The sequence below is a fragment of the Nyctereutes procyonoides genome, unplaced genomic scaffold (assembly GCF_905146905.1).
Source record: "Nyctereutes procyonoides isolate TBG_1078 unplaced genomic scaffold, NYPRO_anot_genome, whole genome shotgun sequence".
NCBI lineage: Eukaryota > Metazoa > Chordata > Mammalia > Carnivora > Canidae > Nyctereutes > Nyctereutes procyonoides.
The window spans coordinates 37,630,249-37,702,337 of record NW_026575030.1 but is presented as its reverse complement, the minus strand read 5'-3'; positions in this window follow the sequence as shown (position 1 = coordinate 37,702,337).

The window sequence follows — 72,089 nt, the reverse complement described above, 5'->3', positions numbered from 1 at the left end:
GTGTTATGCTGAGTGAAGTAAGTCAATCGGAGAAAGACAAACATTATATGGTCTCATTCATTTGGGGAATATAAAAAATAGTGAAAGGAAATAAAAGGGAAAGGAGAAAAAATGAGTTGGAAATATCAGTGAGGGAGACAGAGCATGAGAGACTCCTAACTCTGGGAAACGAACAAGGGGCAGTGGAAGGGGAGGTGGGCAGGGAATGGGGTGACTGGGTGACGGGCACTGAGGGGGGCACTTGACGGGATGAGCACTGGGTGTTATGCTATATGTTGGCAAGTTGAACTCCAATTAAAAAAAAAAGTTCCATCCATGTCGTTGCAAATGATAAGATTTCCTTGCATTTTTAGTGGCTGAATAATACTCCATAATACCACAACTTCTTTATCCATTCACCCATTAATGGAAACTTAGTTTGTTTCCATATGTTGGCTACTATGAAGATAGGGGTGTGGAGATCTTTTTGAATTAGTGTTTTTGTTTCCTTTGGATATATTCCCAAATGTGGAATTTCCAGAGTTCTGTTTTTGATTTTTTTGAGGATCCTCCATACTGTTTTCTAGAGTGGCTGCACCAATTTACATTCCCACCAATAGTGCACAAGGGTTCCTTTTTCTCCACATTCACACCAACATTTGTTATCTCTTGTCTTTTTGATCATGAGCATTCTAATAGGCATGAGGTGACATCTTACGGTTTCAATTTGCATCTCCCTAGTGACTACTGATGCTGAGAATCCAAACATTGATTTTATTGGTCATTTGTCAAAGGGGATGAAGTCCTTATTCCATCGTCACTCTCCCAAGAAAAATCAATGATACCATTTTATATGAAAGCAATGCAAACCAAGGAAAATTTTAGTTTATTACGGAAACAAATCTATTTATCAACTCTGTTGAGAGGACACTATCTTATAGCTAACACATTTTAATTCTACACTATATATAATTTACATATGAGGTATATTTAATATTTTAAAAATGTATGGGCACGTTTTTCTCCCAATAGAAACTAATCATCCCTGCTTTTAAAAGACACAAGTGACCCTCCCCAAAAGCAACTCTTTTATTCCCTATCCAGAGGTAGCCCATTACTTTTCTTTTGATAGTTTTATCATGTATGTCTATATTACTATGTAATATAGTATCTTATTTTATGTTTTTTAAATTTATATAAACGAAATCATGAAATCATTTTTCCATTTACTTAATATAATTTGTGACATTCATTTACTTGATAGAATAAACTGTATTTTCACTGCTGAATACTAGTTTATTGTACAAATATCACACTTTTTATTCAATTTTTAGTCAGTGGACATTTGAAGTGCCTCGAGTTTTGTTTTGTTTTGTTGTTATTAAAAATTGGTTAGGGGGCTTGTGGGTGGCTCAATGGTTGAGCGTCTGCCTTTGACTCAGGTCATGATCCGGGGTTCCGGGATGGAGTCCCACCTCGGGCTCCCCATGGGGACTCTGCTTCTCCCTCTGCCTATGTCTCTGCCTCTCTCTCTGTGTGTATCTCATGAGTAAATAAACAAAATATTTTAAAAAATAATTAATAAAATTAAAAAATTATTTGTTCTTTTCATAATTGTCCATGTAAATAAAACCTAGATTTTAATGAATTGTTATTCCTCAGGGGAATTGACTACACTGTCAATAGCTTGATGACTCTTAGGAAGTAGGCCATGGATGTCTCTTCAGCTTTGATTGGGGGAATTTTCATGGAGTTTTATGAGGCAGGTCCCTTTTCTTTTCCGCCCCCATTTTTGCAGTCAGGACACAGCTTCTCATTCTCAACTATCATCTCTGCTTCACTCAGAATTCCCAACACAATAAAAAACAAAACAAAACAAACAAACAAAAAAAACCCCTTCATTTCATATAAGAAATGAGAGCATGTCCTGGCAATCATAAAGAAAAGAGTAAGGAATTCTGTTCTCTCTGTCTACTACTTATTATCTCATATTGAGTACATTAAGATACGTGTTTTTACTTGAAATATTTGTGAAACTTGTTGACAAATTTCTGCTTAGAAAACTTCTGTCAATGTAAGTTCCTCAGCACCAAGCATCCATTTCTGATTTATTTAGCCTGTGCTCCTCTCTTGGGTGTCTGCTGCATCTCCATGTGGTTCATCTGCCTTTCCTCCCTTGGCTACTGAGCTTTACGGACCATTTCAGGAATTTTATTACTACTGCAAGGATGGAACATATTGCTTTATCAGTCACCCTCTCAGTCAGACAACACTATTACTTGTCTAGTCCCTGCACTACCGAATCTCACAGATGAGATGGTAATAGGATGCTCTCCATCCTCCTCCCACCACATTTCACCAGGAAGAAATAGAGTCCTCACACCTGAACATTTCATATATAGTTCTATTTACCCTGATCTTAATGGTTCATAAAAGGCTGTGGAACTTGATTACTGGTTACCAATCCTGTCTTCGCTATGGATTCTTAATCAAATTAGTTAACCTAATGCTGCTTCAAATTGCTTATCTGGAAAATAGAATATAAAATAATACTGCATCGATACTGTTAATTTTTTGGCCAAGAACTACTCAATTATGTCATTGTACTGAGAAAGCAGCCAGTGGTGATTAAGTTCACCAAATGCGCACATCTATGTTCCAATAAAACTTTACTTCTGAAAACAGGCAATGGACCAGATTTGGCTCACAAGCCATAATTCGCTGTCTCCCAATCTAACTGACCTAGTATAGGAAAAGCTGGGAAGCTTATAAAGAAGTGCAATGGTTAGTACGATTTATTCTCAGATTCATGAGTCTTCTAATTTTTCTTTTTTGAAGTTTTTTGTATGTTAGTGAAATGAGAAGTATTATGAAGCATACACCTCCAAATATCAAGCAATCAACATAAAAACAATGTCTATTATACCATAATATGGTTGTATTGGTGGATGAGATACTGTACAAAGTTTTCATTGCACAGGAAAACCAAAATAGCAAAATATTTTTCGGATTTTTGCCTTCCAAAACCTCTTAAATAATATAGCTTATTTAGATGATTGATTTAGATATCCTACTCATACATTCAAAGCATGACATTATAAATCACATCTTTTCATTTGAAAGGAGTAAATGATATTCCTATTTTGATGTGATTTATTATTCTGAGGTTGAACACAATGTGACTTTAATCTGTAAAGTGTGAAGGTGCATTAGAATGTGTTATTAAAGTCACAAAAGTTGGCTATAGCTATTATTTGGTTCTTTGAAAAACAGAAACAGTATTTTTTTTTAGATGCTTTAAGTTAGTATTGATTTTAAAGCTGCGATAACATAAGCCATCATAAGACGTGCTATACTGATGGATCCATCTAGTAACAAGTTTACCCTTTCATTTTAGTAAGAAGTGGCTTTGGGGCAGAGAACTGGTTTTAGAGCTTCGTCCTTCTTCATGACAAGAATTGGGTGTAGATCTAGAGAGAAAAATCACTTGGCAGATGTTGAAACTCTACAAGCATGTATTTGGAGAAAATAAAAACTGATCATTTCATTACAACCATTTTTATACATGTTCATGGTAATTACTACTATTTCAGAAAAGTCATGTCTTATTATTTATTTCACTTGTATTTGCATTCAATCTCCAGATATCCCTTGTTCAGCAGCTTATTTAGTTTTCCTAATCATAGTTATGGCAGATCATGTGTATTCTTTGTTTTCTTGGTATTTGTAAATTGTACCAGATTTTACATATATATCTAGATTTTGATTTATTTTAACGTTTTTTTTGAGATACGACTGACATTTTAAATTATATTAATTTCAGGTGTATAACACAATGTTTCATAATCATATATACTGCAAAATGATCACCACTATGTCTAGTTAACATTCACTATGTGATTACAAATTTTTTCTTCTGATAAGATCTTTTAAGATCCAATTTCTAAGCAACTTTCAAATATGCAATACAGTAATTAAATATAGTAACTATGCTGTACATTACATCCTAGCACTTATTTATTTTATAACTAGAAGTGTTCATCTTTTGACCATTTTCACCCATTTTGCCCAATCCCTGCCTCTGGCAATCACCAAACTATTCTCTATATCTATAATTTCAGAGGTTTTTCTGTTTTTGCTTTGTTCTGATTTTAGATTCCACATATAAGTGATATTATACAGTACTTATCTTTTTCTATCTATCTGATTTATTTCATTCAGCATAACACTCTTGAGGTCTGTTGATGTTGTTGCAAATGGCAAGATTTCATTCTTTTTTATAGCTGAATAATATCCCATCACATATATTCTATATCTAGATATATAAGTATATATTTATAGATGTATAAAATAGTTATATTTAGATATATAAATCTAGATATATATATAGAATCACATTTTCTTTATGCATTCATCTATCAATGGACACTTAGGCTATTTCAACATCTTGGCTATTGTAAATAATGCTGCAATAAACCTGGGAGTGTAGATAGTTTTTAAAAGTAGTTTTCCATTTCCTTTGTATAAATGCCCAGAATTGGAACTATTGAATCATACGATAGTTTTATTTTTATTTTTTTGAGAAACTTCCATATGGTTCTCCACAGTGACTACATCAATTTACATTCCCACCAACAGTGCATAAGACTTCCCTCTTCTCCATATTCTTGCCAAAACTTATTATTTCTTGTCCTTTTTATAAAAACAATTCTAATAAGTGTGAGGTAATATCTCATTGTGGTTTTTATTTGCATTTCCCTGATGATTGGTGATGTTAAGCACCTTTTCTTTGGCCATCTGTATATCTTCTTTGGGAAAATGTCTATTCAGATCCTCTGGCCATTTGTTAAAGTGTATTATTTGTTTGTTGTTGTTGTTGTTATTGAGTTGTTTTATTTTTATATTTTTGGTATTAACCTCTTGATAGATATATCATTTGCAAATATTTTCTTCCATTCAGTATGTTGCTTTTTCATTTTGTTGATGGTTTCCTTTGCTTTGTAGAAGCTTTTTGGTTTGATAGAGCTCCACCTGCTTATTTTTGCTTTTGTTCCTTTGCTTTTGGTGTCAAATCCAAAAATGTATTGCCAAGATTGATGTCAAGGAGCTTACTGCCTGTTTTTTTCTAGGAATTTTATGGTTTCAGTCTTACACTCCTGTTTAATTCATTTTGAGTTGATTTCTGTGTATGGTATATGCTATTTATTTATGTTTATTTTTAATTTTCTCCATACCTATTACATAAATGATTTTGAATGACTTACAACTCTGTTGTTTTTTAATTTTTAGTTTTTTATTGAGATATAATTGACAGGCAACATTGTATAAGTCTAAGTGCACAATGTGCTGTTTTGATACATTTATAGATTGCAATATGATTATTACCATAATGTTAGCCAACACCTCTATCACATCACATAATTATAATTTCTTTTTCTATTGTTTTTTAAAACAAACTCTTATTAATATCATGGCACACAAGCCATTGTGCTTATAAAAATTAAATGTAGGAGGAAGACAGAAAAAGAAATAATTCTTTCAGAAACTTGGCCACAGTTATTATTATATTTGAACACTCAATTTTGTTTTGAACATGGTGGGAATCAAAGCAGAAATGGAACCATGGTGGTTTATGTGTTTCTCACTATAAGATAAAAAGAAATACCAAGTTCTATAGAATAGATACATTTTCTTAGAATTATATACTAAGAGAACTTTGGCAGGTATTTTCAGAAGATGGAAAATAAATGCCTATGTTTTAACTCTTTCTTACTCGATCTTACTAAAAGCCAAAAAAAGTATAAGCACATAATTCAGTGGACTGTGAGCTCAATCAATAAAGTCTAGATATATTTTCTGCTTATCTGAAATGACTCAAGGATACAACTTGGAAAATAAAACAAGATAAATGAATGGATAATAGTGTTCATAGCTTTTACTTAATATACCCAATTCATAAATTCTTTCCTTAATATCAATGATGAGCACCTTGCCAAATGTGGATAAATTTCTTCTCACTGTACGATTATGTAGTCTTCCCTGTGTTAAAAATCCAGAATTAGGGACACCTAGGTGGCTCAGCAGTTGAGCATCTGTCTTTGGCTCAGGGAGTGATCCCGGATTCCTGGGATGGAGTCCCCCATGGGGCTCCCTGCAGGGAGCCTGCTTCTCCCTCTGCCTATGTCTCTGCCTCTCTCTGTGTGTCTCTCATGAATAAATAAATAAAATCTTTTAAAAAATCCAGAATTATCTTTTTGTAACACAGTGACTTAAAACTATTAAACTTAAATCCATTAAATGTGTTTACAGTTTTTGTGTGTGTGTGTGTGTGTGTGTGTAATGCCAGAGCTCTTGAAAATAAAGCCAGAGTCTAAATTTTGTCAGCTAAAATATCTTCTGTGACATAGGAGAATATTTTCTCAGAAATTTGAAGAAGACTTTTATCATAAGCCAATCCCTCGGATTTATTTTAGGAGTTCCAATCCATGATACTATGCAATATATCTATTATATACATTTTTTTGGTGTCTGGGATAATACTAGACTAATATAGTATTCTTTGTACCCAAAGAATAAAAATTTCTTAATAAAGTGGACAGCTAAAAAGCATGATTTTTACCGCATTGCTAAAGATCTGAGGTTCTGCTTGTCTTTGCTTATGTTTAAAATAACAAGCCCTGAGGCATTTACCTGGGTGGTTCAGTCAGTCAAGAGTGCCTTCAGCTCAGGTCCTGATCCCACCCAAGATCCTGAAATCAAGCCTTGCATTGGACTCTGCTCAGTGAAGAGTCTGCTACTCCCTCTGCTTGTGCTCTTTCTCTCTCTCTCTCTCTGTCAAATAAATAAATAAACAAATAAAATCTTTAGAAATATAAAATAAAGTAAAATGAAATAAAATAACAATCCCTTTGTCTGGTTAATGGCACACAAAGATCCAGTCATCAATGAATTTTACACATCATACTGGCTTCAGCTTTACTTCCAAGGAAACAGTCAACAACTCTCTCTCTCTCTTTCTCTCTCTCTCTCTTTCTTTAAAGTAGGCTCCATGCCCACTGTGAAGCGCAACTCAAGACTTGAACTTATGACACTGAGATCAAGACCTGAGCTGAGATCAAGCATCGAACACTTAAGTGATTGAACCACCCTGGTGCCCCAGAAATAGTCAACAACTCTTAAACTTAGCAGGTATCATTGTGCAGTTGAGCTTGATAATCTCAGGAAATGTACTTTAAAGGGAGTTGAACTGGACTTTCCTATTTTATCCCTAGTTAGAGAAGTCATTATGTACCATTTCTGCTTGTTACTATTATTCCCATTTCAAAGGAAAGGGCAACGATACTGTCCTCTGTGGGTGCTGTTTTGGCATCTCTTGCCTCCACAATTTATGGTATAATTTTTATTGCCTTGTGTCATGTAGTCAAACATTATATAACTACTGTTAATTTCAACTACTCTTATAAAATTATTTTTCTGCTTACCTAGTAGATTCCCTCTATTTTGTATTTTCTTCTTTGTCATCTTTTGGATTGTTTATGGCATTAAATGAGGACTGCTCAGGTAAATTAGAGAGAATGACGACTTATTCGTTTAGTCTTCATTTATCCTTTCCTCCCTCTCATTAATGCCAGCAGCTGACACTGACTGAACACCTAGTAGGGGTCACCTCTGTGTTCTAAGTGCTTTATAAATAACTAACTTTTAGCAGGAGATAAGAGAGTTAAATATCAGTTCTTCAGAGGGTATTTTAAATCTCATATTTGTTGTAATAGAGTGTTAGATTATATTCAAATATATTAAAATCCTTTTAAAAACATTGTTTAGAGAGGCTATTAAATAGCAGAGAAACAATGAACAAAACATTACCTTGTAAATTTGTCTTTGATTGAAAAGAGATGAACTGCTCAAGTTAGTTTGTAATTTGATGATGAAAGTAGACTTTTCTTATCAGAAAACAAAAATAACAAGTTTAGACTTTGATTTTATTTAAGTGGAAAAAGAGACGCAAGTGACATATTCTGAACTATTTCTAATTTGCATGTGAACGTTCCAAAGGTAAGATGAAGGACATCCTTAAACCAGGTGACATTTTCTTTTCTTTTTTTTTTTCAAGTGACATTTTCTTTTAGAAAACCTCTTGATTGAAGATCAGAGCTATCTCCAAATAGTATCATTTAAAATAGTTTGCAGCAGCAAAGTATTTTCATAATTATTAAGTTTAGTTCCTATATTTCCGTAGTACTTGTTACTTCAAATCATCTCCTCAAATATCATTCATAAATACGTCTTGTCTATATCTATAATCTCTTACCTATATATAATCTTATAGATCTTATTTATAAGATAGATTTTATTGTTCCTATTTAAAGGAAAGAAAATTGAGGCTTTACAAAAGCAAGTGATTTATCTGAGAGAAAGGGTATATGGTGGAACATAGTACTGGTAGGAGGACTTCAGTCCCGAATACTCTGAGTTCAGATTTCCAGAACACTACAACTGCCTTTCAGTCGGTACCTACATTTGCTCAATTCATGAATTTGCAATTTTTTTGAAGCAAAAGCAAATCATTAAATAAATATTTACTTTAATGTAGAAACGATGTTAAAATTTAAATTAAGCATTAAGTGGCACTGATTGATTTAAATGAAAACATCATAACTTGTACTTAGATGTTTCTATTTTTAAAAGAAAGTTCTTTCTCCTCCTATGTACTTCATTTTCATCTTGTGAGTTGTTTGTAAAATAATACTGTTAGAGATCAAGGGAGAAAAATGAGTTTCCTCTCTCCTACCAATAACTTGTAGTAATGGAAATATAGAAGATTACCCTCTGATAGTTAAATTAGAAAAATCAATGAACCTAATGAATGAGCTGTCTGGCTTCAAATGGTTTCTGGCTAACGGCCTTATAAACTTCCATAAAATTATCTACGAGATTCAGAAAAAAAAGATGTAAATTTGCGAGACCTAAATATTAAGACTATCATACAATATATTACTGGTATATGAGAAGAATGTCTGCTAAATATAAGCTAGGAGGAACTAGATGAAGGGTGGGAAGTGGTTTTCTTTCTGTATATTGCTCCATGAAATGTAATGATATTCTCCAGCTGAAAGAGCACAAGAAAACATGCTTCTCATTAATACATGGCTTCTTGCTCAGAAAGCCAAGGTCTATTCCAACAGAAAACTGCACAGCCATTACTGCTAAATGGCAGTGATTGTAGTTTTTTACATAATCCTCTACATGGCATGTCAGAATAGTTGGTGTAATCAGGGGAAAAATCCTACCAAGAGTATGAGGCTTCCTAGAGGAAGTAGCTGCTAAATATGAATATTTAATTGGGAAATGGGAATAGTCATCTGTCCTCATGTTGCTGAGAAAGGGTTTTAACCAGTACTCAAATCCTCATCCCCACGTCTGCTTTGCAAACATAGGTTTGAGACTATTCCCCATTATCAGAGGGAGAATCAATATTGCAAATACCACCGGTGAACAAAATGGGAGCTCTGAAGGAAAATTGCACCATGAAAGACGGGGTTCTCCAAAACAAACAGACCAAAAAATGAGCAACTTACTGATATGAATTATTTCCTGGAATGGCTCATCTACTCCTAACTTTGAAAACTGGGGTAAATGGCTTACTATTCTATGCCTCAGTTTTCTCATCTGTAAAAGGAGGACAATAATTGTTCTACTTCATGGCTTTGCTCTTTGGGTTGAAGGGGCTAACACACAGGATTAGAGCCATCATAAACCCTCAATTCATGCTCTCCTGCTCCCCCACTCACACCTATTTATTCTCATGATACAACAAAGTAGAAAACCGTTTATGATGTTCCATATGATACTAAAAGATGTAGCCACTCTAGGAAAAGAAGCCAGGATCTATAAGCAGAAGCAGCTATGACAGAAAGATAATGGAGGAACATGCAAAAAAAAAAAAAAAAAAAAAAAAGAGAGAGAGAGAGATTAAGTAAAGCAACATAAGTAAAAATTGAAGGAACTTTCACACTGTCTCAACAGAATTAAAATAATCCAACAAGATAGGAAAGAGAAAAATTAATAATGTGGGAACTGAATCAGATATTAAGCTCATGTCAATTTAATTTTTATGTATTGAATATGTACTAGAGGCCTAGCATTTACTAAACTCTTGGAATAAACTGGAAAAAAAATTGTGGATTAGAGATAGTCCCTGCCTTCAGGGAAACCAATCACTCTCTCTTCCTTTCTCCCTCTCTCTCTTTCCCACTCTCCTTCTCTCTCTTTCCTCCCCTCCAACTCCCCATCTTTCCTAATCTACCCACCTAAGTAGAGGTAGAGTGATGGGTTCAGGGGTGGGCCAAAGACTCAGGTTAGTTCCATCAGAAGAAATTACACATGCTATAAGAAAAGAACATAGTTCTCACTGATTTTGAACCCGAGAAAATTCGAGGCTGTACTTATAATCACAAGGAGAGAAGCTTTCTGAGTGTGAAGCAAACACAAGATGGAGAAAAACAAACCCAAAGAAACAAAACAAAAACAATCAAGGTATCCTGAATGACATCGTTTGAGTTTCTAGATCAGTCCTGTCTGAACTCCCCAGACATTTTCAGTTACATGAAACCAGATCATCTCTTTCTGATTAAGCCAGTTTGCATTGTTTTTGTTTGTTTGTTTTTTTGCCACTGGCAACTGAAAGAGTGATAGTGATGCACCATAGTTAGGCATTTCCAAGACCATTAGATTTGGACAAACATTATTCAAAGAGACAAATGAAACATCTAATGTAAAATGGAAACCAACCAGTCTTAAAAATCCAAATGGGGAAAAATGCAAAGAGTTGATAGATTATGAAGATGTGGTAAGATATTGAATTAATAATGTTAGGATTCTTTAAGGGTAATCCAAAATTGCTATTTGTTCATTATCCACCAATCATTAATTTATTGAAGAGAAATCTTAAAAATTTTCTTTATACTCTGAGAAAGAAGACTTCAGATTAGGGCCAATTTATCAGGATTTATTTATCTCAGAGTGCATGCATCCTGCTGAGTCTAACTGGCTCGTTCTCTAACAAGCTACACTTCTCCACTATCTAGCAATCTGGATTTCCCCCAGGGGAAATGCTTTTGAACATGTACCTATCCCTGCCTCCAGAACCATCCAAACACTGCCAGGCTGTGATATTATGAAGACCATGAGTACAGACCCGCAGAACCAAGCCGTGTACAATTGATTGGTACAAATGGTTTCAAATATACAATGGTGCTTAAAGTTTAAAGAGAAATAATAAGTTGATCACCTTCATAAGCAGAAGCAGTGAGACTCCATGACAAGAATTTGAAGGTATCAGAAATCTCTTTCTTAAACATGGAATTTTTATATTGATGGTCCATTACTCTGAAACTCTTAAATCCTCTAATAAGATGCAAATGAGTTGGGGAGATACAGCAGTTCAGTTTAGTATAGAAAGACTGGTAGATACACCAGACACTTTGCTAGGCTCTGGGGATAGGGACCAAGGAGACAGGGAGCCTGAGGGAGAGAGGTGTGGTGTGGCAGACAGGTTGGCCGACATCACCCATTGTTTAGATTATACCGACCAGAGCACAGGACCAAGGTAAGAATGAGACCAACAAGGAAGGACGTGGAGCCCAAGAAGGAGGGGACAGATCAAGGGAAAGTGACCCATCGACAGCAGAGTTTTGCTGAGAGCTGGTTTTACGTGGTAAAAAAAGATTCATCAAAGCATTATGCATTTATTTCCTGTGATATATTGAGGAAAATTTTCCAACACAGATTTCTCCACCTCTGATTCTGTCTTCATGTAAGGAGAAGCCCTCCATGTTGCCTAATTTTCCTTTCATTTATCCTGCAAATATGTATTAGGCATTGCTATATGGAAGTCAAAATATGCTGGGTTTCTAAACAAAGATACAGAGTCAGAAAACAATTTTCATTGGCAAAGAGCAAAATATGGTTGAAAAACTGCCCTTGGGTAAACATAGTTTGAAATAAAATTATTCCTCTGGAGAACCTACAAGGTAAACTCAGCTTTCACTCACAACAGCATAACTGTTTATTTTAAACCGAAACTCTTGCTTATTCCATTCAATGTTATAGATCTAATCTAGGTTAAACTTCAAAAAGTTTCATTACATTCTCTATCAGTCTTAAACAATTTTTAAAGGTAAAAATTGCTTTATCAGGGATAGTTATCAATTCCATTTTGTAGCCTGTACAAGACTTCTAAATCTTGAGATTTTTATAGATGAAAAGACACTAATGCTTACTGACTGCCTACTAAGGGCCGAGCAATGTGCTGCTGGATTTTTATAGAATTTTTCACAATATGCTTTATGTTTTCCCATATTTGAAAACATTACTCCAATGTTAGCACAAATTGAATATGATATAGCCCATGAATTTGTGTTCTCTTTTTTTGTTCAACAGGGAATGAGAAAAGAAAGCATCAAGGGTACACCAGCCTGAGAGTAAATCTACTTACTAGTTAGTAATCTTGGGCACATTTGATAAACGTGCTTTACAAATCTGCGCTGTGGGCTTGATAATCTCTACCTTATACAATTATCGTGAGGATTATTTCAGATATGCAAAGTCCTAACAGAGCAACTGCCACAAAATATTTTTCACAGAAGGTTTTATCTTGGTGGAAGAACAAATACTTCTACTTTTAAAATATTTAATTTTCATAATCTAGAGGCTTGCACAAGTCTTATGCAGAAACCTTTTCAGCCCTCTGGCTCCTGGGAACTATATTTAAATTATTGAAGTCTTCCATTTAGTTATGAACTTGCAATGCCCTTTCTTCCCTTAGAAAGCAGGCACACTCCAGCATTTATTTTGGGTCTCAATATGTTTGAAATATATATATATATATATATATATATATATATGCCATATTTGATTTTGCTGACATGTTTACATTTCAAGATCATAGAAAATGGTTGTTTCAGATGATTTTAGTTTGTGGTATTTTGTTTAAATCCCTGAAGGAGTGGGAGAACCTTTATGAAAACCCAAATTTTTATTTGTCTTTTAACTTTGGCAAGAGAAAGAAAATCAAGTCTGGAAATAATAAAAATTTAGGGCTGATATATTGCCAAAATAAGGAAGGGATGAGTCACAAAAGAAAAAAGAAAGTTTGAACAGGCTACATATTTAATAACATTAAAGAGTTATTACTTTAACGTGTGATTACGGGTATTATGTTTATGTTAAAGGAAATAATCCTTATCTTTAGAGACTAAAAAGAAAACAAAAAGGTTGGAAAGCACTGTTTGATTTCATGGAATTATGAATATCTTATCCAGAATCAGGTGACCATCGTAGAACCAAATAGAGACACTAAGATTCTTAGCAACCCCTTTGGGAGCTGGAGGGAAGCATTCTGGGTAAAATCAGAGATTGAGTCACTCTGAAAACAGAAGTGATGGCAGAAATAGCCTTGAAGTAAAAGGAGACATCTTATTTTTTTTTAAATACTCAGAAAATGTTCTTCATCTGTTTTTTCTTTTCTCCTGTGAGCAATCTCCCTCTCCCTAGCTACATCATGAGTCCTGATGATGAGTCTTCTCAACCTAACCTCCAACTTGTCTATCTTCTCAACTCACTGCTCCAGATAAAGGCACAAATCTTCTGCTCCTACCACTTTCTGCAAAGCTTCAAGAATCATTTCACTTTCCCCAACTCCTGCTTGCTCTCAGTTCTTCTGCAATGCTTTGCTCTAATAGATCTCAGGGAACACACAGTTAACTTAAATCTCTTTCTCTACCTGTTCTTCTTGTGCTTCCTTGTCAGTTATTGAATGACCACCCACCCAGCTCTATCTTTTCTCATCCAGAAGAGTGTCTCAGATGCACTCCTTTTACTACTGTTATTATTTTTTTCTTGAGATATTGAGGTGTTCTTTTTTTTGAGGTGTTCTTAATAAATCATCCTATCTCCAATATTTTCCCACAATTAATCTATCCTTTTACTGTTGAAGCAATGAAAATGTGTTTTTACAAGATGTCATTCTCTGAGTCATACTTCGTGTAGTTCTTCTTGATCCATTGGGAAAAAAATCGAACTTCCTTATGCTAAAGTATTTATATAGGTATTATCTGTTTATCATATACCACACTTGTTATACTATAATCTCATGAGCACAGCAACCTTGCATATGTATTTCACTGCTGTAATCCCAACACCTAAACAATGTCTGTCATATAGTCATCTCTCATTAAATACATATTAAGTAAATAGTAACAATAATAATAATAAAAGCTCCGTTTTTCGAGTGTTTATTATGTGTCAGGTACTACACTGAATATATTACATTCAAAGCTCAAAATAACTATGTAAGGGAGGGACTTTATTATCCCCATTTTACATATGAGAAGACTGAGGCACAGGGAGGTTAATCAATTTGCCCGTGTCTATAAGGCTACCTTATAGACATTGATGCATTGATTGATTCATCAATCAATTGTTGAATTGCATTGATTCATCTGACGCATCGGCAAACATTTACAAAGCATTTACTATTTGCCAAGTACTTTCCATTATTGTTGTGTTGGTGATAGAGCAGTAAACAAAACACACAAAGCTCCTCTGCTTTCATGGAAGCTGGAGTGTTGGGGTGGACAAGGCAGAGGGAAAATAAGGGCAAAAGATAATGGGCTCTGTGGACCATGGAAATTCAATATTTTAAGTCCCATTCACAGGTACTTATTTAAAATCGTCATAAAGAAAGAATCCAAGAAAAGTATGATTAGCAGGAAGCAAGTATTGCAATCCATCAGACACAACTGAGATCAATGAAGCCATTCATTTGCAGCTTAACAAATGGATTTCATTCATGTATTCTTTTGTGCAGACTCTGTGAGAGAGGGCCTCAAATCATGGCAGACAAAAACTAAAAGAAAGAATTGGTCTCCAGAGCAGACCACAGCCTCTGTAGGAAGAATACAGCAACAATCAGAGAACTTTAGCTCTTCACAAATGCAATCAGGTAGCAGAGATTTGGTCTTCCTTGCTCAATCACAGGTCTCCAGAAGAGTGACACTGTTGGCTTTAAAAAATAATAATAATAAGTGGACATTTAGGCAGGAAAAAAAAAGCAGACCCTGAGGAAAGAATTTGGGTGCCATAGGGAGGTGATCCTAGAAAGCATAACGAGGAAGTGGAAAAGTAAGGGAGGGTAGGGAGGCAGGAGGGGCACAAACTGTGTGTCAATGACAGGGTTACCACTAGGAGTAAATGACCTGAGTCTCACTGAGTCTCATATTGAACACACCTCAGAATTCCAGGACCCAGAGAGCCCAGAGCTGGGTATTTTGTCCATAGGCCACAAACCCTCACTGGTTGAGAGTTGCTCCTGGGTCATTACTGCCTAGAACTTTTGTCCTTCTGTACTCATGGGGTCAGATTAATCACTCAGACACAGAATCACAAGTGCTCAAGGGGAAGCAGTAGGTGTAATGTGAGCTTTCCACTAAAGCTGCAGGTGCCGTGCCCAGAATGCTGAGGGGATAGGATAAGGTAGCAACTTCAGCTGTTCCAATCCAGGAAAAGGATCAGTCACCTTCATTTCTCATGCAGTCATACTCAGACACCCATAAACTAATGCTAGGGCTAATTCTATACTTTCTTAAATTTATGGAATCTCTGTAAAGGGAAGTACAGTGGGATTAAGGCTTTGTTCTATATCATACCAAGTTCTCGTCACAAATAAAAAATCCAGCAGAATTATTCTTAACATTTCATCTGCTTCTTCATGGTGAATCAACATAGAGATGTTAGGCCAAAGATAAACTTCATAAATTTGGACTGAGTTTTCTCAAAAGAAAGTGCAAAATGACCTATGTCTCTCTTTTCTCTCATCATAGTCTGTAAACTAATACCTCTTCTCAATACACTGCCCTCAATCCCTCTATACAGTTAACTAAAATTCTTTGTTCAGTGAGAGAGAATTCTGTGACTTAGAAAGTTGTCATGAAGTATAGAAGTGAATTTATATATAAAAATATATATTCATATTCTGATAATATCTTCCAAAGATAACTTTCATCATCTTGTAAAACTGAAATATTATTCTAATTTTCTCCTATTCATAGCATAATAGAAATTCCAATGGCTGTATAGTAAGTCAACAAAGTTGAAAATTTGAGTGAAATTTTCATATAAATCAGCAAGAATAAGACACTAAGATTCATTTTCAAGTTATTACTAAAGACTATAAATAATTTTCAGTTTCATAAAGAACAAATGTATACTTTTTTCTGAAAATTGGAAAATTAGCCCACTGAATATATAATTAATAAGTGATTCAGCTCATTTTCACAAATTACCCATATAATGTGCATTGGAAATAATTAGCATTGTCTGACTAGAACTGTGCATTTTCCTTCCTGCTCACTAGTAATTCAACACACTGTATAATTATAAAGGCATTTTTCTTTTCTTTTGTATTTTTTACCTTATCCTTGCCAGCTTCATTATTTGGGTTTCATTCTTGCTAAAGCAATTATTACAGATATAGACTTATAGCTATAGCGGAGTTACTATCACTCACTATTTGTTAGCCAAGGTTATTCTTCTATACGGGTAATTAATGTCGAGTAATGGCTATCGAAAACTTGATGGGGAGTTTCCCTTGTCCCTGGGTGGCCCTTTATCCAAGCTGTATTAAGAAAATACTATTGATATAATGCATTCCTATGTAGGAAATCTTGGTGAATTCTGTTTTCTGTTGCAAAACCAGAATTGGGCTAAGTAAGAGACCCTCTTCTGATCCCAGCAGGTGGGATGCAGACCAATGACTAAAGTTCAGAGATCCAGATATTTTGATACTTGCATTAGTCAACTAAAGATGACGTTTGGAAATCATTTCCTGTAGCATTGACCATGGCAGTGGTAGTGTCCTATAGCAGTGGTGAGTTACTGACACAGATGGAGTAAGAATATTGGTGGTGCCAAGGATAGTATGTTCACCAGGCTATTTTTGGAAAATGGCCCTGAATGATTTTCCTTCTTCCTAAACTCCCACAATTCCAGACCTCAATTCTCGAGCCTTCCTACTGCTTCTATGATGTGTTCAATATCCTTCCAATAATTTACTTTCATGCTTAAATTTATCCTAATCAATTTTTTTGCTTATAAACTAGTGCCAACGCATATATTTTATTATAATGTTAATAATAGTGGTGATTTCATAAATGTGTAAAATTTGTCTCAGTTTTCAAAGTACTTTCACATGCATTATCGTATTTTTAGCTTTATTGCGATATGCATGATTGCAATATACTTATATATGTACTATGTTTATTACAATATCATTGATATACAGAAAACTGCACATATTTAATGTATACAGTTTGATGAGTTTGCATCTCCCTGGTGATTAGGTGATTAGTGATGTTAGCACTTTTTCATATACCTGTTGATCATTTGCATGTACTCATAATGCTATCAACACAATAAATACATCCATCACTAAGCATTCATTTTTTTGTGTGTATGTGATAAAAACATTTAACATAAGACTCTCTTTTAAGTTTTTAAGGGTAAATGCCATTGTTACCTATAGGCACTATATAGAACAGATCTCTAGAACACTTTCATCTGACATAACTATAACTTTATATTCATTGAACAACTCCCCATTCTCCCTCCTCCAGTTTCTGGCAACCACTAATCTATTTTCTTCTATAAATTTGACTATTTAAGATGACCGTATAAGTAGAATCATAACAGTATTTGTCCTTCTTTGGCTATTTTATTTCACTTACATAACATCTTTCAGGTCCAGCTATTGTTGTTGTAAGTGGTATATTTTCCTTTTGTTTTATGGCTGAATACCATTTCATTGTATGCATATACCACATTTTCTTTATCCATTTGTCAATGTACCTATAGCTATTAAGAGGTATGCTTAGGATACAGGACCAACATCTGTTGGAGGAAAAAGAAAACAGGCTTTAACAGAGGAAGAAGCCAAATTGCAATGCGGTCTCAATGGAGGCTTTTGCTGACCCTGAAAGAAGTACTGAGGATGAGAGGAACCTCAGAGCTGTTGGCAATTCAAGCAAACAGGATCAAGCCTTTATACTCACATACCTCTCTGTCACTAAATGTGGGCTGCTCCAGGAAGTGGAAGGGGATGATAGTTAGCACCCTAGAAGCTGTGCTAATAAATCATTATTTCTGAATAGCCTTCTAGGTGTTGCATAGTAGTGTCCACCAGATAATGTGTGAGCTGTTGCTGAGTGGAAGAGTCAAGGTCTAGGAACTGACCATTGGATTAAGTTCGGTAGAAAATACTGGTATACTCTTTTTCTTCATGATGGATGCTCGACCATACTGTGTAAGTTCCAGAACACACAAAATGTGTAGATATACATCTTCATATAACTGAAGAAGTTGCTCCCCAGATTTCCTCTTTGGCTCACTGGATCAAAAAGTATTCTCTCATGGCAGCCTAGGGAATGTCACCCATTGAATTCTTTTTTTTTTTTTTTTTTACCCATTGAATTCTTTTGTCCTGGCTTATCTACCACATTTCTGAGTTAGGAGTAGAGTCAGTTTCCCCGAAAACATTTGGATTGTGCAGAGGAAGTATGGAAACTTTTGTGAAAATAGGAGTAGTTGCCAAGAGAAAAGAAAGCATGTCTTCAGCAAGTTTCCACAATGCCCAGAAATGGACACTGCGTTGCTTGGCTTCTGAGGTGCCAAGTGGAATAATTTATTCAACTAATTATGCAACAGATCTTAATCTATCATTATGCTGATTTTAGACCACGCACTAGGTCTAGTGGTAAATTAGACCCACAGTGTGTCTATTGTCCTTGATCTTAAATTTCAAGAAGGAAAAGGAAATAAACAAATAAATAGGTTTATCGATTGTGGGGAGTGTGGTGAAGGAAACAAAGAAAGTAATGTAATTGGCATTAAGGGAAGCTATCACTTCAAAAATGCTGACCAGAGAAAACCCTATTTAGCGGTTCTTTGGTAGACCAGAGAGAAACCTCACATAGATGGTGACATGTTTGGAAATCTGATATTATTTTTCTATATCTCTTGATAGAGAAGAGGAGAAAAGGAGGGAAGAAGAAAGATTTCTTAAAGAAGGTACATTGTGAATTATCCTTCTATACTGCTGTTCTTATTTTGTTTTTTTTTTGTTTTTTTTTAATTTTTTTAAATTTTTATTTATTTATGATAGTCACAGAGAGAGAGGCAGAGACACAGGCAGAGGGAGAAGCAGGCTCCATGCACCGGGAGCCCGACGTGGGATTCGATCCCGGGTCTCCAGGATCGCGCCCTGGGCCAAAGGCAGGTGCCAAACCGCTGCGCCACCCAGGGATCCCTGTTCTTATTTTGAAGGAAATTAGAATGTATCCTATTCTACTGTCGTAAAAATTTAGAAATCTTATACCTGTTCAGAGACAGTTCAGAGACAACTGCTAGATATAAAATTACTATATTTAAATGACTGTCAGTCCTCTTGAAACTCCAATCAGTCTGAGTGGTACTCAAAGCCATGCAGCCAGGAAGCAAGATGGTGGGGAGGGGAGAGGAGAGGGTTCTGCAGCTGTCTTAAGGCTGCACGCCTTCATAAAAATATCATGCAGAGCCTAGCATGAAAGAGGTATTTAGCACATGCTTATTGAAATGCATGCATATTAATACATAATTTTCTGTACAAATAGTACCACCAACAAACATATTGACTCTCTACTCCGTGTAATGTTTTCCCCTACGTTTTTGTGATTAAGGAAATTGTATAATTAAAAATGATACCAATTCTTAAAGAATAAATGCAAAAGCTCTGGGACGACACAAGAATGTACAAGGAGCAGTATGTAAAATTCTTAAACGAATAAGCAATGCCCATAAAATTGCTCCTTTGGTGCTTAAAAACAACAACAACAACAACAACACACAAACTTATTGGTTTGGGGAAATGAAGATAATATTATCTCGTTTATTGGATATCATTATGCCTTATGAAACCCATTCCAATTTAGTTACATCTGCAAGCCATTGCCATAAACTTTATTTACCCCACTGATGCAGATAAAAATTGTGTTTCAGGAAATGTACTTTGCATAGGGAATAAAAAAGTGTATTCTAGAAGAGAGGACATAAATAACCAGTAGAGGACTGTGGTAGCTAGTTTCCACATATGGTTCCCAAATGAACCAAGACTCTTGGTCTCTGCACCCTTGTGTGATCTCCTTCCATAGTGATTCGGGGCTGGCCCTGCATAATCTAGAGAGTGCAGAGGAAGTCATATGAGTGACTTTTGAGATTAGGTCATACCAAGCCCTGCAACTTCTACCTGAGTTTCTTAAGATGTTCCTTCTGGAGGTCATGGCTGCAAAAGAATTCTAGTCACTGAGAGACTTCCAAGCTCTGCAGAGAGGTCACTTAGAGAAAAAGAGATGTCTGACCAGACCCACTGATTCTAGCCATTCTAATCCAGGCACTGGACATGGGGAAAGAACTCATCTTGTGCTTCTAACTTCAGTAAATCCCATGGAAGAGAACTGAAAAACTCAGCTCATCCTCAAAACTATGGCCCCAGTCAAGTCATACCAGTCATTTCCAGCCATTTCAGCTGCTCTTGTGAGGCCCCCACTTTGTGTGTGTGTGGAGAGGAGCCTTCCCCACTGTGCCCTGACAAAATATCTGACCCATAGGATGTTCACACATAGCAAACGGTTGCTGTTTTAATCTACTAATAGCTTGAAATGGTTTGTTACTCAGGAAAACATACCAAAACCAAAAATTGGTACTTAAAGTAGATTTCCTGTTATAACAGAAATGCAAAACATGCGCCTTTGTATTTAGAACCAAATGATGGATGGCAGTGTGAAGGACCTCAAGTAGACAGTGTGGGGCAGTGGAAGGATAATGAGAAAAGTGTCATTGGAGACTGAAGAACAGATCAACTGTGTTGCATAGTGATGGAAAATTTAGCAAAACTGTTGATAGAGATAAGGTAGATGTAGTAGTTTTAGAAAATGTTCACAAATTCTTGGATATCTCTCCCCTTTAAGAAGTGGAGCTTAATATTTGAGTGTGGGCTAAACATAGTGACTTGCTTCTAATGGGATGCAATGGAGATGTGTGACTTCAGAGATTGGGTCGTAAAAGGAATTGTGGCTTCTTTCTTGCTCTCTTGGATCGCTTACTCCGGAGGAAGATAGCTGCGATGCTAGAAAGACTCCCAGGCTGTCCTGTGATATGGACATCTTCGGCAGCAACCGAAGCTCAATGGTTGCTGCCAATAGCTGTTTGAATGAGCCATCTGGAATGATGATCACCCCCAAATTAGCAGTTTAAAACAGCATATATTTATTCATCCATAGACTCTGCAGTTCAGCAATCTAGAAGCAGCATAGCCGACTGGTTCTGGCCGAAGGTCTCTCAAGAGAATGCTTTAAGCTGTCTTCTGAAGTGTAAGTTGTCTCAAGGCTCAACGGGGTGGAGAAGTAAGGGTTGAGATCTATTTCTGAGCTCACTTAGGTGACTGTTGGCAGGCCTCAAAAGATCTCCGAGCTTCCTCACATGGTTGGCTTCAGATCTCATTTCCTTGCCATATGGATGGAGCACTTCATTGGCAACCTGAGTATCATCATGACATAACAGTTGGCCTTGCTCTTTCCAAGGCACCCTCACAACATGGTAGCAGGCTTCTCTCAGATAGCAAAAGAGAGAGAGAGAGAGAGAGAGAGAGAGAGAGAGAGAGAGAGAGAGAGAATGGATGAGAGTGGGAGAGCACACCAACATGGAAGTCATAATCTTTTTATGACTGAATGTCTGAAGTGGCATCCCATCACCTCTACTGTAACTTAGTTGCTAGAATCAAGTCACTAGGTTTGCTTTGTGTTTTCTTGATAGAGCATCATCCAAATGTCATGTGGAGTTACAATTGCTATTTAACAAATTATTCCTAACTTAGTATTTTAAAATAACGATTTTATCTGACTCATCTTTGGATCAGGAAACAGAGATGAGCTCAGGTGGATGCTACATCTTAGCTGGGTTGCTTGGGGGCTGGAGCACCTACTTCTAAGATAGGTTCTTCATCCATACGACGAGTATTTCAGTGTTTCTTGACCTCTTCACAAATTGTGCCGTCCTGCAGGGCCTCTCCACACAGCTTGTAGTTCTTACAGCATGGAGGTTTCAGATAACCACATTTCCTACATGGTGTTTGGTATTCATGAGACAGGAAAAGAAAGATATTCCTTCACTCAAATTTTTTATCTCCCAAGTGAGAGAGAATTTACCTGCTTTGTAGGGGAGCTGCTTTTTTGTTTTAGGGGAAGATAAAAAGTGTGTGTGCATGCACACATATTTGGTTCTGGCAAATCTCTTTTGATAAGGAGATATTCTTTGTATACATTTTGCCCTTCTGTTTATTTTTATCTCTTGTGGTATATCACCATCTTAATTGTAATCTTGTTGAACTAGGTAGAGGCTATGTTGCTGTGGGGGCTGAGGACATATGAGAAATCTCTGCATGTTCCCCAAATTTTGCTGTGAACCTGAAACTGCCCTAAACATATGAAGCAATAATAATAATAATAATAATAATAATAATAATAAAACTTTGTTGAGCTATATAACTATATCTTAACCACACATGGGGAAAAGGAGAGGTAGATCCTGTTTCTTCTTCAGTATAAAGATAACAGGGGATCCCTGGGTGACTCAGCAGTTAAGCCCCTGCCTTCAGCTCAGGGCGTGATCCTGGAGACCTGGAATTGAGTCCCACATCAGGCTCCCTGTATGGAGCCTGCTTCTCTCTCTGCCTGTGTCTCTGTCACTCTCTGTGTCTCTCATGAATAAATAAATAAAATCTTAAAAAAAAAAGATAACAGTAGGTAGCTATGATACAGTAAGGGGTGATGTGCTATGGAAAAATGATTTTGTGATTATGCTTCTCTGCCCAAATTCAGAACCATAAAAGGCATTAAATCAGAAACACTGGTGGACTGGAGGTAAGGGGCTTTTGGGGATGTGAAAAGCTGGAAACAGAGATGTACTATTCATTCAGTACACCTTAGCATTCAGTCACCTTAGCATTACCGTGATGTGTGTTTGCTTACTTGTTTGTTCTTCTGGGTGAGGACTTGACTTTGCTGATAATCAGTATGGTTCAAGCACCCGAAGAGCTTTGGGTTGTAAATATTCCCTTAAAAGGTAGCCCATCGGGGCAGCCTAAGGGGCTCAGTGGTTTAGCGCTGCCTTGAGCCCAGGGCCTGATCCTGGGAACCCAGGATCTAGTCCCACATCGGGCTCCCTGCATGGAGCCTACTTCTCCCTCTGCCTGTGTCTCTGCCTCTCCCTCTCTCTCTCTCTCATAAATAAATAAAACTTTTTTTTTAAAGTAGCTCATCAATTATGTGTAAGCTCTTTCTACACAGTGACGAAATCGATAAAGGAATTTTGAACAACAAGAAACAGAAACTCTTGGAACCCTCAGAGTGTTCATCAGGCCAAATCCTGTGGCCAGTTCTCAGCCTCTTGTCTTATCAAAGTGTCTGTGCTATTGAGTCTGAAAGATTGTTCTGTGTGGCTTTTAATATGTCTAATTTTCCTGTTTTCTCTTATCACTCTGTCAACTCCTTCTGAGACTCCCTTGCTAGTTTGTACTTCTCTGTACCCTGCCTCCGGGTTTGGATTTCAGTTCTCTTTGTTTTTCTATCTGTATTCTCTCTTTGGGTAATTTCATTCTGTTTCATGGCTTGAAATATCTAATGTAGAACTCTGAAATCTAGTCCAAATCTATCCAAAATTTTCCCTTGAACCCCAGATTTATATGTCTTGCTCATTGATCATGTAAAAGGAACATTTCAAACATAAACGGCCAGACTAGAATCATGTCTCTACATACATCCCTGGCTCTTGCCGAAGTTATTCTTTCCCAAGTATTCTCCATCATCCTGAATGTTTCCATTAGTCACTCAGCTGCTTAGGCTTATGAATAATCTTCAATTTATTTCTGTTGCAAATATGCCACATCCAGTTAATCTGTCTGTCCCACTACCTGGCCCTGTTTCCTTATATTTTGATTGAATCTAGCAAACACTATAAATTCTTACCACTGCTACTACCATAATTTAACTCTCTGTCATCTATTTTCTTGAGTACAATCTCATTATTGGGCTCCCAGCTTCCAAGTCTACTGCCATAGTTCAGTCTCCATATGCCTCCTGGATAAACTTTTTCCTGGAATGAGCACTTACAAAAATCAACAATATCTCGCATTATTTGTATCCTTTCAACAGATTCCACATTGAAAGCCAAAAAATTCAGGTTCTTTTGTGTAAATAACAAAGCCTTATATGATCTGGCTGCTGCATAACTCTGACATGATCCTCCCCTGTTTTTCTGTGTTTCACTATGTTCTGGCTACTTTGATATTAATTTTGTTTCTTAAACAAACAAGCTTTTTCTTGCCTTAAAGTCCTGCTGTTGCCTTTGCCTAGAATATTGTACCTGCAGATAATCACAGGGTTGATCTCTTTTCATTACTCAGGTCTTATTTCAAATGTAAACTGCTCAACACACAGTTCACTAACCAAGCATTGCTAGGAAGGAGCCAAAGGGAAAATTCTGAGGTGCTGGACACAGTCCATATCTTGATCTACATGGTGAACCTGCAAAAATATGGACAAAACGTGTTGGAGAAATGCCTGTAAGATTAGTGATCTTTACACACTTTTTGGCATATATTTATACTTAATCAAAAGGTAAAAGAAAAAAAAAAGAAGAAAGAAATTAAACTCTCGAGAAGTCTTTCATGATCATCGAATTGGACAGTCTGCCCAAGACCTACTACACCCTTGAGTCTCTCTATCCCATTACTCGGGTTTATTTCCTTTACAGAACTTAACACTTCCAGAAATAACTTAATCTATTTAAATGTTTTTGTGTTTCTAACATGCTTTCACCAGATAGAATATAAAATGTTCAGGACATACCTTCTGCTTATCTTTTTCTCTGTTATATTTCTAGGACCTTGAACAGTATCTGGGATGTGTCAGGAGCAAATAAGTGTTTGTTCAAATGGACTAAAACAGGGGCTTACCATATTTTCTTCATTTTGTGTCACTATGAAATATTCAAACAACATATGAAAGGACACAGCCACCTTGGTTAGACTCTAAAGAACTGTAGTCACAACCCATTAATTCTCTCTGTTCCCTAAATAAAGAAAAAAACTGTTACATGATACCTGCTGGGAGATCAGCATAATATCACTTTCTGAGTAATTTCTTCTCCTCTCTCTTAGTCCACTGATTGAAATTCTATTCATTTTCTTCTGATAATTTTTCTTTTGAAGTCCCTCACAAGCCCCTACTGTCTCAGATAGATATTATCTCTCTCTTTTCAGTCTCTCTCATGAACATTCTTCCTCCATCCTGTCTGTATTAAAGATATCGGGGTCCTGAATACTTCTGACTTAATAAGAAACTTCTTGAGAGGAGAAAAGGACCGTGTTTATCTTTTATGCCTCTCATTCCTCATAGTGCTCCCTACATATTATCTTTAGTAAATATTTTAATCAAATTTCCTCTAAAATATCTCAGGCAGATTGCTGAAAAGTAAGACCATTTATGATTAGGAGATGGTAAATAGATCATTTTGAAGAAGAAGACGTAATTAGGTAAAGAAGTCTCTCAGGCAAAGTCCTCTGGACTTATTTCCTTGATTATTGTCTCAACTCTTCTAGTCAATTCCTCATGTCAATTTACTAAAGCCATAAGACTGATCATGACTCTACTGCTTAAAATATTTCAGTGGATAAACCCTGCCTTAGAATCAAAGAGAAGTTTCTTAAAATGTCACACAAGTGTTGGCTTCTGCAGCCTACATATCATCCCACCACTACCTCACTACGCATATGTAGCCCCAGAATGTGTCATGTTCACTTATGCTTGTAGAATGTTGCATTATGCATTGGGTACTGTTACTTCTCTCTATCCTTTTGGATTATTCACTTTATCCTTCAAGACATAATTCAAGTGTTACCTCCTCAGGAAAATTCTCCCTGATTTCCTTAATTGAGGCAGGTACTCTTATGTTGTACTGAAACAGTCTTGGGCAAAATCCCATCATAGGCCTGCCTACTGTAATTGATTTTTTTATCTGATTAAACCACAAGATCATGATTCCTTCCTCTGAAAGGGGCTCTGGTTTGTTTGCCTCCATACCCCTGATACCCAGCAGAGTGCTTGAAAATTAATTTGGCATTAAAAACCTTTCTGGCAAATAAGTGGGTGAATAAACAAATGGATGGATGGATGGATGGATGGATAAATATATTGATGGGTGAATAACATGCAGTATTAGTTTGGGAGGATGAGGGGATTCTTTTCTCTTTAAGAAAAAAAATGAGTATATTATTCTTGGGAACTTACTACTACTGTTTCTTATACTGATTTTGAAAAATAGAAAGTAATATATCTGGATGATGAAAATATACTGTGAGGGAGAGTCAACCTAACATAAATGACCTGAGACTAAATAATTAGTTTAGGGGCTCTGGGAGATGAATGTTTAATACACTCAATTGCTTAGTCATTCTTTTTTCATTGTCATTTATCACTGTCATTCCTATATCTGGTAGATATTATAGATGCAAAGAAAAAGAGGAGACATTGTAGCATACTCAATGTCAAAAGCATATTTTGAGCTCATGTTATGGTCTAAGCAAAGACATTGTCAAATATTGGGTATTTTAGGTCATGGCTGCTCCCCTAAACTATGAGGTCTTTGCTTTTCTTGGGCAGGATGCCAATTTGACATAAACCAAAGTGGAAACGTTGTAGTGCTGAAAGATACTTGGGGCATTGCCCCTGAAAGCCCTACCTCCCATGTGCTAGGCTTGCATGACATTACTCCAGGGCATTCCAGAGAATGGAAATATAGCTGGCCTCTAGCCTAGATGATGACTTATTCATAATAATATTTCAAGGAGAACTTATTTTGCCAGAGATGCAAAGAAACACATGGCCAATCATTTTCTAAGTGACCTCTTCTCTTGGAGCTTTGATACCTAGCAGATTTTAGGCAAGAATCCTATTTATGAAACAGCTTGCGTATATATTCTAGGATATCAAAAACCAAAGGTTACAGTACAAAATATAATTAAGGGCTAAATTAATATTGCCAAAAGTGTATAAACTCGAATAATAATCTGAGTGAGCATTTGGGGCAAGAATAGCAGGGAGATAGTGGCAAGTGTATACATGTGGTAGAAAATGTAGAGAAGAGAAAAAGATATTTCTAGAAAGAGCTATTTGAAAATAATTTAGTCACAGGACATAGGATCACACAGCACTGTCAGCCATCAGGAACTGACCTTTAGCAATCAAAATAGCATGATTCCACTGATTATCTCTCCCCAAAGACTTGAGGACAGGGTGCCCTGTAATGGTACAGCACAGAACGTGTTATGTCATCAAATGTCTCTATTCTATGGTGAATGCATTTTGAGTTCAGAATCCAAAATGAAGAGAGTCTTTCTGACAAAAATGTTTGAATGATTCCTTTGCTATTTCCTCTCCCATTTCACAAGAAACACTGGATTTACAAATTCAGGTCAGTGAAAAATTTTCATGGTCACTCCCCAGATTAATTAGAAAACTAACTAAAAAAAGATCCAGTAGATATCTCAGCATGTGACAAGAACAATATAAATCATATAGAACTGAATCTATAGTGGGCAAAAGCCCTTACATATACCAAGAGTTGCCATCAGCTCCTTGGTGGAAAAGATCTGGGGAAACTCCTAGTTTTTGTATCTTTATAGTGAGCTGATTATAATCTTTCTTACAAGCATAGATTTAGACATCACTATCAACAATGTCTTTGTCAACTTCACTAAACTCTGCCTTAAAAAATAGCTAAAAATGTATTGATATTATATGTGTCATATATAGTTGTTCTAAAAGGGCCATACATATCTGATAATATGAATTAAAGTTCCATTATTTGATGTGGGCAAAATAGGTAACAGTGTTGTGGTAAAGAGGCATAGAGTTAAAATAAAGAATAGGAATAGCTAAATGCCTTTGTGACTTAATTTGTAAAAACCATTTATATGTTGCCTTATTTGATAGAGTTACTTCACACATACTGGCTCAAGAAATAATAATCATTTGAGGGACTAGCTGTCAGTCTGTGACTCAGAAAAAGACAATATTTATTGAGCTGCTACTATGTGTGTCACAAAACCTCCTGCAAGTAGAGACAAGCGATCTAGTTCTATTTCTCAGGTTTTTATACCAAAAAGAATGAATTATGAATTATTAATTCTCATCTTACAGAGAAAAGAAAAACTGAAGTTCAGGGAGATGATAGTGCTCAATCATTCTCAAATAAAAATAATAATAACAAAAATACAATATAAAATTGCCCTGGAAAGTAAAAGAATAAGGGTTTTACTTCAAAAAGAAAAGAAAAATGTGTCTCAGTGAGCAAGGAAAGATGGAAGAGAGTAAAGAGAATGTAAGGAAGCCAATAATGACTTTTTAGGAGAAATGCATTAAGACGGACTAGAAATTGAAATTGAGTCATCCTCATACATGGGTCCTATTCTAGTTTCTCTTCTCGTGCCTTCTTCCTTTTTTCTTATTAAAAAAATAAAGCATATCCTTTTCTAATCCTACCCGTCATTTTTTCTGAAATACTGAAATATTTCTGAATTACTACAAGGTTCAATGAAACTGAACATTGCATGAAGGCAGAAAATAGATCAATTCATAAGAGGAAACCAATTGCCCCAGGATCCCTCTCTTGAAAATCTCTTTGATCATTGGATGGATTTTCTTTATGTCCTTAAAGCCATTCTATGAAGGAAAGCTCCCAATAACTTTTAAGAAAAGACAATATTATCCCAAAACTAACTGTGGATTCATTACTGTACTTTTAGTACATAATGTTTGAAGCATCAATTATCTCTTTTGTGGGAAAAAGAGTGAATTTATGACCCATGACAGCAAAGACAATCGTTTTTCTTTCTGAGCCATCTGCACAAATTTATTTCCCTGACTGGATTCTTTAATTGTGCTTCTTAATCAGATCTGTGCAGACCCTTGAATTCTCTCAAGTCCCTGCTCTTTCTCAACCCCGCCCTCCCTTCCCCAACAGGCGATCAATAATCGCTACAGTGTGTGTCTATTCTTTGTGAAAACTTTAATGCCAAAATCTCCATGCAAACTTCTGAGTATTGTGCTCTGTAGGCGGCCTTTCCTGTTTTACTCTCCCAAAACATCCTCTCAGCGACTTAGGTTAATTAACTATAGCCTAACACAGAAAACTTCAAAATATATTTTGCAGAAAAGAATGTTCATAATTGTCCAAAGGAAATTTAGAACTTAATCTTTTCAAACAAACATTATACTCTTCGTGTTCAATTACAAGTCATTTAATAATTAGGCAACTTATAATATTAATGTGATTAATAGTTAAAAACCTGCTCGTCTAGGTTATTTTTTTTCTAAATTAATTTGATAAGGAAATGAGCTCTAAGATGGTACATTGGGATATAGGATGGAAACAGTAGAACTTCTGTTTCTATCAACTCTTTTATTTAAGAAATAAGTGCAATTGTAAACTCATTTTTTACACAAATTGGCAGTCATTCCTTGGCTTATTTTACTTCTCACAAGGGATATATGCATAATTCCATGGCAAACATGGGAATGACACTAATGTAGTTAATTTTATAAAAACAAGAGCTTTAAGTAGTAAAATTGTTTTAAAACTGCAATGTTATCAAGTGTGATCATGAAAATATTTTGCAGTACATAAATCTTCATAAAGTAACTCGTAACAAAGACTATGGAAGAATTGTCTAATTTAGAGATGACCTCATTTTTTTTTCCTTTAAAAAAAGATGAGGTTTTTTAAAGTATTTGACCTTTACAATAGCAAGTGATTACTGCTAAGAATCTATTAAAAATGTACCTAATGTGTCCCTTTAACTTAAAGGGACATATGACTCACAGAAAAATGTTAAACCAAAAATTTCAAAATTAGTGAAAAGCATTTCACTGTTATATTGTACTATTTAGTGAAAACAAAGGTCTTTTGTTATTTTATTTAAATACAATTTAAAATTATTTCTGAAATAGTATTTACTTCTTTTTCTTTCCTTTTTAAAATGTTTTATCTATATTTCTAATAAACATGAAAATGACCCAAATGTATAGATAATTATTTTTGATTGATAAGACTATATAATCACAAAAAATATGAGAAAAATATGAAAGGAATAAGTCTAAGGGAGTGAAGAAACTATAAAACTTATCAACTCTGAATCTCCTTTATTTCATATATTAACAATGAGACTTAATCCACCCAACTCCAAAATGCTTCTTTTTTAAAAAAATTTGTATTTAAATTCAATTTAGTTAACATATAGTGTATTATCAGTTTCAAAGATAGAATCCAATGATTCACTAATTGCATACAACACCCAGTGCTCATTACTCTAAGTGCCCTCCTTAACACGCATCACTCAATCACCCCAAACTCCTACCCACCACCCCTCCAGCGACCCTGTTTGTTTCCTACAGTTAAGAGTTTGCCTCGCTCTCTGTTTTTATCTTATTTTTCCTTCCCTTCCTCTACTTTAATCTGCTTTGTTTCTTAAATTCTACGTGTGAATGAAATCATATGGTACAACGCTTCTTAAGCACAGGTTGGTGTAATACTCAATTGTCTTGACATCGAAACCTCAGTTTCCATTCAGAATGCCACTCACAAGTCTGTATGGTGTGGCTCTTCTTCCTTTCCAGCCTAATGGTCTAATATCCTAGGCATACTGAGCTGCTTGCAGTACCTAATGTACTCCATGAACTCTCTCTCTACACCTTTGCATCCACCGTTCTAAGTTTTTTCTTTTCAATTTCATGCACGTCTTGAACAATCCTTGTTGTTTTTCCAAATTCATCATTCAAAGATTCAAAGATTCAGCTCAGGCATGATCTCTTTTAGAACATAAAAGGATCTACATGATGAAAAAACAAAAAGAAGCTCTAGCAATATTATCTAAACTCTCATTTTATAAACAAAGGCCCAAATAAGTGGTGTGCCCAGAGTGAGCCAGTAACCTAGGACTGTAACCCAGGAATTTTCTGACTGCTCCTCACTAGTTTCCAACTCTGATAAAATTGGGGATCAATAACAATTAACTATTTTATATCCAGTTGCTTATTACAAATGCCTCAGCATTATTTGTACCGAATCATAGAAAACTGATTTCCAATTAAAGTACTAGACATATTTTAATATTATGGCTTAGTAGATATTTCTTACAACATCTTTAAAGGGTGATTTATATCTTTCTTATTATTTATACAGAAGCAAATCAAACATATTGAAAGAATATATTTAATAATTCAGGGAAAACCTGAATAAGTACAAGGGATGTTTTATAGGTTAATTAGGACCTAATTCACTCATCATAAGACAAATACAGGGTTGGTTTTCTTATCTACTGAGCAGATCAGCAGCATTTTTTACTGGATAGGGTTTTGCAATAGGGGATTTCAAAATGGAGTGTTCCTTGGGAAAGATTTTGGAAGATAAGAAAACCAATTTTGAGTTCCAGGCAGATAAGTGTGTTTTTCCATTATACCTTCACCTGTTCCCTCTTTAACTCTTAGTCAGTTAGAATTGATCTTCAAAAGGTGGTTATAACTAGTACTTTGATTAAAATATGACCTTAGTTTAAGTTTTAGTTAGGTGTTTCATTTTGTTAGGTACATATAGTTAAATACGTTAAAATTCTCACTTTTAAAATAATAGCTAGATAGCAGACATAAGATTTTAGCCACACAATAGGCTATTCTTCAGTAACTTCATATAACTGAATTCAACTGAACTTCATATAACTGAATTTAGTTCTTTTTGCTCATTATCTCAAATTTAATCTTGTCTTAATTTTTTAGGTAATCAGGTCAGTTTTTTGGTTAGACACCTATGTAACTATTCAATCAATTGTGGATCTTCCTAAATAGTCTACTCTCTCTCTCTCTCTCTCTCTCTCTCTCTCTCTCTCTCTCTCCCTCTCTCTCTCTCTTTTTTTTTTTCCTTTTCTTTGGAATGATTTAAGTTTGGTAAGTGGGAGTTAGAGTAGCTTATGTCTTGCCCTGACATAATGGCAAAATTCTTTTCTAACATTGTTTTCCACCTGCATGAGCCTTTACCAATCGTAACTCATTCTGCTTGGTCTCCATCATTGTATTCTGGCCTTTACTACTAATGTCCATGATCCTCCCACGACCACTGGTTTCCACATCTGTGCTTCATTGTACATCCACATATCTTTGGTTCTGCTCACTTGTTCTCGGGCAATATCATACTCTATAACTGGACCTAGGGAACTTTCATAGAAACTGGATAGCCATGAGATGCAAGGGCCCTCCAAATCTGACCCCAGGCCCATTTCTTTCAGTTCTACGCTATCCATTATTAGAATAACCACTCTAAGAGAGTCTGATTTCTCCTACACTATAGGCTGGGAAGGGAGGTGCAAGTCCCATTTATATCAGACCCCACTAAACATATTCTCACATCCATCTTTTGCAATCTGCCCTAGAAAGAATGTTAGGTCCCTTCTAAGGGACCAAAGAAACATGTAAAACTCTAACCATATCTCTTCTAAATCTCTTTCTCCATCTGCTAAGTTTTACTGTTTTCTCCATTTACTGTAGCAAGAAAATGAGTTCTTATATAATTCACACATTTTATTTCTGATGTGATTTAAGTATAATCTTTCTGTTCTGAGATCACTAGTCTTTTAACATTATGAAGCCCCAATTCCCTTTGTCTATAAAAATCCTAGTATTGCAATGGAGTCTCTCAATTATCCCATCAGCTCAAGCTTAAAAAATATTTTCAGAAATTCAATTGACTTCTTTGTTGTAGTCTGTGTCAACTCTTCCTAGAGATAATGAATGCCCCTGATTGACTAGGAAAATGGCCTCAAGACCATGAGAAAATTTTAGTCTCTATAAGAAAAAGAAAACACAAACAGAACAAAGAACACTATACCCTCACTTATTTTCTAAAATATTACTAAACTAAGTGAAATCTTAGATCCATTTACAAATTTAGTATTCTCTTGGCAAGTAAAATACATCTCTTCTGGGAAGAGAGAGGGTCTGCCCAAGTATCTTAATTATTATCAGAAATAATAAAATACTTTATTATAAATAATGATACTGACCTCTATTGCCAAACAGTCTTTAGATCTTGTGTTCACACCAAATGAGAAAGAACATCTATAATGCTACTGTTGTGAGACCCAGCTAAACCTTTTAGAAGTCAGATGAATTAGTGGGTAAGGTTCTCAATATTTCAGGGCCATATTCTGATCTACAATTTACCCAAATCTAAGTAATAATATGCTTGACAATATATGCAAGTATTCTATTCTTAAAATTTAAATTCTGTTCTATTCTTAAAATAGAACAACAAATTTTATTACAGCCAAATGCTGTAACACGAAACTTTCAAAAGTGTACTTATTTTGAGTGATATAAATACAACTGAATTCTAGTGCAGTAAATGATTCCAATAAGTTTGCCCAATACAATGATTGGATTTAAAATAAAACACAGTACTTTAACAGTATAAGTTTCATCTTATGCTTCTGTATTACATTCACATTTTAAGATTTGAACGTGGGATCATCATGACCCATGCTCTGGGGATGTGGCTTTTAATTTTAAACACAATGTACAATGTCATTGAACAAATCTTTCATTTGTAGTACACCATCCATTTATCATTCATTACACACATTCTTTTACAAAAGAAAGAAATTGAAAATTGATCTGATATGACTGTATTTTCCCATGGATTGACAATTTTACGGTAGATATCAAGTTTTCCTCACAGACTTTGATATATATCTTAATATTGTGTGGCCATCAGTTATGTTGTCTGTCTTGGTGATAAGCAATCTGAATGGGAAATGAGCCAGTTTTCTTATCATTATTAAGAGACTCCTTAATTAGCCTGCAGCTGTGGTCAATACTGGCATTCACATTTTTTTGAAAGGAACTTTTAAAATTTTATTCCCACAGTTTTACTTTAAATATTTAACAGAATCAAGATGAGTTCTATAACCCATCTACCTTCTTAAAGCAAAAATGTTAAAACAATCATGGGCCATTGTCTTATTGTTTAAATTCGATTCTTTCATTTCTCAATAATGATTGCCTTCCTTACTAAGTAGTTCTATTACATTTACCGCTCGTTCTAAAGCTGTGCTTTTGTTCTTGTGAATTGTTTTATTCTCATTATAAGAGAGAAGAACAGCCATTTATAAGAGGCTTCATTATATTATTTTCAGAATGTTGGAAGTGTAAGTGGCATCTTTTGTTCTTTTCCATCTGTGACACATACGCCATCATTCGTTCACGCTTGGAATGCATTTTCTAAAGTATGACTTTAGAGTATATGCTGAGCTTTAAAATAATATCCTAAATAAATAACAACATAAAACTGCCAGTTGTGATTTTAATGAGCTTGATTTTTGGAGAATTTCTTTCTTTCCACTAAACCAAGGAAAAAGCAAATTAAAATATTGTATCTTTCCAGTGCATGATGACTAGAGGAGACACAAAGATGAATGCCACTCAGAGTTCACCCTCAAGGAGGTCACATTCATTTTCATGGAAGGACTCACCTGGTACAAAACAAACAATCAAAAGCACCGACTTTTTTTTTAAGTCAAATAAGAGGAGTGACTTAACAGATTTGATTAAGGAAATTTAGTAGAACTAAGGAGAATCAGAAAAGGCCTTGTAAAAAAGGTGTCCTCTGGGATGGACTAAGAATGTAAGTGTGCCAGAGAACGCTAGCAGCTTGCCTAAGCCAACATTGTCATCTTTCTGGGCATGCATCTAGACTATAATTCCAACTTTCCTTATATGGTTATATGACTGAGTTCTACATAATTGAATGGGAACAGCAGAAGTGTCATGTTCTCACTTAGCCTATCAGGACATTGATTCCTTAATGTTCTTTCCTCCTCTGCTTAATTGAAATGAAGAAGATCTCCCTCAGCACGATTTGGAAGGTATCTGTGGAGGAGCCTCCAACCTCTTAAATGAGTGTGTGAAAGAAGGCCAACAGCTAGCCAACAGCCTGCTTACTGAATGTGTCACATAAGCAATCAATTTGTGCTTGAATTGTGATACATTTTGGGTTGTATTTGTGACAGCAGCTGGCTTGTCATAATTATAACAGATTAGTAAGATTCCAGTAAATGGCATTAGACCTGGGAATAGATAGTGTTAATCTCGTAGAGGAAAGAGTATGACTGAAGGAATAAACCCAAACAAGGGTGACTTTTACTTATGGTGGCCCAGCAGTCTAATTAGATTATTGTATAGGTCATAAATCGGAAAATTAAAAGATTCAAAAAGAGGGATAAAGCCAATTAAGAATACTCATACACCAAATGCATATTTTTCCCATTCAAATTCTCATTCATCTGCTGCCATCATAAATGTGTGTTTCCATTGTACCTTTGTCTCTGGAGTACCTGTAATCAAGTGTAGATGTGTCATTTATAGCCTTGACTAATTTTCACAGTTTTCCTTCTGTATTACTGTATCCTCTCCTTACTTTTTTTTTTTAAGATTATATTTATTTGAAAGAGAGATAGAGAAAGCAAGAGCAGGGGCAAGGGTGGAAGGAGAGGGAGACGCAGACTCCCCAATAAGCAGGAAGCCCGATGTGGGGCTCAGTCCCAGGACCCTGAGATCATGACCTGATGCTTGACTGGTGGAGCAAGCCACCCAAGTGCCCGTATCCTCTCCTTCCTTTTCCATTTTTACTTATGATGCTGAGACCAACCAATATGATTTGGAGAAATACTTATATATAATGACCACATGAATATCCAGAAGGCTCCCAGGGTAGAGCAAGAAGGTGATCAAATGAACAAAGCCGAATTCTTATTTTAATCATCTTCCTTGATTTCCTTTTCTCATTCTCACTCAGAGGTGAGAGTTAAGCTGGATCTATAAAGCTTTTTTCCCCCTTCTGATGTCTGGTGGAATTTTACTGTCCCAGAGGTATTCTTGGAGGAACATGTGAGTTTCAACAGTATTTGCATGCAATACAATGCAAGTGATGTCAACTGGAAATTGTTACTTTTAGTTTCTCTTCAGCACCTTATAAGTAAGGATGGTAAAAACACTAATTAAAACTAATAGGCCAAGGATTTGAGATAAATATTATGGTAATTCATTTCACTTTTATTACAATGTTATGGGGTGGGTATTATTCTTATCCTCTACTTTATTAAATAAGGAAGTGGAAGCATTGAGGGAAAGTCAACTTGCTCCAAGTTTCAGAGCTGATAAACAGTAGTCAGGATCTAAACTCAGGCAGATCTAATTAGGGAACCCCAGCTCAGCTCAAAAATACAACTCTGGTAAAAACCAGAGACAGGCACAGCCATCAGTTTTTTCCTGTTGCACACATGGGAAGATTGCATTCCCTAGCCTGCATTTTAGTTAGGCCAGGGTCAAGTGATGCTTCTGGGAAGAAATCAACAAAGTCACAAAATGTCATGCAGCTTCTCTTTACTCCATACTTTTCTGACTGGCTGAACAAAGAGGGAGGACCTAGTGCAGGACTCTCAGGAAGCAAAAAAAAGTGGTAGCAGCACCATGCAGGGAACCCATGATTCCTCAACCATGGGGAATCCCTTCTGCTGAACACTTGATTAGCTTGCAAGAAGAGCAAGAAATAAAATTTTATTGTGTTAAGTACTGATAACTCTGGGCTGTTTACTTTAACAGCTAGCATTAATTGCTTGAAAAATATTCATTGTTTATATTAAAAGAGACCAATTTAAGATTTGAGTTCTTTAATCTTGAGCATGTTATGTCTACCTTTCTGATGTTTTCCCCTCTTGGGTCATTTTTTCAGTTATTTCCTTGTTCATATCTTTCATTGGTATTTTTTTTCTCCTGAAAAATATCCCCTGGGGGGAAAAGAATCTTTAGGTTCTATGGCACGAGTGCTTCAATCTATTTGTTCATTAGCTACCATTCTGCTTGAATTATGTAAACCTTCCATGCCTCAAACATCTCTGTTACCTGATGAACTAGAATGCAGTTCGAAAATCTGATTCTATAAATTGTAGTACATGTGATTACAGTTTGGTCTTAAAACCTTGAAATAATTTCTAGAAATTTGCAAACTCTATAATTATCAGAAGAGTTCTGATCTTAAAATATGTTTCTACCTTTTTTTCTACTTTTCTTTCTTTTAGTTGCTTTTAATGATACATTATATGAAAATAGTGGTGAAATAGTGAAACTAGAACTGCTTGTCAGAAAAACATGAGATAAAACAGACCTCACATGCCCTCTTTCATGAGCGTATATAAGTTCAAGTGATTTTTCTGTTAAGATATTCATTTGGACGGGTGATTAAAAAAAAACACTACAATAAACAACCATCAAAAACACTCTACAAGAATTCTAGGCCACATGTTCTTAATTTCCATTTGCCTTAACTTTCCCCATAAGAATATGATAACTCATGCAGAACTGAGTTAGAATCCTTAGTGTACATGATAAATATTAAGCTTTCAAAATGCAATACTGCTGGCATTCTAATTTTAATTATCCAATGTACAAGACAAGTTAATCTTTCAGAGATAATCCTGCCTACTTTGAATAATAGCAAATCGGAAGTTACCAAACACCCAATCTAAAAATCTGAGATGTATCTGTAACACAAATTAAACTACTATGATAAAGGCATGTACAGAAGATTGTGATAGCTGAAAGGAAGACATATTAGAGAATAATCTAGTGGGTTGATAGCAGTTTCTCAGACAGTAAAAGAAGAATATCTGTTCAGGTCTGAGGTATAAAATGGAATGACTTTTAAGAAAATAGACAAAGGATTGTGGTCAAAATTAGGTGTCATGCGAAGTATCAGAAAATGAGGTTACAAATTGATAGAGGGTAAATTGTAGTGTCTGGGAGTAGAAGCGTTAAGTTCCCTGCCCAGATCTCTTTTCCTTGGATGGATGGCCTACTCATTTTCCAGCTTGTGTTAGTGTGGGCCACCAACACCTCATTGTTGGGTCCTTCTCAGGAGAACCGCCCCTGGTCTACAAGAGTCATTCTGCCCACAAATGCTTGGGAGGTTACACTTTCCCTTCTGGAGGGGGATCCATTGCCAACGGCTGCTATGGAGTAAAAAAAGAAAGCCTGGCCTCCTTGTCTTGTGGGGACAGTTCTGTGGAGACATAGCTGATCTAGTGGGCTGTAGTATTCAGGCACTGGTCAGATGACTGGTCATTATAAGTGGTACTAAATAAGTGATTTTATATAAGCATTAGACTTATACAATTATGAGTATTGGTGAAGAAGTCTCTGGAAGACTGTTACTACTGCATCTGATGATGAATATGAAGTTGCCAAAAGTCAGTCAACTGATAGTAAGAAAAAAAACGCAGACATAAAGTGGGAGAGAATAAGAAGGAACTGAAACTCATGCTAGAACCAAGGAGCAAAAACTGAAAGCTTTATCTGTCTCCCGCTGCCTCCAACCTCAATGACACAGCTTACCTGTAGATGAAGCTGAAGACCTGCATCAGGGAGGGAGCTTCACCTTCATCTGCTCCAGGACTCAGAGATAAGTGAAGGAGATAAGTGAAGGAGACCACATGGGAGCTGCAGTGGCTTTGGACCCAACCACCACTTCTTGCCAAGTGTGAGAGTCAGCAGATGGGGTACAATGGAAGCAATCTGCAAAAGCACCCAGTGCCCTTCATTGACCTCCAGAGTATAACAGCAGTTGCTTCACTTCTGAAAATTCTTACAAATTCCATGCATGTTTCTCTTATGGCCAACCTTAAAGCCAAAGCCAAAGAAGGAAGAGGATTCAAGGAAACACAGTTTCAACCTAACTACATTGATATGGTACAGAAATCATCACAAGTTCCCATAGTATCAGCTGAACACACATTTTTACCTAGACTTTATGGAGCCTACAGCTGAGCACACAGTTAGACCTCGATTCTTCTGCGGATTCTGTTTCCCAGTCACAGGCTTCACCTAAAAGCATGTATCAGCAAACCGCTTGTTGCAAGAATTCTGTTTTGGTTTCTGCTTCTAGATAACACACTCTAAAGCAGTCCCCATCATGCTAATGGAGACTGGGAGATGTTGATGGCTATTTTTTTAATTGGAGGATTCAGTAAGGTAAATTATTGAAATCAAGATGCCAAAGGTTTTAAGGTGCACTAAAAAAAATACTGCCAATTTAAATTATGAAGCAATGCTTCCAATCACTCAAAATTATTATTTTACATTTGTGGAAAAAGTTATTTTTAGAATTAAACATTTACCTCTATCAGTTATCATTTTTATGATACCTTGTAAAAGGATAGAATGAAAATAAAACGGTTAAGGTATTTTCAAAACTTTTTCATATGAAGTAAAAATTGAGTCACTTCCCAACTTGGGAATATCTGATTTTACATACAAAATCTTTGTCCATGCTGTCAAGAATGTTGGTAATACATTTCTTAAAGAACTGATAAAAAAAACAAAAGCCATTAGTGCTCAAGAGCTAGATGTGCAGTCATGTAAAGCTAGACTACTTCTTAAACTTCTCTTTAGGAATATGGTTCTACCATTGTTCTTATTTTTCCTATCACTGACATCTATGCAAGTTATGATACTGGGGCACTTGAGATTTGGGCACAGATACTGATTACCTCCTCCTGACTGCCACCTGGCTGGCAGTGATTGTAAGAAGCTCTCTGATTGCAAACAAGTTAAAATGTGAAAAATTGAGTGATTAGAATTAATAAACTATAGTACCTGAAGAGGAATTGAAAATGGACAGATAGCAATTAGGAAAATGAGTTACACGGCATTTGGGTTAATCTAGACAAAAGATGACAAGGGCCTGTATTAGAATGTTAGCAGTAAATCAGAGGAAGGATTTGAGCTGCATTCAGGATGCAAAATGAGTGTGGATGTTTAAAGTAAAAAATCCTAAATGAAGATATTCTTGGTACATGTATATTAAAGGTTCTGGAGGTTATACCAAATTATACCAAATAAATACAGCTTTACAAATAGGAATGTATATAAAGAATAAAGCTCAGAGTCAGAAAGTTAAAGAACTTTTTGTGATTTTACAGTTCTTAATGAATTTGTAGATTTATACAGATATAGTTGAATCTGTTGCCAATATTAGGGTGTTAGAGCAACTCCCACACAAATTATTTACATTTATTAATTAAATACTGATGTTGAGCCTCAGCTTCTGGACAGACTCCTTATCTACAAATAAGGATTCCTGTCCTAAAACAACATATTTATGAAATATGATAATAATATTTTGTAATACAGTGTGAAATTGTTCTACTCAATTATTATTATGGTTTAGATTTATTCTCTTCCACTTTATGATTAAATAAACAAATTGTACCTTGAAATATGTCCATTATTTATTCTTTTTATGCATTTTAGTTAGTTGAAGAAAACATCTTATTTGTATTAATAATACCTCCAGATATGTGTATATGTCTAAATCAATTATCAAGCAATATTGCATTGGTTATTTTAATATTTTACAATAACTAAATTCAACCTTTAAAACTTCAAAGACTTTGATTACCATAGTATAGACTTCAAAGCAGATCATTTGACAAAAACATAATTTTATTGACAATATCTATTCCTAACACAATTTTTTAAATTATTTATAATTTGTTTACTTGGAGCTTTGTTTCACCATACATTTTAATCTAAAATATGATTTTTCTTTTTTCTTCTTCTCTCTCTCTCTCTCTCTTTTTTTTTTTTTTTTTTTAGAGAGAGAGAGGGGAAGGTTAGGGAGGGGGCAGAGGGAGAGAGAGAATCTTAAGTGGGCTCCATGCCTAGTGTGGATACTGATGTGGACTTATCTCACAATCCTGAGATCATGACCTGACCCAAAATAAAGAGTCAGATGCTTAACCAACTGAGCCACCCGAGAACTCCTATAAAATATGATTTTTTAGAGAAAAATTGCATGATCAAAATTTGAAACACCAAATTGCGCAAATTAATATATTAAGATAAGGAAAAATGTAGGTCTCTCACCATCCCCTCACATCATTTATGATTACCTCCTATAGGTGAGGCAAGTAGATACAATGTTAAACAAAAAACTAAGCTGAATAAAGCCTCACGTTTAGAATTTGTCAGTTCTTGCAGATACTGTTCACTTGGTTTCAAAAATAAGCTGTAAAGCATCTGTTAAGAATCAAATGATTTCCATCTGTCACCACATGCGTCTGTCATGCATGTGGTGCATAAATATGCATGCATATTTATGTAAGTGTTTTTTATTTATCACAATTTCAAGCATATGTAAAAGAAAATAAAATGGTTCATAAACCTATTTACTCATCGTCCAGCTTCAGTATTATCAACCTTTAGTCATTCATGGCTTAATATAATGTTTTCTATTACAATTATTATTAACTACCACCACCAACATTTGAAGACCATTGTTATGTGTTAGTGTATCAGTTAAAGTTCTTAGTTGTCATTAGTAGAAAAAAACCTAACTAATTTTAGTGAGGAAAAGGGTTACTTGATAGAAATAAAATATAGAAGGATCAAAAAATTCTTGGAGATAAAACATTCAGGAGCACTGCCAAAAATCACGGTAAAGCTTCCTTAATCATCGCTGAAAATTAAGTGTAGCTTCTATCTTTACCATAATCTTGCCAAGTAAACTTGACATAGGCTTTTATTCTATATGCCTCTAGCTTCAGTGATGTGATTAGCAATATCTAGCACACATGCCTCTGCATACTTGCAAGAAAGATTAGAAAAACTGGTAACTGGTTTCTGTGGTGGGAGGTGTTCTAAGAATCACAATGTGGGACATTTCTTAAATATAGAAAACGAGAGCAGGTGCTGGAAGATGAAAGAGGAGCACTAATCACTCCATTCAGGCATCAGGCACTGGGTTACATATTTTACATGAATTCTTAGTCAAATTTGTCTATAAGTCTCTTTCCTCACTTTAGAGAGAAATTGATTAAAATTAAATAAGTTTCTCAAGGTTATATAGCCACTCAATAATGAAACTTGGATAGCAATAAAGGTCTATCTGATCCAAAGTCTCTGTTAACCACTGCACTGGTTTTGAATTAAAAGAGACTATTTACAAAAGCCATCTGCTGTAATCAAATTCATCTTCTTGCAATAAGACCGTGAGAGTTAAGGAGAATGTTCAAGAAACTTGTCCGAAGTTCTAGTACAAGCAACCTTAGACAACCTTTACAGCAGAGCAGACTACCGGATAGGAGTTTGATAAATAATGGTGCCTACAGTTATTCATGCTGCCTACTTATTTATAGGGGAAACTGGTATCCCCAAATTCAGAGTCCATCTTAACTATTAAACTTATTCTAGAATTTACTCAGGATACCAAAATTGGAAGATCAATAAAATATCTAAGACAAACAACCAAAACTCCAGAGAACAAAATGGAAATGCCACTTAGCCAAAGATTGATGGGAGGCAAGACATCCATCTCTTCCCGAGGAAGAACGCTTGATTTGTTGCTGCATTTGCTTGAAATCAATCTCAGACATTCAGACTGAAAGGAACAATGACTCCATAAAAAATCAATACAAGTTAATGAAGCTTATACACTTGAAATTATGTCAGAGATTTTCTATATTCCTGTGTTCACATACCTATAGATGTATATTGACAAGTACATATAAGAAGGTAGAAGGCTAGAGGAGTACATTAAAACTGGGGGAAAATCATCTGAGAAGAATTTGTTAGTCCTAAGAAATTTTCATTATCAAAATTATATGTACAAAGACTTCTTCCTCCCAGGTTCTTGAAGGACCTATGTTTGGATAAGGTAAAATAAAACTAAGAAAAAAATTTTAAGTATCTTATAAAATTGTCAGTCATGTTGTTATATACTGTACTTATAATTTTTTTGCACTTATCAAGTTACTTATCACGGAGGGAACATTCGTAGAAATGGAATTTTGAAGTATAAGGAAATGCATTAAAGCTTTTGGTTCCATTATGCTTTCTAGAGTCATACAAAGCTACAATATGACAGTTGTATATGAAAATAGCTACTCTCCTACATATTATTTCATTAATATTCTCTAATATAATAAATTTTAGATGAGTTTTAAATGAGTATTTCTTTGATTTCTATTGAGCTATTATATTTTATATATGTGTTATGTTTTTCATTTGAATTGCCTGTTCATATACTTTCCCATTTTCTATTACAGTGCTTGTGTGTATGTGTGTGTATGTTTATTGTTGTTTAAGAACATTCTGTGCATCAAGAAAAATATAAATTTGGTATATATTGCAACATTTTTCTATTTGTTTATTTGCCTGTTATATGTTTGTATTTTTTATATATTTAATTTGGTGTAAAGATGTTTTAAACATGTGGCCAATTCTAATATCTTTTCATTAAAGATTCTGGCATTAATCTTAAAATTTAGAAAAGTTTTCCCTGTCTCTTATGTAAATATCCACTCACTTATATTTTCTTCATAATATCGTGAGTTCATTTCTCATTGAAAATTTAAATTTTTATAGAAAGTTCACTTTTATTGCAGTTATATATTTGTATATGTGTATACTGCATATAATTTACATTTTCCCAAATACTTGGCCATTTGTCAATTTATGATCTAAATGTAATATTTACTTTCTATTTGACCAATCATACTTTGTTTTCCCCTTTTCTCTCTTCTTGTTTATCTTTTAGATTCATCACACATCATTATTATCAAAAGTTTCCATTTTTCCATTTTCCATTTATACATTTTTGGGGGGTACTCTAAATACTATACAACAAAAATTCTTACTGTCTTACAGTCCAATTACTTTTTATAATAATTACTTCTTCAGTAATACTTGTATCTGTTTTTAAAGAATTATGAAACTAAGTGGCTTTGAAGAATTTGCATAACTTTTGGGCATACAGCCTGCTGAATATTTATTTTGTTTTCATTAGTTTTAGTTTTTTTTTAGTGTAATAATGTCAGTAAACTATAGAGCAGATTAAAAGATAGATTTTCTTCCTCCATGAAGAGAACATGTACCTATTTAAATCTGAAACAGTGAAATGCTATTTCATCCTAAAGTCATTAGATGGACCAGAAAGGTGGGAGCTCATATAATAGGTGGGTATATTGTCAGTGTCTTTGCTATGTATGGAGTTAAAACTCCAGGGTAAGAAGGGCACCTATGCTGAAGTAGACAAGAACTCCCTCATATGAAGTTAATATGAAGTATGGGAGACTGATTAAGGAAATAATCAATAGCAATCTCTCTGTGGTTGGTTTAGAATTGAAGTTTTTCAGTGTGAATTCATGGACTAAAAGATGGAATAAAGGAAGGGAGGAAGAGAGGAATTGAGGGAAGGGGGAAGAGGAAGAACAAAAAAATGAGAGGAAAGAAGGAAAGGAGAGAGAGAGAGAGAAGAAAAAGAGAGAGAGGAGGAGAAAAATGAAAAGGGGCCTATGTTGTACAGTTAGTACTATCTAGAAGATCTCAAAGTAGGGACCTATTATAAAATAAGATCATCTGACACCTATATTTTAGTTTCTGAATAACATTCTCTACTAATAGAAACTAGAAGTTCTCAGATGGTAAACGGTTGATTCCAAGGCAGCCACAGGAAAGTACAAGATAAGCCTGTAAGTAAGGAAGTGCTCAGAGAATGACAGAAATATGTTGATCCAATTACCCATTGCTGCATGACAAGCCACTCCAAACTCAATAGTTTGAGACAATTTATTATTATCTCTCATGGTGGTAGAAGCTCAGCTAGGTGTTTATTGTGTAGGATCTTTTCAAGTGACTGCAAACAAATAGCATCTGGTACTGGAATCATCTGAAGGTCTAACTAGACTAGATGTCCAAGATGGTGCACTCAAATAACTGGTAATTGATGCTGGCTGTTGTTTAGGAGCTCATCTTGGGATGAATGCCTACACATGTCTTTTCCATGTGGCTTACCAAGTGGTTTCTGCATTTCAAGAGGAAACATTCTAAGAGCAAGCATTTCAAGAGAACAAGGCAAAGCTACAAGACTTGGTATGACTTAGTTTGGAAGTAATGTGGTGTCACTTGTGCTGCATTCTATTAGTCACCACGGGCAAACTCAAATTCAACGTGGAAAGGAACTATACAAATACTTCCTGTAAATACCAGGAGACATGGTTCATAGGCAGGCCATCTAAATTATCACAGTCTGCCTTTCAAGGACTTATATCCCTCCTATAGCAAAATACATTAATTCACCTCAGTGACTAACTCCCACCCCCCTCCCAAAATCTCACTTGAGGCAGTATCAGGCTCAGGTTTGGTATTCCAGTGCAAATAGTCCTTGGAAGTAGTTCCTCAGGTGCATTTTCTAAAGTGCAGGTCGCCAGCATGACAAACACTAGTTTAGGTAAAATATGAAATACATTTAACTGATTGACTTTATATTATAACACCAAAATCACATATTATAAATTGAAAGATAAAGTACTACCAAATACCAGAAGTAAATTAGAGATGTTTAAGAAAAAAGAAATGGTTTCATAGCAAAATAAAAACTGGAAATACAGAATTTAAAAGTAGACCAAAGGTTGGTAAACTTTTCTGTAAAAGGCCTAGAGATGTTTTAGGCTTTGTAGGCTACCTACCGTCATTGTCACATATTCTTTCCTTCCTTTTCTTTTTATAATCATTAAAAATGTGAAAATCATTCTGAGCCTGTGAGCTGCAAAAAGAGAGCCCAAGAGTCAGACTTGACCTGCAGACTATTGTTTGCCCGTCTCTGTGTTAGATCAATAATTAGTAGGTATAAGAATCATGAAAGAAATATAGCAACTTTGGTTATATGAATTGTGTTTTAAAAATAAATATGCAGTGTTTATGAGCAAATTTCTATCTTAAATATTTCTTAGTTGTATACGGGATCTATATCTCACATATATGAGGCTGAAAATATATCTGGTTATTATAAAATCCTTAAGTCAAATTACGATTTATAGCAATTATAAAATTAGTTACCATACTTCCTCAGGAAAGTGCTCCTTCAGTTTTTTAAAGAATTGAAAAGGCAAATGTAAGGGTAATACATTTTAATATCAATCCCAACCATAACGCTTTCTGTGATGTATTTCTCCAGTATATAATTTGCTTTCATACTACTCCTGTTTAGTTACTAAATATTTCACTTGAACTGCCGAGGGCTGTTCATCTAGGAGGCAGTCTGCTGAGGAAGCAGATGCAAATCGTGCTTGGTCATCAAGCTCCTGGACTTTCTAATGGACAGACTCGGAAAGTTATTTAGGCAAGGACTGGCATTTTCCTATTTGTTATTGAACCTGGAGTTAACTGACTGCTTCCTGACTTTTAAGAATTAAACTGTTGGAAGGAAAAGCTTCTCAAATTGTCTGCCACGATGGAAATCAGTTCTAAATACAATTACTCATAGGTTTCCGCAGAGTTTGACTTCATGTCAGTGTAAAATTCTTTCCTCTGAGGGAAAGGGACAGATGAATGGCAGTGAGCACAAAAGACCTTACTTGTTATTATCAGATCAAAAATCAATGTGTTTCTCTTGAGGCAGAGTCACATTTTGGTTAAGAGCACAGGCTTTGGAGGCTGAAAACCTGCGTTCAAAACTTGTCTCTGCAGCTTTGCTACGTGGGAGAAATTGGGCAAATTATGTCTTCCGTTTCCTTATCTGTAAAATGGGGAAAACAAAAGTATCTTACATGGGATTCTTGAGAGGATTCCATGAGTTAATACAGAAAATCCTCGCAGAAGAGTACCTGAACTTTCACATTTTAAAAAGAAAAAAATGTAGGCTAAAATGGCAAGGGAGAGCTCTCCAGATTGCAGCCATTCATGAGTGGCTTTTATGATTTCTGCCATTCCTATGTTCCACCTTCTTGAATTTTCCTCTTAACAATTATTCCATCATTAATATTTACCTGATATTTTTCTGTATATGCCAGTAAAACATAGTTTAAATGGAAGCTTAATATCACATTTCTAAGGGAAAACCAGTGTTCTTAACATAGATACAAGGTAACAAATGTTAAAAATAATAGTTTTTATTTTCAACTGCTAGATAATGTTGACTGCCAAATGCACTGAGCTCTCTCCTTGCTGTCTCACTGATTAAAAGAAACATCATCAAGTGTTAGAGTGATGTCAGAAACAAGTTGGAACCAAACTGAGGTCTTCTGCTTGATAAAAATCACACAAAAAAAGAGGAAATAAGTAGGAAAGAGAGTAACTTTTTAGACTAAGTAATTCATGTTCTTTTAATGTTTTCCTGTGCACCACTTAAAATTATAGCTCCCACACTTTGGAAAACACCACTATGCAGGGAGGTTTAAGGAGACCCTTAGGGGTGCCTGGGTGGCTCAATCGGTTAAGGGTCTGCCTTCAGCTTGGGTCAGATCTCAGCATCCTGGGATTGAGCTCCACATAGGGCTCCTGGCTTGGAGGGGAGCCTGCTTCTTCCTCTCCCTCTGCTTGCCCTTCCCCCTGCCTGTGCTTTCTCTCTCTCTGTATCAAGTAAATAAATAGCATCTTTAAATTAAAAAAAAAAAGAGAGAGAGAGACCCTTAGACTTTCACTGGAGTCTGACATGAGGATAGAGTTAAGACAAGTACTGTTTCAACTCCATAATCTAGAAGAGGGAACATTGCATGCAAATCCACCAAATCCGGTACGTTGAATTGTCATTAAAATCACTGGGTTTAGGAGGGGTAAAATGGCTGGAGAGCTCCTCAGTCATACGGTACAGGACTTTGAATTCCAGGCAAGGTAGGCTACAAGCAATAAACACCATGGAAAGAGGCCAAGGTCATAGGCACAGTTTATGAGGCTCAGTTCAACACAGCATGGACTCAAGAAGGCCACCCTGGGATGAGGGAACACAACTGCCTTATTAGTCACTGTGGCAATAAAAAGGAACAGACGTGTCACTGTCAAAAAGGCAAAATTGAAGAGAAAAAGTAAGGAAGAGAAGGAAATGATGTGTACCGAGTTTCAAGGTCAGAGGACAGGGAGACTGCTGGTGCTAGGGCAGTGAAAGGAAATTCAAAGAGAAAGGGGCTAAAGGACAACATGATTTTTGGTCTTAACAACATTGAATTTGAGATAATGATGTGATAATCAAGTGCATAGGCTCGGTGACAGAAGTTGGTTTTACATACACACATTAACCTGAAGAGATATTAGCCTAGAAAACACGGTAAAAGATAAATAGGATAGAAGAAGCAGCGAAGGGAGAGCACATAACGTGTTGGGTGGGAATACCGACCAACGCTAATGATGGAGGCAGCCTGACCAGCCCAGCGGTGGAAGGAGGGAGACATTAGCATCCAGTACAGTCTCTTGGGACCAAAAAGGGAAAGAAGTTCAAAGGAAGATTGGATTCTCTAGTGCTTAGTGCTACATAGAGAGAGGTCAAGCGGATTAAGAAAATGTGAAGCACTGGATTTGACAAACAAGAGGTCATTTATAGTCCTTAGAAGACATGGTGATGAAGGCAGATAAAGGTTAAAATAGGTAATAAATGAGAGAAAAGAGAGGCAGAGAGTATAAACTATTAGACATGACTAACTACTTGTATATTAGAGTTTTCCCTGCCAAACTGAAGTTCAAGTGCCTTACAGGCAGATACCAAAAATAATTACACACATTTTCATCGGTTGATATGATACCTTACAAATTGAGAAGTATTCAACGTTTTATCATGAACTGATTCATTCATTCATTCATTCATTCATTCAACTGCTATTTATTATTTACTGTATGCCTCTCACTCTGTTAGGTGTTTGATAGGACACAGACCTGCCTCCTGTCCCAGGGTCTCCCAGACTTCTAGTGGAGACAGCATAATAATCAATTAATTGACCAAATAATTACAAAGTGTGAGAGTCGCCAACAGGATTATATAATCCTTCAGGTGAAAGAACCCAACTCTGTGTCTGGAAAGCTAAGTGTAAGGTTCCTGGATAATATTTCTTATTAAAGGCATCAGAAAAAGTCAGTAGTAACTGAAGAATCATCAAGAAAAAAAATGAATTTTTAAAAGGTCACATCTTCTTCAGGGAAATCTTTTCCTCCAAGAATTTCAGAACTGACTCCGTATTACACTTCCATCCTTGACTTTCCTTCCCCAAAAACAAAGAGTTTCCAACATCAGGGGCTCCTAGGTGACCCAGTTGGTTTAGCATTGGACTCTTGATTTTGGCTCAGGTCCTGATCTCAGGGTCATGAGATCAAGCCCTGTGTTTGCTTGAGTTTCTCTCTTGCCCCTCACCCTGAGTTCTCTCTCTCTCTAAAATAAATACATAAAAAATTCTCCACCATCATCAAAACCAAAGATCCAAGACTTAAATCATATTCATTGACCCCATCACAGCTTGTAGTGTCACACAGGCTGTGCTCTTCCTTTTAAAAATAACGTACTTACTTGTTGAATAGCAAAGACAAGTCTTTGTGAGTTCTTGCAGCAGTTATTTTTTAAAACTGAGACTACAAATGACAGGAGGTCTATGTAGTTTGTGATTCATTCGTACATGGACTAATTTAAAACCAGGGAAGGAGGTTTGTATTGGAAATTGATAAAATTGTATGCAGGGATGAAGCATCAAATACTTTGCTCTTGATGATAGGTTTGAATTCGGTTGCAAAGACACATAAATTCTCAGTGGTACTGCATAGTCACACACAGGAACATTACTCCCTTAACCCCTTAAATGCTGACATGCAGATAAAATGATTAGGAAATCCGTCACCTTCCTCACATTTTCCTTCAGCATCAAAATATTCAGGCCTTGGGTGCCTGGGTGGTCAGTCAGTTAAGTGTCTGCCTTCAGCTTGGGTCATGATCCCAGGGTTCTAGGATCTAGCCCAGCGTCAGACTCTCTGCTCAGTGGGGACCCTGCTTCTCCCTGTCCCTCTGCCCCTCCCTCCAACGGGTGTGCACACACACACTCTCTCTCTAAATCTCAAATAAATAAAAAACAAAACAAAAACACTCAGGCCTTGGCTTTTTAGTCTAATTTAAATAAGGAAATTAAAAGAAACAGATTTGAACTTTCATTCAAAAAACTCAATTTGGATTATTACTGTGAAATATGTCTACTCTTCAGAAGGCACAGGCTTCAGATGATTTGATAAAAGCTAAGAATGAATCTTGTTTATTCTATAAAGTATTAGGACATTAAGACTATAAGCATGCCTTTGATCACTTCAAACCCTGCTAACAAGTCTTGGACAACTCATATAGCCGGTAGGATCAAGCCCAAACTATTTTGACCTGGAAGCCACAGCCCCACAGTCAAACTCGAACATGTCATTTCAAGTACACATCCCAGTGCTCCTGTCCTGCCATCTCTTACACCAATTTTGTTCTTTCTAGCTTCTGTGATTAATACAACTTGCCTTCCTATCTGGTCAAATCCCCTTAACCTCCCCATACATTTAACTCAAATTTCTCCACAAAATCTTTTCAGTCTACTCCAATTTAAAATGACCTTTCTCTCTGAACTTCTAAATAGCAATTACCTGTACCATTTGGCAATGTAAATAACAAAATCATGAAGTCCTTTATATTCGTAAAACAGTGGCTAACTTTCATTGAATGGGAATTTCTGATGACCCGTCTTCTTCCCCAGGCCTTAGCTTCTTGCAGTTCTGTTCATCCTCCTTTACCAACCCTTTTATTGTTCTTATCTACAAAATCCTGTTCAATATGTGGAGTAGGGTTTTTTTTTTTAAAGTTTGCCTTCTAAAAACCATGCCTAAGAACTTTATTTTATCCCCAAACACTTATTAAGGTATTATTTTAAACCACTGTTTAAGATAAACTCTGGGTATAGCTGCTTAAAATTATATAAACTGCATAATTTTATAATTATATGTAATGATAAATAATAAACTATAATTATACACAAATAAATTAAATAAATATATAGAATAAATTGTATTTAATTATAAATAATAAATTATATAATCCTAAATTCATATATAATAACTAGTTTGATACACACACACACACACACACACATATATATACACACATGTATTAAAACTGGTCAAGTAATAGCCCAAAAGCAAACACCTACAATTCACACACACATACATACACACATACACACAACCAAACCTAGATTTTGAGCCTCTAACTACAAAGCTTTTATTACAATTATAGTGCTCACTCCCCTCCAATTCATGGCCCTCCATGAGATGAAGAAAAGAAAGATTTCTTGGGGACCTTCATCTCTGCCCAACAATGGACCACTCAAACAAAAATCACAATTCAGTAATGTAGCTCACAAACTTCCTAAACACAGGATGACACTTTTTCCCTCGAACCAGTGCTGAGATGAATCTGTCTCTCCATTCGATTTAATTACTGAGCCTTGTTTAGGGTTTTTCTGGGGCAGGTAGTTTTCTTTTGGAGCAATGGGCTACAGAGCTGACACAGGTAGATTTATATAAGGGGATAAATCTGGACAAAACAGTACACAGCAGTTCAATTAACCTGTTTCAGGGGAGCCTAATGTAATTGCAGAAATGCAATCACTTCAGCTGAGGTTATAAGGTTTGAAGCTAACTTTATTATCTGAGGTTAAATGCATCAGTGCTAGATGTTCCTTCAGCAACTTAACTCAGTACAAAACCAACCAACAAATAGCTGAATAATAATTGACAACAGAAGACTCTAGTAGCTGTCTAGACTCCCCAAATTAAATGGTAATAATAATATTCAGAAAACTCAAATCAATAAAAAGTCTTTCAACCTTTGGCTTTTGATTCTAATATGTTAAAGAAAAGATTGAGAAACGAGGAGTAGGAGTTAGATAAAAGTCACCAAGTGTCAGATTTAGGGAAGACAAGTTTGACCGGGTGTATGTAGGAATCATTATGTGACTGGAGAAATGTTTACTTTTCCCCTTGAGTAGAAAGATCTGTTTCTAAGAAGGAAAACCTGGAAGAGGATAGGACATTTTACAGAATGAATTCTTACTCCCTTGGCATGTGGATTGTACCATTCCAGCCTAGAGGGCTGTCTTAACCTTTCAGTGTTTCAGACAAGTGGCTTTCTGTAAACAGAATCACGACAGAACAGGGGGGACCTTGCAATGCCCTTAACCAGCTGCATCAGACTGGGTACCCCTTGAGACTCCCTGTCACCTAGGGGTAGAGATCCCAACTCGCCAACTGTATTTTTTCTAAAATACTAAGTTCTCTAATAGTTGACTTCTTTATAATAACAATGCACATTTATGAAGAGTACTCTTCCTACTACTCATCATTGCATTTGTGACCCCTAACAATGCTCTAAGCTAAATTCATTCTCACCTCATTTATGGATATGGAAAATTTAATGACTTGCCTAAGGTCACATGGCTGGTGAGTGGGATCCGAACTCAATTCTACATTATTCTTGTTCTTTAGCATTGTGTTTTATATAGCTGCAGACAATTCCACTACAATGGCCTAGAAAAGTACATTTTTTCTCGTTGTAGTTTCCAAAGACATCCAGGGAATATTTTTTTTTCCCTCATCTAAAGTCTACCTAATATCAGATCAGAATTTAAAACGTGGGAAGTAAATATTTTAGTCATATGAAACACATAAGGCATCATTCATATTTCCTTATGAATGAATAAGATCAACTCACTAGAAGCAAAATAAATGCAAGATACAATTTCACTTCCTTGACTAGCAATTCAAAAGTTTAATAATAAGACTTTGTGAAGGAAATAAGTATCTGTATGCCTTGTTTGTGTTAGGAGAAATCAAATATTTTTGTAGGGAAATTTAACAATAGTCATCAAAATTTAAAATGACATTACCATTGACTCAGGATTTTCAATTTGTTTATTTATTTAATTTTTTTAGGATTTTTTAATTTATTTTTTATTTAATTTTTTAAAGGTATTCTTTATTTATTTATTTATGATAGTCACAGAGAGAGAGGCAGAGACATAGGCAGAGAGAGAAGCAGGCTCCATGCACCGGGAGCCCGACGTGGGATTCGATCCTGGGTCTCCAGGATCGCACCCTGGGCCAAAGGCAGGCGCCAAACCGCTGCGCCACCCAGAGATCCCGGATTTTTTTTTATTTATTAAAAAGAGAGAGAGAGAGAGAGAGAGAGAGAGTGCAGGTGTAGGGGCAAAGGGAGAGGGGGAGAGAGAAAGAAAAGCAGAACCTGATACAGGGCTCAATCTCAGGACCCAGAAATCACTACCTGAGCCAAAATCAAAAGTTGGTTGCTTAACCAAGAGCCCCATGCATTTTCACTTTAATGAAAAAGTTTACTTAAATATGTGTGTATGCACATATATACATATGTACATAGGTATCTACACACATTGTATATGCACCCACATATATGTGTATATACATGTACATACATGTACATGTGCTCAAATATATTTGCTCTAACATTGTTTTATTAACAATGAGATTAAAAGGAAATGTTTATCATTTGAAGAATGATTAAATGAATCAGGATACATACACACACTGATATATTTCCAAGATAAATGAGGGAGAAAAGCACAATAAAATCAGTGTAAATTTAATAAAATATCTTTTGCTTAAAAAATTAGTTATATGCATATATTTTTTCATAAAAGATATGAAAGAAAATAATTCTTATATTGGAGGAGAGGATTCAGGAGAGTGGGGAAAGATGCTTATTTCTCATACAGTACCATTCTGTACAGTCACGAGTGGTAACTATGTTCATATTTTACTCCCTATCTAGTGTCATTTACTTACAACAATATTTTTCATAATGGATGTCTAATGTCTAAGTTTGTCACAGATTCCATAATCTGCTCTCCAGCAGAGAGAGGATAGTTCATACCATGTTAGACTGTTAGTATTTGCATTTTTCAAAGTTTATGGACTCTGTAATCTGATGAGACTAATAATTTCACTTCTTTGACTGGGAAGCACATCCTGGCATTTAAAAATCTCAAGCATGAAATGGTTAGAAACAGCTGCCAAGCCTGAAAGTAAAATAGATGTCTGAGTCCTTCAAAATACACCTTCAAACAAACTCTGTAGGTATGATTGCTTCCAGTCCAATGATACCTGCAATGTTCAGGCCTAGGTGTGTTTCAAGGTAATTTCTAGAACTACATCCCCACCTGTGTTTGTTTTTGCTTTGTGTATTACAAGAGAGATGCCATAGAACATCAGCAGAACTAATGGAAAAGAGTGTGTATTAAGGCCAGTCCTTCAAATAGTAATTCTGCTGCCCAGCAGAAACCAAGTCTCGACAGGAAGTAAAAGCCTTGGAAATACATCTAGATAGTTGATGAAGCAGATTCTTATACGTTGCAGAGAGAGTGCTTGGACCCTAGGTCCGCGAGAAGTTGCTCCACTTTGTATTTATCTGCCATAGTACACTCCCTAAGAAGAATCCATCATTTTGATGTACTACAAAAATGACTTCAGGGATAATCATGATGGGGAAAATCTGAGAAATGGATTTCTTTTGGAGAAATTAAAATCGTCAAATTATTAGAGAAAAAAAGAGATGTTTGTGATAATAATGAATATCTGAATGGGTGCCAAAGTGTTGTATGATTAACACTTGGATAGGAATTAATGCTTTGATAGAAACTTCTAACTTAAATAAAACTAGCTGTCTTCTATCTATTCATTGGGGATTTTAATTGAAGGCGATGACAGTGAAATACGATGGTGTAGACGGCAGATCTTAGATGACACTCCTTGGAAACAGAGCACAGTCACTGCTATGCTAGTTAAATTTCCTCCAAGTCACATTAGAGTATTTAAGAAAAGAAAAAAAAAATTAAATGGTTAAACATTCTAACGAGAGTGATTTCAATTGACGGTTAGTGATTTTTTTTTTTTTAATCAACAGCTTCATAAGTGGTCAGAATAGAAACTATCTAGGTCATTGTCGATCTTTAATGATGTCAAATATCTGAAGGATTAGTCAAATGGAACCTCATACCACAGAGTAAGATACCACAAAATAAAAGGCAGTTGTTCATTCGTTTATACCTCTTCAAACTAGCAAAACAATGCCAAGACCTCATAGTCCAAATAATTCAATCAAAATATCAGGTTTTGGGGATCCCTGGCTGGCTCAGTGGTTCAGCGCTGCCTTCAGCCCAGGGTCTGATCCTGGAGACCTGGGATGGAGTCCCACCTCGGGCTCCCTGCATGGAGCCTGCTTCTCCCTCTGCCTGTGTTTCTGCCTCTCTCTTTCTCTGTGTCTCTCATGAATAAATAAATAAAATCTTAAAAAAAATAAACAAAATGAAATATCAGGTTTCAAGGCGCAGATAAAAGCTCACATTCCCTTTTATGCCTTCCCAATGCCTACGGGCAGAGTAAAGCTCCTCACCTCTGAAGTACACACAGAAATCTATCTGTGCTTCCCCCCTCCCCAATTCACCCCCCATACATACACATATGTTAATTTTCATACATATGTAAATTTGCTTAGCTCAATCTTTACCGTGTAAGATACTTGTGCTGGGTATCATCTGTCAACCTCTGCACAACTTCCATCCCTTCTGTGCCCTGCAACATGTGCTGCAATTTCCATGAGCTATGCTTTCCAAAACTCCCTTTACCTTTTGATTGTCATTAGTGTTCCCCAGGTTTCCCCAGGGCAGGACACAGAGTGGGAACAGAAAGACTTAGCATGCTTCTTTCCCCCACTCCCTCCTTACTTGTCCACAGGCCTGGGAATGCTATCATTCTCTGACATCACATCTCTGGTTGGATGGATCCTTTTTCCATGGCTTCAGCTCTTACCCCTCTTGTCCTAGGAGCAGGTAAGATCTTCCCACCGCTGCAACTCCCTGGTCTGCACAAACACTGGCTTGTCCTCTTAACCCTGCCCATATTTAATAAACAGTTCCTGCATCAAGTATTCTCAAACCCTTATGAGGAGCAGTCCATTTCCTACTTCACCCTGGCAGTTTCCTTCCAGAGAGGAGAATTTTAGGTGTTCATTAACTTTATGCTCCCAGTACTTAACACAATGCCTAGAAGAGAGTGGGCACTCAGTAAATGCTTTTGCAATGCATGAATGAATAAATGAAAACTACCAGGGTAGCTACTGTGTAAAAACTGTAAGTATAAAACAATGCTTACTGCGATGAAGTTTATAATCTAAGGGGGAAAGCAATGCACAGGTGCAGAAATTCAGATCACCGTTCAAGGCTAAACCTGGTAAGTAAGGAATCACAAGCCTTCACGTTCAGATTCCAAAACCGGTGTAATTCTTTACTGTTAGTGGGGAGAAGCTACCTAATACTAGGTTAAAAAATATGTGTAAAAAATAAAATAAATAAAATAAACAAACAACCAAAAAAATATGTATACACACACACACACACACACACATACATTCAACAATCTCACAAACTCCCCACAAGGTAAACCAAGTAAGATAAAACAATGACAATCCAATACTTCTCTGCCTCAGGGGTGTGCCGGCAGCTTTGATTAGTTAATATTTATAAAGCACTTTGAAGATGAAAAGTGCTAAACACTATCTAACAGCCCTGTAAATGCAAATGTGTCAGGTCTTATGAAATTTAACAGAAATTAGAGAGTGACAAAATACTCACAAATAAAAAATGCTCAACGAAGGCTTTGCATTTAAAGAGGCCAGATGGGGGAGAAAAGACATTTCCCCCAGGGCAGAGAATCAAGCTAATCTAAACCCCAGCCCCACCCCCAGCAACACACACACACACACACACACACACACACACACACACACACTGCTGAAATGTTTAATTTAAAGCCTGAAAGATGATGCACTTTGTAACAGCATGTAAATCAATGTTTTATTAAAGCCGATGAATTACTATGCAGAAAAATGCAAATCACAATAAAACACATCACGAGCAGACTCAACCCTGCTCTGTTCTCAGTAGAGTAATTACCAGGCCTTGCTTTGGCAGATGGGGGTAGAGTTTAACTAGGGCTGGGCAGCTCCATCTCCTGCTTGCCTGTGGAAACCACAGATTATCCCAATCATTTTGCTTCAGCCTCAGAAGTACGAATAGTCAAATGTTCCCCCACTGCCATGTGTTAAGTTACATTTGAAAAAATGCTATGCTTTTCCCTCCATTGACTTTAATTACACTTTAGCCTAAGAGGCTTGCCTGGCCAGATGATTTTTTTTTACAAAAGAGAGGAGCTTACAACACCACAGCATTTCTCTTTAGCTTGTCCATCAGTAAGAAGGCTTAAATTTAATATCTTTAAGCTTGTCTGTCTGCAGACTGATTTTATTTATTCAGAATACACACACACACACACACACACACACACACACACACACACACACTTGTTCCCTCTTGACATCTGATGAAAGAGCTAGAACTATGGCCTTAATTCCAGGATGATTTTTTTCAGTGCTTAGTTCAGGACATGAACTCAGGTTTACTTTTTTTTTTCTTTTTTTTTTTTTCTGTAGACAGAAAAAGGTGTCTAGGTGATGAATACTTTTTGAAGAATACTGAAATGGTAATAAATAATATCCACTGAAATTAAATGCAAACATAAAGGGAAAAGGGTAGAAAAGAATGAAGCAAATGCAATGCAAAATGAGTTCTGAAAAATATGTCAAAAAAATATATAAGAAAGGAGACTGGGATCCCCGGGTGGCTCAGTGGTTGAACATCTGCCTTTGGCCCAGGGCATGATCCTGGAGTCCTGGGATCGAGTCCCACGTTGGGCTCCCTGTGTGGAGCCTGCTTCTCCCTCTGCCTGTATCTCTGCCTCTCTCTCTCTCTCTCTCTCTCTGTTTCTCATGAATAAATAAATAAAATCTTAAAAAAAAAAAAGAAGAAAGAAAGAAAGAAAGGACACTAGTAGATCAATTCTGAAAAGCTTTTGAAAGTGCAAGTTTTCAGTTAAGGGGGAGAGAGGAAGAAGCAGAAGCTATTATTGTCATTATAATCCATAACCTTATTTTATATTTGGGACTTGTGAAACTCGCATTTCAAAGACGGCCTTCAAAGGTTTCACTGCTATGCATTTTGTTAAATAAACACGGCAGGATAAATAAAACACAGACAACAATATGTTGTACAAGGTCTAAAGAGTGAGACAGGTCTTTAAGGCTCAGTGCATTTTAATATATTAAGTAATCGGGCATCTGTGTCCAAATAAACTGAGATTGCTGCGATTTCATAGAACTGATACTTTGAACACTTAGTGGCTAAGTGAATTTCCAGTGGATGTATTTTGTGCTGTTTATGAGTTAAATGGAATACATATGATAATCAACTTTTCCATTTCTCAACCATTGGATTTTGAAGATCAAATGAGACACTGTGTGTGAAAGTGACTTAAAAAACTCTAACAAATGTAACAAATGTTAAGTTTTATTAGCCATTTGAAATAATGTAATACCTTGAAAAAAGAACAAAATATTGAGCTAACCTCATGTGAATTTACAAGTCACTGCTAATAATAATAAAAATAATAATTCCCATGATTTCCCATGAGCTAATCAAAGATTTTTTTCCAATCCATCTTTCAGATTAAAATAATTTAGAAAATATACCCTGCTTAACAAAATAGAAGATACCAGGGGGGTGGAATGCTTCTTGACCGGCATTCCTCTGTTGTTTTATTATTCAATTTGGTACTTTTTGAGAGTAGGTAACTAATAAGGAGATTCTATCTTCTGCAAACACAGGTGACTTTGGAATATCCAGCCACTTAATGAGTGAGTAATTCCTCCAAAGTGGCTATCTCCCATGGAATGTTCCCCTTAACCCTATAACTGCAGTGGTCCTTAATACTCTAATAGACATAGGGAGTCTAAAATCCTAGTATTCTGGTTTTTATTGAAGTGCATTTTACCATAAAAATAGAATTGGGAATGGTGACTACATGTATTTAAATGCATATGTTTAATTAGCTTTCTGAGGTCAATATTGAAGAAATTATTATTTAAAATGGTTGCTTAATAAAAGTTGTTTTCTAATCTGAAAAATGACTCTCTACGAGTTAATGTGTGTGTGTTTCACTCCTTTATAAATTAAGAGCTACGTACTCAGTAAAATCTGTAACAAAGAGTATTTCAGAACCATAATCTTAGTTACTCTTGGGTCAGACTGTACTTTCAGGGGCTGGGGTAAGGCATAAACAAAGCTTCACACTCACTGACATCTGTTTCCAACCAGACTGTCTTTCCTATCAAACTGACGGCACCTTTTTTATTTAGTTAGTGTTTAGATCCTGCAGAGACTGCATGTCATAGTCAATGGTGACTGTATTCCTCAAATACAAATTAACACCTGTTTTCCTCACTGAAATATGACCAGGCAATAAGTAGTAGTTACATCTACTCCTGCAACACCAATTTATAACAGTCTTTATTTATGCTTTTGTGCATTAAAAACAATACTAAAAATAGTGTAAGATCAATATTGTTTTAATAAACTAAAAGAAGAGCCCAAATGAAATACCTGATTATGATATTCTTTACATTAGATTACACTGGATATTTTTACAAAAGCAAGAAATACCTATAACAAATTTTATTACTTTAACTAAAATGCAAGATAAGAGAATGAAGTCATGTTTATAGACTCTACAAATATTTTAAATGCTATTTTTAATTTTTTCTTGTCATTCCTCTAGCATTAATTAATAAACTTATCCCAGTGTATAATATTTAATTGTTGATTGCCAGTGTTTCTTTACCTATTCCCTTGTATTGAAGTTAGTTATAACTTTTACTATGATACATAGGTAGAGAGAGAGAGAGAGAGAGAGAGAGAAATAGCATTTCTTCAAAACCTATAGAGAAATGATTGTTCTCTCATATCATCAGAATAAAATTATCTCATTTCAGTTGAGAATGAAAAAAATTGATGCTGCAAGTTGTAAACGTAATGAAAATAGATACAATTGAGTTTCACTATGAAATATTGCCATTAAAAAATCAGAAATTCCACATGAGAATTTTTTTTTACTTTGGCTAAGATCTAGTAACCCCTCCACCTAAAACAATAAAAAATATATATTTAATATTTATGAAACAATGGTTCTCAAGACAGAGGACATCAGGCAATACAGGACAGTGATCCCTGAGCGATGACCAACAAATAAGTTAGCCCTACTATTGTCTCACCTTACTGTATTTAGTTTCCAGGAAGCAGCATAGAGAAGGAAACTAAAAAAGAGAGAGAGAGAGAGAGAGAGAGAAGGAAACTAAGGTAGAGTCTGGCATTCAGCATGAGCTGAGCTGAAAGTCTCGGGCATCCAAGGGGGCCTTAAGTCACATAACAGAGGCATGAGAAGGAAGAAGTACACAGAGAACTCCAGGGACGTGTAGAAGGCCTCCCCAGCCTAAGTGTTCAGCAGAGGTCTGATCAGTGCTTGTGTGTAAGGAAATGGTCTGTGACTCAGGAAAGAATCACCCAAAAAGTTTTGATGGATCAGTACCCAGCATTCACAGAGAGCTGGAAATAATGCCTGCTCCCACCAGCCAGACTGGAAAGCTGTATAGTTCATTGGCATTGGATACAATACTCAGAAGAAGAGTCTTGACTCAGTAATAAGGGATAATCAGACTTCTACTACATATGACTTTGGTCTTGCTTAACAGATCTTACAAGCGAGACCAAAAATAATTAAAGTCTTTGCAAGTAACCTAACTAAAATAAAGTCTAGAAAAAGATGAAGTATACTGATGGAAATGCAAAAATACTTAGCACCCAAGATAAAAGTCATAATAATTGGCATCAAATTAAAAGTTACCAGCCATGCCAAGAAGCAAGAAAATGTAACCCACAATCAGGAGAAAAATCAAGCAATTTAAATAGCCTAGAATGGATACAGATGCTAGAATTAAATACAAGCACATTGAAAGAGTTATCCATTCTACGGATTTGCGCATGTTGAAAAAATTAAGTAGACACAAGATCCAAAAAAAGACCAAAATCAAAACTTTAGAGAATAAAACTGCTGTGACTGAGATGACAAATACAATGAGTAGAATTAATGGAAGATTAGACAATGCAGAAGGAAAAATTAATGTACGAGAAGACATAGCAACTATCTAAAGTGCAACAGAGAGAAAAAGGAATCAAAAGAAAAGAACAAAGCAACAGTGAGCTGAGGGAACTACAACAGCCTAATACGTGTGTGACTGGAGTCTATGAGGAGGGGAGAGAGAAGAGGATTAGAGAAATTACTTAAAGAATAGGTGTATTTTCCAAATTTGAAGAAAACTGCAAGCTCACAGACCAAAGAACTCAACAGACTTCAAGTAAAAGTTAAACATCAAGAAAATTACACCAAGGCATATCATGTTCAATTTCTCAAAATAAATCATAGAAAAATCTTAAAAGCACTTAGAGAAAAAGAAACATTATTTATAGAGGAAAAAAACATAAAGATAACTGTACGTTTCTCACCAGAAACAAAATAAACAAGAAGACAACAGAACATGTTTAAGGCATGGAAAGCAAAACTTGTCAACCTGGATTTCTACATTGAGTGAAAATATTTTTCCAAATTAAAGAAGAACTAAAAGCATTTTCATACCTAAAAGAATGGGGAGTATTCATCACAAGCAGAGGAGCACAAGAAATATTAAAAGAAGAAGTCCCTTGCGGGGGGGAATAATAGATGAAAATCTGCATCTACATAAAGGAATGAAGAGTATATTAAGTGAGCAAATATAAAGAATTTTTCTTTTTTTTTTAAAGATTTTATTTATTTATTCATGAGAAAGAGAGAGAGAGAGGCAGAGACACAGGCAGAGGGAGAAGCAGGCTCCATGCAGGGAGCCCGACGTGGGACTTGATCCTGGGTCTCCAAGATCACGCCCTGGGCCAAAGGCAGGTGCTTAACTGCTGAGCCACCCAGGGATTCCCCTAGAATTTTTTCTTTTTATTTAAACCACTTTAAAAGATAACTGACCGTGAAAAACAAAAATGCAATGTAGTAGAGTTTATAACATATGGAAGAGAAGACAGCAATTGAACAGACTCTTGAGAGAGGACACGTGCAAGTATACTGCTGCACGGTTCTTGTTCCCAACATGAAGCAGTAAGGTGCCACTTGAAGAAAAGTGATAAACTGATGATACCTACTGTATGCCCTAAAGCAACTGCTAATATAGAGAAAGTCATATCTATGAGCCTACAAAGGAGGAAAATGAAATTACAAAAACTTAAATAAGCTTAAATAAAGCAGAAAAAGAATAATGGGACAAACAGTAGACAGGACAGATGGAAAACAAACAGCAGGATGATGGATGTGAACAGAGCCATATCACTAACCACATTAAACACCTGCACCCCCATGTTTATAGCAGCATTGTCCATGATAGCCAAACCCTGGAAAGAGCCCAGATGTCCATTGAGAGATGAATGGATATAGATGTGGTGTATGTATACAATGGAATACTACTCAGTCATCAAAAAAAAAGAAATCTTGCCATTTGCAATGATTTGGTGGAGGGTATTATGCTAAGTTAAATAAGTCAATCAGAGAAAGAAAATTATCATATGATTTCACTCAGATGTGGAATTTAAGAAACAAAACAGTGGAGCATAGCAGAGGGGATGGAAAAAGAAAACAAGACAAAATCAGAGAAGGAGACAAACCAAAAGAGACACTTAACCATAGGAAGCTATATATATAAATATAACATAAATATAAATATACATTATTATTTTTTTTAAGAGAGCCCAGCCAAACCAGGGATGTACTTGGTCTAGTAACCCAGATGGTAGGGGGAAATCTACAATGAATGTTCTATTCAAATTCCCTGCAGTCATTATGGAATGTGTCACAATTTAGAGAGTCCCGTGAGAAGCCAGCGGGCATCAGAGAGCACCTATCATGTGGCAGATGCTTACATACACATCATCAGAATCTTCAAAACAAGGGAGTTCATGTTAACCTCAAGTTTCAGGTGAAGAAGGTGAAAGTCAAAGAGACAAAAACATTCTTATCTAAAGTCAAAATGGGCTGAGGGTCACTGGAATGGAGGTGGGGAGGGGGTAACCAGTTGATGGACATTAAGGAGGGCACGTGATGTAATGAGCGCTGGGTGTTATACACAACTGATATATCACTGAACTCTACCTCTGAAACCAATCATACCCTATATGTTAATTAATTGACTTTGAATAAAATACATTTAAAAAAACATATACTCATCAACTAAATCAAAATTTTAAAAAATAAGCACATTTAAGATAGATGGTCTAAACACCTCAAGTAAATTTGCCAGCTGCTATGCCCAAGTTCTTTGATGGAGTATTCCATTTAATCCTCAGAGCAAACCTATGAAGAGATTGATGCTCTTATCCCATTTTACCGATGTTCAGTAAAATTATATAATCCTCCTTTCTGTTTTGTTAGAGGTAACCAGCAAACCAAGACCCTAAGAATCCGAATCACCCTCTCTCCTCCAAGAAATAACACTTCACAAATGTTAAAGACCATAATTATCAGTTTCAATGATTCGGTCAGAATTTTTACCACATCCACAGAATTTTTACCATATCACACTGATAAATGCGCACCCCATGGAAAACCAAAAATCTTACTGCTTTATTTACTTTCGAGAATTGTAAGATTATCAAATTTTAATTAATTTCCATATTTCTAATTCTGAATTTGTCATCTACATAGTCCATTATTTTCTAGAATCAAGCCTCCCACACTGAATGAACTTTTTCAAATAATTGTGGTTTCACTGATCAGAATGATCACAGACAATAAATTCAGAACCATCTTCCACCTAACCTGGTAAGAATAATTAGTGCCTATATTATCCTCACCACATCCTGCTCATGCATAAATGCATTTATTTATCTTCTTTGACTTGACAATTGAAGATGAGCTGGCAAATGGAATTGAGTTAAAAATCATATGGCTTGGGCATAGAATTGAGTTAAAAATCATGCGGCTTGGGCATGGAACATCTTCCTCAAGTGGAGATGGAAGGTATGAGGTCAAAGACATTAGGCAGGATGCAATCAAAAGTCTTGATACTAGAACAGACTCTGCAAAACATCATTTTGTAAAGTAGGAAATTGGCATTACATTGGGACTTGCTATGTGGTAAGTAAGCACTGTGCCAAACATTTTACATCCACTGACTCTTTTAATCCTCACGAGGTAAGATGCTTTTGATATATGAGTTGATGAGATTTCTGTTCTCAGTAATTCTTTCTGCCTTCTGGCCACATTCTCATTGAGTCAGTCATTTGATGTTCCCTACTCATGGGAAGGATGATGTGTGAGATCACAGAAACAAATAACAAAGGATTACTCTTGTCTTTTGGATTTCAAACACCTAGGTCTCAAAGGAATGTGAGGAACTCATATGATATGAATAGATGAGGTACAACTTTCACATCTAGGTTCCTCCCTTCCATTGAGGATTGGTTTCTGGACTTTTAGAGGTTGGTGGAAAGCAAGGAAGGGGAAGATTCTTACTTTTGTACTTGGACTGACTCAATGAATCAGGTTCACATTTCTCTTGAGCCAGTGTAGAGGTAAAACACCCTGTGTGATTGTCAAAACAGTCCAGTGGCTAACCGTTATGATTCTTATAAGACAGAGAAGAAATCTAAGGCCCAGAAGTGTTAATGTGTTCAAGGTCACACTGCAAATTAAATGGCTGATTAGAAATTCAAGTCCAGGTCTGTCTACATACCCCTTTTAAAACTATACCACTTAGCTTTGATCACAGTGACAGAAAACATCAAAATAACTGATCTTTTATGGGAAGAAATTTGTACTCTTGCCAGAGCTTAGATACTCCCAAAGTTTCAAATTCTAAGCTATTCATAGGTAAAAGAACATGCAAAGATATCATATGAAATACTTAAGATGATACGAGGGATTAGCAGGGAGACACTATCCATAATATATCATAAAAAGAGTATGAACATTATGCTACTGAATTTGAAATTCCAATCAGCTGGACAATTGTACAGAATGAACTAATTTTGAAAATCAGTCAAGAATTGATTAAGTCAAAGACTAGAAAAATTTTCCCATAAAGGCCTAAACAAATATTTTAGCCTTGCAGGCCATACGGTTTCTTTCCTAGTTACTCAGCTTCCACATTACAGTGTGCAAGCCACAATGGACAATATGTAAAATAAATAAAATCATAAATACATAAATAAATACCTGACTACATGAATATATACATATATACACACATACAAAAGTATGACTTTGCCCAATAAACTTTACTTACAAAAATAAGCAGTGGCTAGATCTGGCTTCCAGGCCCCAGTTTGCTGATTTCTCAATTAAACAATAGCTGTTATAAATATAAACCAGTAGTCAAGATATACCAACAAAATAAATGCATTTCCATATCATTTTATAAGTGAGTTTACCAAACCCTGAAAGAGTAAATAACAGGAGCAGCTGAGATAAGATGCAAAACTTTTATGTCAGTATAACCTTTACACCAAAACTAGATGAATAATGTGAGACTGGATGATTTTAGGCCAATTTCACATAGAAATGAATGTCATAAATAATTGGTAGAGCACATCCAGCCATGTATTTCAAAAAGAACATAACACAGCCAAATCCAGTTTCATCCCAAGGCTGCCTAGATTAAAATAGGAAAATCATGTTAATACATTAAAAATGCAGAGAAAGAATCAGATAAAATGCAACATTTGCTCATGCTTTAAACTTTTAGCAAAGCAAGAATAGAAGGCAAATTCTTTAACCTGATAAAGAATATAAACGAAGACCCCATAAAATTCTTACAGTTACTGATCAGACTATACAAGCATCCCCATGAAAGTAAGCGACCACAAAAAACATAATCAGTACCTTTCTACATTTCACTTGAAGGGCTAACTAACACAATGTGGCAAGAAGAGATAAGAGAGATAGAAATTGGAAGGAAAGAAACCAAATTTCCATTATACTTCAAATATATGCCTGCATACGAGAAGAATCTAATAGAATTTAAAGATAAATATTGAAAATAATAAGGAATTCAGCAAAAGCTCCAATACAAAAGTGATTAACAGTCTGTCCTATGAGACAAACTAATTTCAAAATGAAATAATATTTTTTAAAAAAACATCCCATATACAATGATCATTAAAAATATGGGAATTCTTGGAATAACTAAAAAGTTAGCAAAAGAAAAATTATAAAGAACATTGTAAATTTTTACTGAAGAATAAAAATGTCCGAAATAAGTGGGGAGAGTTTCCATGTTTGTGGATGGAATAATGCAATATTCTAAAATGTCTTCCCACACACATAGCAGTCAAACTAATCTGAATATACACTTTTGGTAGTATCTGGTGTTCATATAACACATTATTTAGTGAATTTTTCATTTTTTAAATTGTTTTATTAAAATCCTCCAAAAGCAGTTCATTAGTAAGGTCCTATAGCGGGTAGTTTGTAGGATAGCATGATCCTCCTAACATGAGTTAGACCTCTAATGTTTGATGCATTCATAAAACATACGGACACATATGCCAATCATACCAACATAAGCTTTCATCATCTTTTTCCAGTTATAAAGCAATAGCTTGTTATTGTAAAATACTTGCAATACTTGTTGTAAAATGCAGAAAGTAACAAAAGTACGGCATTTTGAAAATACAGAAAATTGCAAACAAGAAAGGGGGAAAAATCACTCTTAATTTTAACAGCCCTATAAGTAATATTGCCATTTGGTGTATATATTCCTACTTATTTTTCTAGATTGACTTTGAATAAAATATGTTTTGCTGACTTCCACACTTTTTAGATAAATATCTGCAGATGCTCTCCCACTGTAACTTAGGTACCTTAGACGTGTTAAAACATGGATCTGTATATTTCTGCCACTGAGCAAAAGTCCATTGAAGTAACTTGGCCTTCTGTTTGTAAAGTCTGAATTGATGAATCTGTGGGGCAAATGTCAGTAGTTAGACTCACTCTGGGGATACTTGTACAGCAAACTCAGAAAAAGATAAGCATCTTTCTGTATTTTGTTTTAATTGGGTCCTTATTAGCAGCTCTCTGCTGGCAAATGGCTTTATTAGAAAGGTTTGAAATGTGCATCACATGAAAACACTGCTGATTTAAAATTCATTCTTTTTAAATTTTTGCAAGTTACACAAATCATTTCCTGCTGTCATCTTATTTAAGCAGAAAAGGCCTAATCCCATTCCTTTTATCTTGGAGACAAGCGACTAAGTCTCCATCTAATGACACACCCCTGGGACATGGTTTGCAATAAATAACAGCTCAGGGGAACCCAAAACCTCCAAGTAGAATTCAAAAAACAACACTGTTGTCTTGTGTTAAGCGATAAAGTTTGCAATGTTGGGAAAACACCAGAACTATACATACCCTTATGCTGATGGACTTAGGGCTTTCAATCCTTATTTCACTGGATCAATTTCTTGTGCATTTATGAAGCATCAGAAATGACTTACGTTTATGTATTTGATAAATGGTGATCGAGACCATTGGCAGTTCACCAATATCTACATGTTCCTTACATTTTTCCTGCCTCGAAGCTTCTTGGTGTGCTCACATGGTTAAGTTCTTGCGATGGAACATCACAAGAAGGGACGTGGCGAGGTGTTATTTCCAGCGAAGAGGCTAAAAATGACTGTTTCTCCTCCCCCCACTTCTTCCTTTATGTCTCCACAATTAGAAATAAACACCACGCAGGTCCTGGAGTTCCAGGAGAAAGCAGCCTGAGCCGTTGATGCACATCTTGAAGGAGAGGAGAGCTGTGCTGCAGAGCCTCCTTTCTCTGCACGAAGACATAAAGCTAATTTTTGACAAACCACTGAAATAGGTGGGATTTATTTCTCATTGCAGCCGGCTCTGGTTGCATCATTTCGCCTTGTCTCACTGCTTTGCAAGAGTACAAGTGTGCTTGGGGGTGGGGGGGCACAGGATAGGGTAGCTGGGTAGCTGCAGGGGTAGGGCCAGGCCAGTCCTCAGTTCACTGCCTCTCTGCTCCAGAGACACTCCCTAGCACCTGCCCACTGAGCATTTCTCCTTTACAGCTTTGTCAACAGTCACAGGACAAAGGGGCCTCCTCCGGGTTCTGGAAGCTGCCTTTCTGCTTCCGCTTGCTCCTGCAGCACAACGGTGTGTGTGCGAACGTGTACACATCTAGTGTCACTCTGCCCCAACTGTGCAGTGGGTATAGTCAATCCCTCAGCAACTGTGCAGCCCAGGCTGGGGCCCAGTGACCACTGCCAGGGACAGTCTCGTTGCTGGCAGCCACAACCCCCCTCTCCCTCTGAGCCCCTGCCCATCAGCCTCAGCTCACCTGTGTTGGAAGAACTATTTTCCACAGCCCTCCCACACTGCCACTTTGCACGTCAGACACGTGCCATTGCCAGCCATTGGGGTCCTAACAGCTGACTCCTTCCCCACCCCTGCCTACCAGCATCTGCCCACCTGCACCCAGAGAGCAGTTGCCTACTTTCCTGGCCACTTTACACCACCTCTGGTCTGGGCAAGCCAGCAACCTTGCCTGCCATCCAGTAAATTATAACCACAGCTTTTCCTATGAGGTCTGAACTCCAGCCATTGGGAGGAGACCTTTCTAAATTGTCCTTCCTTCTGTAATCTCATCCAGCTCCTCAGCAGGCTCTAGAGTTCTCTTTACCTCTTTAACATCATTCCCCTACTATAGTTAAATAATTGTTATATTAAACTTGACCTTGTCAAATTATAATGTGGCTTCTGTATATCTCCTAATGGGCCCTAGACTGATATGTGAGGCTAGCTTAACTAATGAACAAATAATGGTAGGGGGATTTCAAACCAGAGGTCTAAACTCTAGATTCAGCATAGGAACAATTTGGGTAACATGCCATGGGATACTTGACGCTGATATAAGTTATTACACTTAAGCTCAAATGCTTCTCATAAATTTCAAACAGAAAAGAATTATGTATTGTACAAAAAAACACATCTGGAAATCAGAATGAGCCACAATTGAATTTGTGGCAAGGCAAAAGGATGACCGTGAAACTGTGATGAAACTGTGAGCTCTTTAGAGAAGGTCTCAACATACGGAACTTCTGTAACAAATGATAAAATATAAAATTCTCTTCATTTTGATTGTTAAATTAACATGTTATTTTTTTTTAATGTTTGCTCCCTAAAGGTATAGTTTTCTTATGGTCTCCTAGAGTATTACTTCAAAAACATTTATTCTCCTCACAATTATGGCTTCTCTTCCCATACTTTTAATGATGTGTTTTGAGGAAATATATATTTCATTCATGAAGTATGTATACTTCAAGTATCTTTTACATTCCAGGAGCTCAATATTAGCAATGGTGCAGTTAACATCACAGTCAGCGTTTCTATCTTCATGAGCTTATGCTCTAGAGGGGAAGACAGAAAAAGAAAACAGCAATTACAATGCAGTGTGTAACTGCTATTAAAGGGAAGTGCAAGGTTCTCTGGGAGTTTAAGGACTGAACCCTTGCACCAAAGAGTTAAGAGAAGCATTAGGGAAGGTATCAGACAGGTAGCAGCAAGCTGAGATCTGGGGACCAAGTAGGAGTCAGGTGAAAACCAAGCAGTGACAGGGGCAGGCGAGAGCACGAAGAACATTCCAGGCAAACTGCCTAGCACGGGCCAAGTGCAATAGAGTATTGCTCAGAGGGCAATAGGTTGTACAAGAAATCTGAAGACTTAAACTTTCTGTGACCTACCACATTTAAAAAATATAATTTGTTAGGTTTATGAGATCTCATTTTGTAGCCCAATATTAATGAAAACTGTGACATACTCCCACCCAACACGGTGACTTATTGTAGCGATGAGATGTTAGAGTATTAGAAGCGTGAATTATAAAGGACATGTCACAGTTTGAAAGGACCCTTGAGTGGTTCTAAGAAGACCTTTAAATAGGTAGCCATGTGACAGTATTATTGGAAGTCACTGGTCTTAATCAAAAGGTTGCCATGTGACAGTATTATTGGAAGTCACTGGTCTTAATCATAATTATAATCAGAATCAGTGACAATTCATGGCCGTAATGGTCTATAATGCACTATTCTAGGACTCTCTATATACATAGGATCCTACACATAGGATTCTATTTAATCTTCAGAACTAAGTTAGGTGGTATTTTTATTATCATCATTATTTATTTTCTTGGGGCAACTGAAACTCAAAGAGTTTCATGGGAAGCCTGAAGTCACTCAGCTTGACTCTCTTCACAGTCAAGGAAACGGAGGCACAGACGTGCTGCACCTTTCCTAGGTTCACACTACTAGTGAGGGCAGAGCCAGAGATTCTAATTCCAGCGCATCAACCCCTCATCTTTGAGTTATACTGCCTCCTGCAGGGGTGCCAAGAGAACTGTTGAGAGTTTTATCATGTACAATATACAGAAAAAAACAGTTAATGGAAACATTTGGTGTCTTAAAGCACAGAGTATAAACTACTCTGCTGAGGTTTTGTTTTACATGAAACCATCACAGAAGACCTGACAAAGAAGAAGCGAGGTGCACAGCCAAACCCGGCTTTCTCTCTACAGCTTGAACATCGAGGGTAACCACCGTGCGGCCTGGCTGATTGTTGATGTTGAGGCTCTCTCCCCCGTCTTGTCTACAATTTAATTACTCCCATGGGATAGGTAAGGAATATAAGGTTTCTGATTTCAGAAGACGTCTGCTAAAATGCGCATCACTGTGATGGAAAGAGTTCCAGCAAACACAGTGGTCTTGTCTGTTTGATTTCACCAGTCACGTGAGCTGTTTGAAATATCAGAAAACAGAAAGAAAGTCCCTAAATGAAAGGTCTCTGTGATGGTTGGTTTTATGTGTCAACCTGACTGGGCCATAGGTTGCCCAGATATTTGGTTAAACATGATTCTCGGTGTTCCTGCGAGGGTGATTTTGGATGAGATGTACATTTAAAGTGATAGACTGAGTAAAGCAGTTTGCCTTCCCTGATGTGTGTGGGCCCCCTCCAGTGAGCTGAAAACCCAAATAAAACAAAATACTGGCTGTCCCCCTAGACAGAATTCTCTGCCTGAAAGCCTGCTAACTGGTACATCGGCTCTCCTGGGATTTGGAACAGCTTCTAGCTTTCAGATCAAACCTGGACGTTGGTTCTGCAGATTTTGGACTTGCCAGTCACCTTAATTGCATGAGCCAATTCCTTATAATAAATTACTCTTTCTCTCTCTCTCTCTCTCTCTCTTTCTTTCTTTTCTTTCTTACTCTTATTTTCCCCCCTCCTTCCCTTCCTTTCTGAAAAAAACTAAACTGGATGTAGTTGAGAAGAATTCACCTAAAGGGTCACCAGGAAGGACTAGAAGCAGCAAGTGCCCAGCAAGAGGAGATGCAAATCAAACACTAGCTTTATGCATTCTTTCTGGAGTTTGTTCACGAAAGGTTAAAACAGCAAACCCTCTTTCTTACTAAAAAGTAGGACAAAAAAAACTGTTAGAATAGGAAATGCAACCAGTGTATAAGGATTCTCTGGACCTTGGCACTGTCTTAAATATACATATCAAGTCTAGAGTTGTGAGCATTATTCAATTTTCAGCATTAGATTGGATTTCTCTACACCAGAAAATATACCAGGAATATATTCAATAGCTTTGCAAACCCTCTTCTCCAATGAATCCACCCCTATGAATCTCTGAGAAACATTAATCTCCTATTGGAGACAGACTTTCTTGTTCATTTAGGAAATGCCAACGTGTCTGGTATCAAAAATAAGCTATTTACAGGGAAACTAGGTTCAGAGATACAGCTAAATCAACAATAAAGAAGGATACTTTCTTTTGCTAAATTTTAATTTCACTCTCAGGCAATCACTAGGTTGGTTGTGCTGTCATTTAGAAATTTTCCAATTCCAAATAAGAGATTAAAATGTTTTAATTTAACGTTTATCAAAATGTAAAATGAATATTAGTTAACCTCTTATGTCTTTGCTATGATGCATTTGTCTAATTAGGAAAACTGTAAGCTT